A 69982-nucleotide genomic window follows, 5' to 3' on the forward strand; every position below is an offset into this window, starting at 1 on the left:
CTCTTGTTTCCCCATCTAAAAATGGGTTGTATGAGAAATTCATGTTGGTCAGCATGGGCTGACCAAGTGGACTTCTACAAATAGCCAGGGATATTATTGTTAGGCCTGTAGTTCTTACTTCTGTCCTTGAAAGAGTGAGTCAGGCAGTGACCTGGGTCTGACTCTTCATTCTGGGCACCCAGAGACCAGGCTCCCACACACAGTTCAGCAAATGGAGCCATTGTGCCGGGTAGCCACTTGTCTGTTGAAGACAGGGCAGGTGGGTTGGGGATCCAGTAAGAGTCTGGCCCAAGGCTCATGTCTTCTTCCTCCACTGCCAGGCCTCCTTCCATGACAGCAGCCCCTACTGAAGGAGGAGGCAGAGGGAAGGAGTGGGAATCAGGGCCTTGCAGAGGGATGCTTGGATGCCATGGGGAAGGCTCAGTATTTAGAAGGACCCAGATATAAAGCAGACATGAAGCCAGTGTTTGAGTAGTGGGAACAAAGCAGGACATCTTCGACTTAAATTACCTGGGTAAACTCTAAAACTGTCTACATCCCAGCAGACAGTTTGAGACAAAGTTGCCTGCAGGTTCAGAGGAAGGAGAGCACAGATCCAAGTGGGAAAATTCAGGGAGTCTTCCTGAAGGAGGTGGCATTTTAGCCACATCTTGAAAGGTGCTATGGGGGACTAAAGGATAGGGTAGGACGCTCTGGGAAAAAAAATCCCAGCATAAGCAGAGGGCAGGGGATGGGAAGGAGGGAGTAGTTCATCTGGAGTGGTATAGGAAAGAAGAAGAGTGAGAAGTGAGGACACAGGTTTTCTGGAGGGCTGGGAGTTTGATGTTTACTCTGTTCAGCAGATGGGTGGCAGGATGAGATACTGAGCAGAGGAGTGATGCTCTCAAAGTATATTAGCAAGATGGGTGGCCCAGGGCATTTTGGAACCATAGGTGTCCCAGGCAAAGACCCCAGGAAGCTTTTAGCAGCTTTTGCCCTTATTTTAAATGACCCCCACCTCCTTATCTGTGTTTTCATCAGGGTCTGAGAGTTAGCGAAGTTCTGCATTCTATGTGTCATGAGCCTGTCACGCAACCGCTGTGTAACCACTCCCAGTACACAGGCCCGCTCACACGCACATGCACACACAAGCACACACCCTCAGAGGCCAAGCGATAACCTGCGCCCAGTCCAAGGATGCATGGCCAATATTGACCACGAGAGGGCGCCTCTGACATCCCCGCAGAGGGAGAAGCAAAGACTGGGCTAAAGAACCAGCCCCAGGCAGAAGGGGTCTTTAAGACAAGCAAGTCCACCTGCCTCATTTTACATGTGGAGAAACTGAGGCTCAGAGTGGGGGATGGCATGATCCAGGAGAGGGAGGGGGTAGTGGCCACCTTAACAGCTGGACATGGGAAGATGGCTCTTAAACTGCGTTTGAAAGTCAACAGAATTGAGACCAAGGAAGAGGCACCCCTGCACGCATGCCAGTGCACTGGGTTGAAGGGATGGGAGGTGAGGGTGGAGCTCAGGAGACCTGCCAGCTGCCAGCCCAGGTGTCTGTGTTTGGGAGACATCAGGGAAAAGACCCATGGAGACAAACATAGCAAACTGGCCTCCAGCTCACAGGACCCGCTGGGTTGCTTTGGAGGACAGCTGAACCTTGATTGGGCAGGGGCTCACAGGCACGCACGCTTCGAAAGCCCCAAATTCTTCCTCCTCCTCTTCTTCATCTCCTTCTCCCATAAAACACAGATGTTTTTCAGGCACGTGGGGAGCCAGGAAGCTCCGACTTGGTGCCCACCCACGTCATCAGACAAGTCACCCCTTTCCTGGCCCTCAATTACCCATTGGTCAAATAGGGACAAGAACTGCCACCCCAGCAACCACATCAGAACTTCTCATACTCTTCCAGAAGCTTCTGAGCTTTCACAGATGCCGTTCCCCACACCCCCACCCCTCTGCCCTCCTTCTGCAGGCTGCCAGTGCCAAGATCTGCTCTCCTAACTTTCAGCCACGGGGCCTCCCAGTGCACCTCGCTCTCTCTGTCCCTGTTGTGCTTAATTTGGGGGGCATGGGGTGAAACAAGCTCTCTGAGGTTCCCACACAACCCTCCCGAGCAGAGAGATTCATTACAGTGTCATTTGCAATAGAATAAAATTAGAATTTAAATGTTTGCAATTAGGGAATAATAGTTCTAATAATGATGACAATGACACTTTCCGAGCGCTTCCCACACTCACACCATAATCACATTGAACCCTTACAAGCAACTTATCAAGGAGGTACTATTACTATCCCTGTTTTACAGAGGAGAAAACTGAGGCACAGAGAGGTTAAGTGGTGGGGCTAAGCTATGATACATTCGTTTTGAGGCATTTTTCTGTGATCATTTACAATTATGATGTTGTGCAAAAGTTTAATGTCATGAGGAAATATGTGTGTTATAATGTTTAGGAGGCACGTATGCATATGTCTGTCTACACTGTATAAAATAAAATATGTAAAAATAAAATATGTTTTTAAAAGTTGAATAAAAATACACCAAAATGTCCATGGCCGTTTCCTCTGGGCAATGAGTTAATGGAGAATTTCTAATTCTTTTTTTGTACTGCTCTGTATTTTCCACATTTTCTACAATAAGCAAGTGTTCTTTTAAATGATGAAAAGAAGCAGGCATCATATATTGCCTGGGAGGCATTTGGGAGTGGAAACTCAGACCCGAGTTAGGTCTGAAGAGAGTGCAAGGGGTGAAGAAACCTTGATCTTGAAGGTGCTCTTCCAAGCTCCTCTCTGACTTGGCTTCCTGGACTGAGAGGCTGTTTTAGCTACACAGGATTCATTCATTCATTCATTCATTCATTCACTCACTCACTGATCAGTTGCCCGGCACGTCGTGGGGGATACAGAGACAACCAGGCTTGTTTCCAGTCCTCTCTGAACTCAGACTGGGTGATGCTGAGGGCCCGGGCAGGGAAGGACAGGGGCAGGGTGGTCACTGGGCGGCAGGAGAGGGGTCAGAGGCAGAAAGGACAGCACAGGGAAGGTCTGGGAGGAGGCGCATCCAGGACCATCCAAGGTTCTGACTTGGGCTGTGCACGTCAGTGGAGCTCCTCGGGGTCACCCTGTTCATGGCCACATCCCCAGAATAAATGAATAAATAAGCGAACAAACAAAAGAAAGAAGACAAATGACACATGGCAGAAAACACTCGCAACCTGTATCACAGGCAAAGCATGAATGTCTGTAGTGAATGGCTTCTAAAAGTAGAGAAGGAAAAAACGAACAACTTCCTAGAAAAATGGGCTGAAAATATTAACAGACAATTCACAAAGAAATGCAAATGGCTTATAACCCTGTGAAAATGTGATCAACGTTGCTCAAACAAAAGAAATGCAAATTAAAACTACTCAGAGATACCATTTCCTACCTATCAGATTGGCAAAAATCCAGAAGTTTGGCAATGCGTTCTACTGGCACTCCTAGCCAGAGCTGACGGGAATGCAAAATGATGCAGCCCCTCTGTGGGGGAATTGGCAGTAGCTGTAGCAAAATTGCGTGTATGTTCAACCTTTGACTCCAGAATCCCATTGCTGGGAATCTACCCCAGAGAGACACTAGCAAAAATACCAAAAGATGTAAGCACAGGCGTTTTATTGCAATTCAATCTGTAATCGCTAAAGAATGGCAGCAAGGAAAATGTCCACCAGCAGAGACCTGTGGTTATCAGTACAATGCAGGACTCTGTGGCTGTGAAGGGGAGTGAGGACAATCTTGACCAACTACTGGGGAGAGACAGCTGGAGTGGGATGGACAGCGAATACAGCAAGAGGCAGGGAAGTGTCATTGCACCCTCATCTGGGCACTCTTTAAAAAAAGAATCCATGGCCAGGCATGGTGGATCACGCTTGTAATCCCAGCACTTTGGGAGGCTGAGGCAAGTGGATCACCTGAGGTCGGGAATTTGAGACCAGCCTGACCAACATGGAGAAACCCCGTCTCTACTAAAAATACAAAATTACCAGACATGGAGGCGCATGCCTGTAATCCCAGCTACTCAGGAGACTGAGGCAGGAGAATGGCTTGAACCCGGGAGGTGGAGGTTGCAGTGAACCGAGATCTCACCATTGCATTCCAGCCTGGGCAATATGAGTGAAACTCCATCTCAAAAACAAACAAACAAACCAACGGAATCCATGTCTTTTAGATATAATACTGAATAGGAATGAAATGATACAACATCTAGGATTTGCTTCAGAAGTAACTTGGTCATTGTGGGAGAGCAGGGGATGAAACAAGATAAGCCATGAAAAGCCAGGTGTGGTGGTGCACCTGTAGTCCCAGCTACTTGGGAGGCTGAGGCAGAAGGATCCTTTCAGCCTGGGAGGTTGAGGACACAGTGAGCTGATATCATGCCTCTGCACTCCACCCTGGGTGAGAGTGAGACCCTGTCTAAAAAATAATAATAAAATAAAATAAAATAAAAAATGCCAGGTGCGGTGGCTCATGCTTGTAATCTCAGCACTCAGCACTTTGGGTGGCTGAGGCGGACGGAGGATCATCTGAGGTCGGGAGTTTAAGACTAGCCTGACCAACATGGAGAAACCCCATCTCTATTAAAAATACAAAATTAGCTAGGCATGGTGGTGCATGCTTGTAATCCCAGCTACTCAGGAGACTGAGGCAGGAGAATTGCTCGAACCTGGGAGGTGGAGGTTGCGGTGAGCTGAGACTGCACCACTGTACTCCAGCTTGGGCAACAAGAGCAAAACTTCATTAAAAAAAAAAAAAAGATAAACCATGAAAGGGTAATTGATGAAACTGGTGATGAGCACACGGAGACCCATTATATTAATACTATTCTTTCTACTTTTGTAGATGTTACCAATTTTCATAATAAAACATTTTTAAAGACTAGCACCTGATAAAGATGTGGAAAAATCAAAATACAAACATTACTAGAGGAATGCAAAACGCTACAGTCACTTTGGAAAACAGTTTGGCAGTTTTTATAGAATATGCTTAATATACAAGCCACCAATTCCACACCCATCTACCCTGGAGAAATGAAAACTTTCATTTGCCAAAAAAAGTGATCCTTCCAGTTAGGAATAAGATTCTTCCTGGTATTTTTCAAGATACTCAAGTTAAAGTTTAAACTTCAGAGGTTATAATGGCTTTGGAGATGGTACAGTCATTCTGAATAAGAATTTGGCAGATTTCTTTATTTCTCTCTCTCTCTTTCTTTCTTTCTTTCTTTCCTTCCTTCCTTCCTTCCTTCCTTCCTTCCTTCCTTCCTTCCTTCCTTCCTTCCTTCCTTCCTTCTTTCTTTCTTTCTTTCTTTCTTTCTTTCTTTCTTTCTTTCTTTCTTTCTTTCTCTTTTCTTTTTTCTTTCTTTCTTTCCTCTGCAGAGTCTTACTCTGTCATCCAGGCTGGAGTGCAGTGGCACAGTCTCAGCTTACTGTAACCTCCGCCCCCGCCACCGCCCTGCCGGGTTCAAGGATTCTCCTGCCTCAGCCACCCAAGTAGCTGGGATTACAGGCACGGGCCACTACCACCCAGCTAATTTTTGTATTTTTAGTAGACACAAGGTTTCACCATGTTGGCAACGCTGGTCTCGAACTCCTGATCTCAAGTGACCCAACCACCTCAGCCTCCCAAAGTGCTGGGATTACAGGTGTGAGCCACCGAGCCTAGCCAGAATTTGGCAGATTTCTATCAAGTGAAACATACATTTACATGAGAACCCACAATTCCACTTCTAGGCATCTATCCCAGAAAAATGAACATTTATGTTTGCACAAAAACCTACACATGAACATTTACTGTGGCATTATTAATAATTGCCAAAAATTGGAAACAACTCAATGCTTATCATCTGGTGAATAGAAAAATATATTGTAGTATACCTGTACACTTCAATCCATCTCGCCAATGAAAAGGAACAACTATGAATACATGCAATGTATTCATAGATGACTCTTTTTTTTTTTTTTTTGAGACAGAGTCTCGCTGTGTCGCTCAGGCTGGCACCGCGCCCGGCTAGTTTTTTGTATTTTTAGTAGAGACGGGGTTTCACCGTGTTAGCCAGGAGGGTCTCGATCTCCTGACCTCGTGATCCACCCGCCTCGGCCTCCCAAAGTGCTGGGATTACAGGCTTGAGCCACCGCGCCCAGCCTCATAGATGACTCTTAAAAGCATTGATGGCCAGCAAAAGAAGTCGGATTCAAAAGTTTATGTACTGTATGATTTCATGTACATGGCATTCTGGAAAAGGCAAAACTAGAGGGACAGAAAACAGATCAGAGGTTGTCTGAGGCTGGAGGTGGGAGGGGTTGACTACAAGGAGCAGGAAAGAATTTTCTGGGTTGATGGAAATAGTCTATATCTTGATCGTGGCAGTGTTTACACATCTGTTATACATTTGTCAGATCCCATATAACTGTATGTTAAAAAAGGGTGAATTTTACAATATGTAAATTATACCTCAATAAACTCCCACCAAACAAACAAGCAAAATACACCTGGCACTTGATAAATGATCAACTACGTGTTGGTGGAATGCCTGATGAATGAATGAACCAAGAGGAGTAACCCAGAAGGAGGGGTAGGTGTGGGCGGGAATGTTCGAGATGGGAGTTGAGGAACCTGCAGGACCTCAGAGTTGGGGTGACCAGTGGGTGGCAGAACATTCAGAGTGGAGACCTGGGTACCATGGGGCCTTTGACACAGGCTGGCCTTTCCCGGTCTCCTCTCCTGGCCCCTCCCCCTTCTCCAGTGAGTGTCATGCCAGGCTCCTGCCTCCTGGAACAGCAGTCTTCCACTCAAATATGCCCCCGTCAGAAAGATTCACTCACATGGCTGCCCATGTTCAAGTTCCTCTGGGCTCTGAGAAAGACCTGTATGCGCAGAGAGAGCCCCAGGCTGCACCTGCCAGGTCTTTCTGGCTCTTTCTAATCTCTGCTGGAGCCTCAGGGAACACAGAACTCCCCTCCTCTGTTGCAGGCACAGGGTGTCAACCACCGCAAGGTGTAAGCAGAGGCCAGAGGCCACCTCTTCCCCACTCACTGCCCCTGTCATTGCTTTGAAGAGCCTCATCGAGATGTGGGGGGCAAGGGATCCTGAGGGAGACACAGTCCCTTTCCTGGGAGAGCCTTGGTCTAGGACGATGGGGGAACACAGACCTCACCCTTAAAATTTCCCAGGCTGGTGGCGATCCACACTCTTTGTGATTCTCAAGCCTGACGACCTCCCCAATTGGTTGAGCCTTTATTATATCTTACTTTCCTGAAGACAAAGTTTCAGAAAATAAACATGCTTTAACTATTGCTAAATATGTTGAGTAGGGAACGATGAGGTGGATCCAAATTTGTGAGGGGAAGCCTGGCATGGTGGCACGGGCTGCAGTCCCAGCTGCTTGGGAGGCTGGGACAGGAGGATCGCCTGAGCCCGGGAGGTTGAGCTGCAGCGAGCTATGATCGTGCCACTGCACTCCAGCCTAGGCGACAGAGCGAGACTCCATCTCAAAATAAATAAATAAATAAATAAATAAATAAATAAATAAATAAATAAATAATAAACCAAACTCGTAAGGGAAAATCCCAGATTCAGCAGCGAAGTATTGAGAAGAAAGAAAATTTTTCAAGCAGAATTAACTGGCCCGGCAGGGTGATTTAATGCCATTGCAAGGCTGTAGGGGGCGCTGGAAGAACACAAGCGACCATTGGCCGTTCCCGGGAGCGAAGCGAACCTGGGGACAATCTGGAAAGTTTCAGAACAAGGTCCCCGACCCTGGCTGGTCTCTTGTGACACTTCGCCCATAAAAGTCGAACTATCATCAGATCTGTCTCGCTGGGGTTTCAGGAAGATCAAGTGTGAGCATGTGGTTGAAACATGATAAAGGAGTTATTGGTAAGAAAAAAACAAGAAGGCCGGGAGCGGTGGCTCACGCCTGCAATCCCAGCACTTTGGGAGGCCGAGGCGGGCGGATCACAAGGTCAGGAGATCGAGACCATCCTGGCCAACACAGTGAAACCCCGTCTTTACTAAAAATACAAAAATTAGCTGCGTAGGGTGGCGGGTGCCTCTAATCCCAGCTACTAGGGAGGCAGGAGAATCGCTTGAACCGGAGAGGCGGAGGTTGCAGTGCGCGAAGATTGCCTCACTACACTCCAGTCTGGGCAACAGAGTGAGACTCCATCTCAAAAAAAGAAAAGAAAACTAAAAACAAGAAAGGCTTCCTAAAGCCAGGAGGAGCATGCGATCTTGGGTCCTCAGATAGGTAACTGTTCTAAGCCGGTTCTTGCCATGCAGTGGAAGGAGCACCTGCCGTCAAAGGACCGGGTCTCCATCCTCTCTTCCCCACTGCAGAGCTGTGTGGCCCTGGGCAGCTCCTAGTGCCTCTCGGAGAGTCCGTTTCCCCTTCTGTGAAATGGGGACAGTCCCTCACTGAGCTGCCACGAGGACTGAATGAGAGAAAAGCATGGTGTGCCTGGTGCCCACTGTGCCCAGCCCACAGAAGGGGGCCAGAGTAAAATGAAGTGGGAAGGGAGGCTCTGGCCTCCCAGAGCTGCTGGGGGAGGCTGGGAGGTAGCGGGATTGCGGGATTTGGACCGCTGAGCCGGATTCTGCCCAGAAGTGTGGGCCCTTGAAAGCCGGCTGGCACCTGGGGCCCAGGGCTGAGGGTTTGTGCCCTGGGTTGTGCGCCCTGCACACTGGCGGACCCGTCAAGTCGCTTTACCTCTCCCACGTCACCTTCCTCTCCTGTAAAGAGCGGTTACTATGCCTGTCGGAAGTTAAAAGTCCTGGCAGTCTCCCTCCGAGTCCAGTTTGCCCCTCAGCTCCTCCCGGCCAGGGGACTTTGCAGGTGCAGAATCTGAGAGTTGGGAGAGAAAGGAGCAGCTCCGTGTAAGGAACTGGTTCCTGTCTCAGGCCCGGAGAGGGGAATTGACCTACCCAAAATCTCCCAGGGAGGCAGAGCCAGACGGCTTCCTGGAGGAGGTGGCCTTCTGGAGAGCCAAGAGCCTCCTCTTCACTTAGTAGTATCTTCATGTTCGAATCTGTGTCCCTGACCCTCGTTCTGTGACTTCCTGTGAGCTCTCCTGTCATTCACCAGGGTGCCTTACTGTTCTGAATTCCCAGGAGGGGTCATCTTTGAACGCCTAGACATTAGGCAATCCCGTCATCTAGGGACTACGGAGAGGAAAGGGCTGTGGGCGCTCTGAACTCTGGGGAGGAGGCTCTGGAGAGCCCAAGACCACAGCCCAAGGGGCATCCTCAAGGAGGGTGCACAGTCAGGAGAGGGGAGAGAAGAGGCTCAGGCCTAGGAAGACTTGTCTTAGGGCAGAAAAAACTAGAAAGTTCTAGGAGAGGTGGTGACAAGAGCGGAGAACTAACTGCACAGTGTGAAGCTTCCTGGGGTAGGGGCCCCTCCCTCTTAATAGCGGCTTGAAGGCTCCGGGCAAATTCCTGGTGGCTCCAGCTTCAAAATACATCCAGGCCTTATCTTTTAGTGATATATACTGACATTTTTATGGATGAAATAATATGAAGTCTGGGATTTGCTTCAAAATAATCCCGTTGCTGGGAGGGGTGAGAGGTTTACATGAAACATAATTGGCCATGATCTGATGATGGTTGACGCGGGTCATGAGGACATGGGCGAGCCTCGTCTCCCTACTTTTGTATACGTTTACCGTTCTCCATCATAAAAAGTTCAGACGTCCAGAGTCAGCCGTTTCTCTCCAGCTCCACGCTCCCTGCCCGGGGCTCCTCACGGAGTGGCCTCTTCCGCGGCGCCCTGCAGCCTGTTCTCCACACGGCCGCCAGAGGGAGCCTGCCACAGTACGCGCCCCACTCACAATCCCACCTGGCCCCGCTCACTCCCGGCACTTCAAGGCCACACTCCATCTTGTCCCTGTTGCCTCTCGGGCTCCTCTGCAGCCACACTGCCCGGCTGTTAAGCCTCCCGCATGGCCCCAGGGCCCTAACCCTACGTGCTTGGGGGAGGTGTCCCTTACGACACTTCGGACATTGCAATAATGCATGGGACTTATACTAAAAGCATTACATATATAATGTTTATATCCTATATTTTTATATGTATATTTGATGTTTATCTGAAACCCAAATCCGACTAGGCATCCTGTATTACATCTGGCAACCCTCCCCCGAATACCCTGTGAGCTCCTACCAGAAGAACCATGTTGTCATCCCCAGTGCCCCGTATACAATGGCACCCTCTCCTAGCAGAAAATTGCCAAAAAGCAGCCTCTGGACTAAATCAGCCCCTTACCGCATTGCACGAATTTCAGATCCACTTATTTCAGCGACAAGGTGCCCTTTTGCAGTGCTTGATCTGCCCAACCATTCCTGGCAGCCCTGCAGGAGACCAGAGAAGCAGGTGCTTCCTGAATGAGAGGAGCTGGCCCTCCCAGCTCCCGCTTCTCCCCAACAGAGGGCAGAGACTGACAGAGAAGGATCATGCCCAGGCCTTGGCTGGCTGCCCTCTCTGGGTGCTTTCTCATTCAGGCCCCATCTGGGGTGGGCCTGAATCCTTGCAGTGCCCCATGAGAGTGGGTAGAGGGGCTCTGTGCCAGGCGCCAGCTGCCCCCATGGCCTGAGGGTGCCCACTCAAATCATTCCAAGTAAACATTTGACCAGTCCTGCCCCAGCCCTCATCCCACGCCGACACTTGGCCATTGTTCCTGGACAGGCCCCTCTGTGTCCCATCCTTTGTGGCTGACATTTCAGCAGGGCCCTGGAAGGACTGGAGTGACCCCATGCCCCATCCCCCTTCTGAAGACAGGCTCAAGGGAGGTGGTCCCAGTGACGGCAGGCTCTGAGTGGGGGAGTCCTAGCAGACGGGCCGTCGCCTGGCTGGGCCAGCCACCTCCTTGAACACCCAGCTCGGGGCGCAGGCTGCCGAGCCTACGGGTCTGGCAGTAGAGCCATGGGACGCCAGCTGACTTGGCTGCTTTGTTCCCAGCCTGGAGTGGTCTGAGTGACTGTAGCTCCTTCTTTGCTGAGAAGCCGCAGATAACGCTGGCGACAGGGCCTGATAAAGCGTCTGTCAGAGGCCCCACTATTCCCACAGGCCCCAAGGGCTCCAGGAGCACAAGCCTGTCTGGAGGTCAGTCCCGCTCTGGGGGCTCACCCCTTCCCCGCTGGAGGCTGAGGAGCAGGCTGGCAGACCCACCCCTGCCCAGATCTCCCAGTACCCAGGTTTCTACCCCAGTTTCTTGACTCAAAAGTCCCTAAAGCCTCCGGGCCTGAGCACAGTAAATGAACCCTCTGAATTATTCCCAGGAAGAGAATGTCAAAGACATGTCTCCCTCAGTGGAATTCCAGACTGTGGCTCTTGGGGAGCTGGCGGGGATGGGGATCTGGAGGCCTGGAACTTCTTTCTGGATGCCCTCAGAGAACATCCCAAGTCACCTTCTATACATCCTCCCTGTTCATGTCACCAGAGCCCACTCTAGGCCAGTCTCTGCAATTGGCACGGGCGATGTGGGAAAAAACAAGATGTGGTCCATGACCACAAGGGCCTTCCAGGGAGAGGGGGCTGGAAGATCTGTCCCCCACACCCCTACCTGACCCAGGCCAGGCCTCCCCGCCCAGCTTGCGGAGAGGCCTGGCCTGGAGTAGGAGGTGCATGAGGGTGTATCTCGCCAGCCTTGAGGGTGTCGGGGGATCCTGGAGTGAGATTCAGTGCCACAGGACTGGAGAGTTGAAGCTTGAGGGGCCTGTGAACAAGGAGTCTTCAGTCTGATGGAGGAGGCACAGGCTCTGCCCTGGGGAAGACCCAGTCTCATTGGGGTGTCAGAAGAGACCCTCGCAGAGACCTAGAGAACAGGCTTTCCTGAAGCCAGCACTCTCAGCGCCCTGAACTCAGGTTTAGGTGTAGGGCCGTGGGCACTGCCAGGGAAGATGCCCCTGACAACAGAAGTCCCCCCTGGGCAGTGTGGGAATGCTGGGCTCCTGGCTGAACCACAGTGAGAACGTGGGACCTGATGCTGGGGCCACCCCGTGGCAACCAGCCTGAATAAGGACCTTGCACCTGGTGGAGGTGGAGCTAGAGGTCCTGGCCTGGAGTTAGACCCAGCTCTGCCTCTTCCTCTCTGTGTGACCCTCTCTGAGGGCTGGAGGGTTTCTCTGGGTCACACAGCGAGGGAGAGGGCTGGAGGCTCACAGGGAACTCCTAGAAATAGAAGCTCCAAGGGAGAGCCATAATGGGAGGGCCAGTGTGACTGGTGGAAAAGGCCTGGGCCGCCTACCCTCCCCAGGGAGAAGGAGCACCTCTCCCGGCTGGACTGGGAGTCCTATGGACAGCAGAGAGTAGGCACCCAGGCTTCCAATACCTGTGGACCCAGGAACTGCCTTCCCCTACACCTGACCCCTGGTCAAAGGTTTCAGCTGGGCCTCTCACCAGTATCAGGGACCTTCAGCTCATAGAGGAAGGGCCTGGCATCTCCAGGTGTCCAGGTTTCACTCTTGCAGGGCCTCCCGCCCTCTCCTGTAAACCCCATCCCAGCCAGCTTTCCCTGAAACCTCCACAACCATAAAGGCTCAGCCCCAAACACCACGCACCCTAGAAGTAACCCTTCCTTTCCTTCTCTGGCACTGGCTTCCCTCAGTGTCGGCATCCCTTTCAGAGTGATTCTTCAGCATCCATGCCTTCATCTCTCACACAGCCGTTGGAAACCCAGTGGGGAATAAGATAGACACATCTCCTGCCTTCAAGGAGCTTCCAGTCTCATGCAGGGGAGTGGACTGTAGCCCAAGAATCAGGCCAATGACTAGAAGGCCACAGGGAGTGATCAAGGCGGCGAAGAAGGAACGATGCCCACCCCGATACTGAGCTGATGATAAAAGTACTTCCCTCGTTAATCTTATAACTCTTCCCCTTCTTCAGAGCAGGGAGAGGACACAGACCCCTAGCCTTTGCTCAGGAAGGGCCTCCCCACCTAGGCTGGAGGAGGAAGCTTGGCTGGTGCCCTAGCTGGCCCAGGCCTTCAGCCTCTCACTCTCCCCGCCTCCCCTGGCCTAGTCTGGCTCTGTTGCAGACTTCCTGTATTGCCTTGGGGGCATCACTCCCCACTCTGGGCCTGGGGCAGTGACTTTGGGACAGGGTGGAAAGGCACAAGTGGTGCAGCTGTCTCCAGCCAGTCGATCTTGGGGGCACTGGGGATGTGCGCCAAGGAATGCTGGGGGTGGGGGTTGCCACTCCATTGCTGGGCGAACCCAAGGCTCCCAAGCCCATCTCTGGGGAACCCTGCCCCTCTGCAAAGGGAGGGGATGGCTCCCCACTCCAGGGTCTCTGCTGCACACACCAGGCCTGGGGACCTGAACGCCAGCAAGTTGCCTCATTGGATAATGATAAGCAGCAGCTGGGCGTGGTGGCTCACACCTGCAATCTCAGCATTTTGGGAGGCCAAAGCAGGTGGATCACTTGAGATCAGAAGTTCGAGACCAGACTGACCAACATGGCGAAGCCCTATCTCTATTAAAAATACACACACCACTTTGGGAGGCCAAGATGGGTGGATCACGAGGTCAGGAGATCGAGATCATCCTGGCTAACATGGTGAAACCCGTCTCTACTAAAAAATACAAAAAAACTAGCCGGACGAGGTGGCGGACGCCTGTAGTCCCAGCTACTTGGGAGGCTGAGGCAGGAGAATGGCATAAACCTGGGAGGCGGAGCTTGCAGTGAGCCGAGATCCGGCCACTGCACTCCAGCCTGGGCGACTGAGTGAGACTCTGTCTCAAAAAAAAAAAAAAAAAAAAAATACACACACACACACATTAGCTGGGCATGGCGGTGCACATCTGTAATCCCAGTTACTTGGGAGGCTGAGACAGGAGAATTGCTTGAATCTGGTAGGCGGAGGTTGCAGTGAGCTGAGATCGTGCCACAGTACTCCAGCCTGGGCAATGGAGTGAGACTGTAGTCTCAAAAATAAGTAAATAAAATAAATGATGATAAGCACAATAATTTTCTCATCACAAAGCAAAGCAATGAAAAAATAAAGCAAAAACAAAAAAATACAAAACGAAACAAAACCCAACAGCACAGCACAATATCACCTGACCCTGGCTGATGCTCTGTCACCGCAGTCACAGCAGTCGACGGCCGTTGATGTCAAAACAGTCTAGACAAAGCCTGGCTGCTGGAGGGCACCCCTTGTCCCTCAGAGTGGCTCTAGGGAGCCAGGAACATTCACAAGGCCCTATTTTGAGGCAGGCATAGCTACATTCTCAATCCCATTTAACCTTCACCAGCTCGCTAGGCATTTTGAAACACCTTTTTATTGAAATATAACATATGTACGGTACAACTTGCATGAATCTCAAATTGTTTGATGAGCTCAAGCTTAATGAATTTTCACATAGGTATAAACTCATGTGATACCAACCAGATCAAGATATAAACCACTTCCGGCCAGCCGTGGTGGCTCACGCCTGTAATCCCAGAACTTTAGGTGGCTGAGGTGGGTGGATTACCTGAGATCAGGAGTTTGAGACCAGCTTGACCAATATGGTGAAACCCCGTCTCTACTAAAAATACAAATATTATCCGGGCATGGTGCTGGGCACCTGTAGTCCCAGCTACTCGGGAGGCTGAGTCAGGAGAATTGCTTGAACCTGGGAGGTGGAGCTTGCAGTGAGCTGAGATGGTGTCACTGCTCTCCAGCCTGGGCAACAGAGCAAGACTCCATCTGAAAAAAAAAAAAAAGCTATAAACCACTTCCAACATGCCAGAAGTTTCCCTCAGTCCCCCTCCAAGTCAGCACCCCCAAAGGTAGCCACTATCCTGACCTTTCTCACCACAGACTAGCCTCACCTATTATTGAATTCGGCTTAATGGAATCACACAGCTCCTATTCTTGTGTGTCTGGCCTCTTTCACTCAACAAAATGTCAGATTCTTCCATGTTGCTGCATCTATCAGTAGTTTCTTTATGTTGTCACTGTGCAATATTCCACTGTACAACTATCCCACATGGCTTCAGCCATTCTTCTGATGATGAGCCTCAGGGTTGACTCATTTGGGATCATTGTGAACAATCCCCAAGAACACCCTGTCCATGCCTTTTGGACACACGTGCTCATTTCTCTTGGGTCTGTAGCTAGGAGCGTACCTGCTGGGTTAGGGGCTGGTGGATGCTTAGCTTTCGTAGCTATTTTTGCAGTCGGTATATTTAGTCAGATATGGAAACGGAAGTTCAGAGCGTTTAAGTAGCTCATCCAAGTTCATGCAGTTACTCAGAGGTGAAGCCTAGAATTCAGAGATTTCTGAGTCCAGCATCTTCCCAGGGGAGGCCAGCTTCCTCTCCCATCCTTTTAATCCTGCCTTTTAGGACAGGTGAAAGGGGTGTGAGGATGCGGGGGAAGCAGAGAAGCCCCTCAGACAGCCTGCTTTATAACGAGCTCCTGGGGTATGTCCACACTGCCCGGGACGGCACAGTGCACCCAAGGCAGGGGCTGGACAGAGGCTGACATGGAATAAGTGGGGCAGCTCGGTGCCTTGAGGGTCCCCTGTCCGCCCACCCCCACACTGTGCGGCCCCTCCCTTCTCCAGTCTCATCCTTGCCCATGCACTCATCTGTCCCCCTCACTCCAGCCACACTGCCTTTCTTGCTATCCCCCCAAACACCAGGCATGTTTCTGCCTCACAGCCTTGACATCTGCAGGCACCTCTTTCTAAATTTCTCCCCCAGACATCGGCAAGGCACCCCCGACCCACCACCCACACTTTTTCATGGCCGCTGCTCAACAACCTGGTCTAAAAGAACACCCCCATCATGCACCACCCCCTCACCGTGCTATCTCTGTCTGATCTTCTGTCTTTTGTATATTGATTTACTGCCTGTCTCCCCACCCCAGAAAGTGAGCTCCAGAAGGCAGGGCCTCACCGTCTTGCTTGCTGCTCCACCCTCAATGTGTGGGGCAGTGCCTGGCACCTTGCAGGTTCTCTAGAGATATTGAATGCAAGAAAGAATGAATGAATGAGCTAATGAACAAATAAAACGCAACCCCTCAGAGCAGCCGGCAGCAAACATTACAGGTGAGGAGAGGCTTTTGGTGCCAGGCCTGGCTGTTGATGTCCAAGTCTTGAGAAAAAGCTCCCACCTGGGCATTGGTCTAGAGCCCTGGGGTAGAGTGAGGTGGTGCCCAGCCTGACCTTAGTGGCCTCCAGGTGCTCAACCATCACAGCCAGCTCTCACGGGAGCCAGACAGACAAGGACACCGATGTGGATCTGCGCCCCAACTGGGCTGATCTGTCAAGATGGGGAGATTTAGGATTCCTGGGTGATATGGGAGAGCTGATAGCTATAGATCCCTCCAGGTGTCTTTTCCCTGGTGCGGGGCCAGCTGGGGGATGAGGGCAGAGATCATCGTCAAAGCAGGTGGGTCTAGGAATAATTGGAGGGGTCCTGGAGGGATCCCATTTTCCCCAAACCCCGCCTAAAGTACATTCCTCATTCCTCATTGCTAGTGTTGGCCTGGGAAGCCTTTGTTGGCTTATGTTACAGTTCTGGGCCCCAGTTTGTTCCATGTGTAAAATGGGTAGAACTAAGCCATGAAGCACCATAGAGAAACAGCCCTAGATCAAGGGTCTCTGGCATAAATTCTCATCCTCAGGACTGCTGTGTAGCCTCTGGCAAAGCCCTGCCATCTCTGGGTTTCAGATTCCCCACATGTCAAATGAGGGAGTATCTCCAAAGACTGATGTCCTCTCTTAGTCACTGTAAAGCGACTGACCTCCTGTCCTTTCTCAAGGAAGGGCAAGTTTAGCAAAGGAGGCAGGGAGGGGAAGCCTAGGGAAGAGGGTGAGAATGTGAAGTATGAACCTCACCAGTGCGACAGCTTGGCCCTGACCTGGGCTTGCTGGAGACCTCCTCTCTGAACTCCACCAAATGCCTGGCTGAGACTCGAATAGTGTGGCTGACTGGGTGGGGAGCTGTCCAATCAACTGCTCCTCTCTCCTCCTATAAACGGGGCTCTGAGTTCCAAAGGGCATCCAACAGGAGACCCCAGCTGGGACGCCTCTCCCAGAGTTTGTGCAAGTTGCACACAGTTCTACCATGGGACCCCTCGTTGCCACCAGGATGGGGAAAGGTAAATTCGCTTTTCAGTCCGAGTCAGAGAGAGACCTAGTTTTCAGAAGCAGAAGCTGAGTTCTTAGGAATCCCAGAGATCATTCGTTTGAGCGCATAAGGATGCCCAAGTCTGGGCTTGCAACATTTTGGTGTTACTTCATTGAATCCTCACACAAACCTGTAAAGAACAGAGCATCATTCCCCCCATGTGACAGATGCAGGAACTACCACTCAGAGAGGCTAAGTGACGTGTGCGAGGTCACACAGCTAGTGGGTAGCAGGGCCAGAATGTAAAGCCAGATCTGTCTGACTCCAGATCTCGGCTTCACGCTTCCTCCCTTGTCAGAAGAAGGGGTGCGACCTTGTGCTCTGGGGGTCCAGGAGCCTGAGAGATCATTCTACCAGCAAGGGCTGGGGAGAGGACTGGGACCTTTGCACCTGCTGTCTGCTTTAGCTAAAAACCCTTCCCTTAGAAAATTGCCTTGCTGAATCCCACACTTTGCTCTGGTCTCAGCTTAAGGGGCATTGTCCCAGGAAGGCCTTCCTCTGGGGCCACTGAGTCTTATATAGAGCAACTCCTCTGTCTCCCACAAAGCCTTTTCCCCTGGCCTCAGGTGATGGGCCTCCCTGACACTCATCACCATCTGCAGCACTATCTTGTCTCAGATGCGTATTCAAGTGTTTATTGCTTGTCTCCACCAAAAAAACATGAGGCTTTGTCTCATTCACCCCTCCATCCTCAAGGCCTAACATAGTGTCTAGCGCATAGTAGGTGCTCAATGAATATTTGTTGGCAGAAGGCATGAGTGACTGCCTTTTTCCTTAATAAGGTTAAGAAAAAGGAGTATCTGTGATCTGCCAGGCCTGGAGGAAAGAGTTGACCCTTGGACCCTTAGACATCTCATTCCAAGCGTCGCCGCTGTCAGTTGTCAGCCCAGCGCTTGCACGCGGAGCCGAGGCTGTCTCTGCAGCTTCCAGGGCGCAGGACATGAGTGGCAGATGAAGCAATCCACTAAGGGCTGGGGCGCTGGCCCCACGGCGCTCTGGCTCCGAGCCCAGTGCTCTTTCTAAGAGCCGGGGCAGGGCCCCGCCACGGGAGAGGGGTGCCGAGAGCCCCGCGCCCTCGCCGTGCGTCCCCCGCGGAGCCCGGGGCCGCCCGACCTGGCCCCGCGCCCGGGGCCGCGCCCTCCCTCCCCGCCCGCGCCGGCGCCGCCGCCGCCCCCTGCCCCGCGCGCGGCCCCTGCGCTGCCAGCGGCTCCTTCACCAGCGGGGGCCATCCTCGAGCTCAGGACCCGTGCACCCGAACCCGGGCCGCCCGCGACCCCCCGGGTTCCCCCGGACCCCGGCCCGCCGGCCCCGGGCCCCCCAGACTCGGGGCGCCCGCAGGCCCCGCGGGGCACGGGAACCGGCAATTTCCCCGGCCGCCGCCCCGCCCGCCGCCCGCTCTGTACTTAGCTGATGACGGGTTCCGCGGCCCTCGGCGGGGCGGGCGGCGGGTTCAGGGCGGGCGAAGCCGGCCCAGCCGGTCCCGTGCTCTGCTCGCAGGCGGCCGCCGGGCCTGTGTCATCCACCAGGAATTTCTGTTTTCCCCTCCGCGGGGCTGGAAGAAAAAACAATAATTAGGTCACTGGGCAGGCGGCAGAGAGGGTGTGGGACAGGCCAGTGGCGCCCTGTTGGGCAGGGAAAGGGTTTGGGAGGACGGCGGGGAGGGAAGGCCCCACAGCGCTCTCCTTCCTGCCCTCCCCTGCCTGCCCGCGGGTGCAAGCAGAGGCAGCCCTGACGGTCCCCGCCGTCCACTCATTCCACAGGCGTTTGCTGGGCACCTCTTGTGCACCAAATTCGATGCTAGGCGCTGGGAATTCAACAGTGAGCAAAAGAGAAGGAATGACCTGGTGAAAAAGATAAAAAAGACGGAGAGATAGTCAGGTGGTGACCATACAGTGGGAGGCCACTGCACAGGCAAAGGCGTTTCAGGGTATATGGATGGGAGCCAGGGAAGGCTTCCTGGAGGAAGTGGCACCTGCTCAGAGGCCTGAAAGAGGAATGGGCCTTGTTGTGGGGAGAGGCAGGTTGGATATTCCAGGTGGAAGGAGCGGCAGGTGCAAAGGCTCGGGCGTGAGAAGACAGGGCACAGGACAAGGACTGAAAGCACAGCAGAGAAGCATCGCATGAACTTTCAATCCTCAGGGTGGCTCTACCCATTAAAGACGCATATTTTTGATCCCATGAGGTCCGTAAACGCAAGCCAGCTATCTGGTGCTCAACTGAAGATATAACCACATTTTCCCACATTGGAGGAAGACTGTTTTGGACGTACTGAGAGGTACTAAGTCCGGGTACTGTACCTATGAGTGACTGAAGACATTTTCAAGGGGTCATCTGGACTTAGCACATTTCTCTCATTCACTCCCACCTTAAGACAACCCCCGCTGTGAAGGACGGGATGCCAGGGCAGGGGCACAGGCCTGAGTCATTTGGAGGATGAGCCGTGAGACTGGGGAGGTGGACAGCATAGGGGTATAAAGGATCTTGCGGGTCATTGTACTGAGTTCAAATGGGAACTCATTTGAACTTAGGGGAACCAGGGAGCCATGGTTTACAGCAGGGAGGTGGGGGACAGGATCAGATTTCGGAAAACTTAATAGCTGACAATAGCCAAGATTTATTTGGCTCCTATTACATACCAGCACAGGGCTGGGGTTTTACACACATTTTAGTAAACTTGGCAATAATCCTGTGAGTATGGTACTAAGTCTGATTTCATAGAAGAGAAAATGGGCCAGGGAGACCATTTGCCACAGGTCACTTACCAGTAAGGGGCACACCCAGGTCTCCAATGTGCTGGGCCGTGTTCTGGGAGCTCTGGTGAAAGAAGCAGGCTCTGCCCTTGCCCTCAAGGAGCCTGTTTTCTGCTGGGGGAGATGAATGTGAGCTGCCTTAGTCAGGGTCATGTCAGAGTGGAGTTGACTGCTCTTTGGTGTGGCTCTCCAGGGGTACATTCTCCAAGACTGGGATGGCGATCCTACTCCAGGGTCATCCGGGAACCCAGGCTCCTTCCATCTTGCCACTCTGCCCTCTTGGGATATCCATTATGGGCTCCTGTCTACATTCTGGGCAGAAGAAAGAGATGGAGGGACATGTCCTCTTTCCTTAGGTAACATCACTTCTACTTACAACCCACTGTCACAACTTAGTCCCATGTCACACTTAGGTGGTACAAGGGAAGTTGGGCAATGCAGTCTTTAATAAGGCAGCCCAAGTGCCCAACAGAAACAGACAGACTTTTCACACTGTAGAACAGGGGTTGGTGAACATTTTCTTAAAGGGCCAGGCAGTAAATATTTCAGGCTTTGCAAGCTATACATTATCTGTGGCATTGCCTACCCTACTACAAAAGAGTGAAAGCAGTCATAGACACAGAAATGAATAAGCCTGTCTGTACTTGCAATAACATTTTATTTATGGACAATGAAATCTAAATATTATATAGTTTCTATGATTCACAGAATATTTATATTTTCAGTCACTTAAAAATGTAAAAAAAGGCCAGGCCCAGTGGCTCAGACCTGTAATTCCAGCACTGTGGGAGGCTGAGGCGGGCAGATTGCTTGAGTCTAGGAGTTTGAGACCAGCCTGGGCAACAGAGGAAGACCCTGTCTCTACAAAAAACTGAAAAAAAAGCCCAGCATGGTGACTTGCTCCTGTGGTCCCAGCTACTCTGGAGGCTGAGGAGGGAGGATTTCTTGAGCCAAGGAGGTTGAGGCTGCAGTGAGCCGAGACTGTGCAACTCCACTCAGTCTGAGTGACAAAGGGAGACTCTGTCCTAAAAAAAAGAAAACGCAAAAAAAAAAAAAATACTTTCGTGCTTGCAGGCAGCACAAAAATAGGCAGCAGGCCAGATTTGGCCTATGAGTTATAACTTGCTGACCCCCTGCCACAGAAGAAGGGAAGGATGAAGATTAGCAGATAACCAGCAGCTTGTGCCGTAGTAATAAGGCGTAAGACAAGGCCATATGGGCTCCCAGCACCCCGGAAATCAAAGTCCTGGGTTCTGAGAACTTAAAGAAAGAGTGAGGCTGGGTGGAGGATGTGTAGGACTTTGATAACAGAGAAGTTGGAGAAAGGTGATCTGAGCCAAGGGCACAGTGATGAGAAAAGGCTGGGTGCACAGAAGTCAGGCATGGCTGGGCTACCCCACAGTTTGAGGGATAGAGAGGGAGGGCCCAGCTGAATGATGATGAGCCTTATCTACATCTGCCAGGCTGCAGGCTTTTTGTTTCCTATGGGCAGTGGGGAGGTGGGGAGTCATGTGATCACAGCTGTACTCCATGAACTTAATTTTGAGTCATTTCACATGGCTCTGTTCCTCCAAGAAGCTGGCTCTGATCTCCTTAAAACCCATCTCTTTCTATCCTGGGACCTTTAGTGGCAATCCCCATGGGCCTTGGATCACGTAGCCTCTCCGTACTGTCTTCATAGGAGGATGTAAGTTCTTGGTGGGAAGACGGACAAAGCTGTGTCCCTCACAATAAGCAACATGAAGTCCTAGAGGAGGAATATACCATACAGGCCAGCATGTTAGACATGCTTGTACTTTTTTTCAAAACACACACACACTATATCTCTATCTGTATCTGTATATGTATCTCTATCTAGATCCTCATTTGTCTCTGCATCTGCAGCTGTATTTGTATCCAAGGCCACATCCATATATATCCAGAATCTATATCTACATCAATAGAGCTACCACTTACCCAGTATCCAAAGCATCAGTTTAAGAATAGAAGCTGGCCATTACTGCAGGAAAAGTTCCCGCAGAGCTGAGCAGTCAAGATGTGTGACTTCACCGAAGACCAGACTGCAGAGTTCAAGGAGGCCTTCCAGCTGTTTGACCGAGCAGGTGATGGCAAGATCCTGTACAGCCAGTGTGGGGACGTGATGAAGGCCCTGGGCCAGAATCCTACCAACGCCAAGGTGCTCAAGGTCCTGGGGAACCCCGAGAGTGATGAGATGAATGTGAAGGTGCTGGACTTTGAGCACTTTCTGCCCATGCTGCAGACAGTGGCCAAGAACAAGGACCAGGGCACCTATGAGGATTATGTCAAAGGACTTCGGGTGTTTGACAAGGAAGGAAATGGCACTGTCATGGGTGCTGAAATCTGGCATGTTCTTGTCACACTGGGTGAGAGGATGACCAAGGAAGAAGTAGAGATGCTGCTGGCAGGGCACGAGGACAGCAATGGTTGTATCAACTATGCAGAGCTCGTCCGCATGGTGCTGAATGGCTGAGGACCCTCCCAGTCTCCCGACTCCGTGCCTTTCCCTGTGTGAGTTTTGTATCTAGCCTGAAGTTTCCCTAGGCTCTCTTGTCTCAACACCTTTCCCATCTTGTCTCTCTTGGATGATGTTTGCCATCAGCATTCACCAAATAAACTTGCTCTCTGGGCCTTCGGAAAAAAAAAAAAAGAAGAAGAATAGAAGCTTTAGTGCCGAAAAGGTAAAATAGAGTTGTCCTTCAGTATCCGTGGGGGATGGGTTCCAGGCCCCCGATGCATACCAAAATCCACAGATGCTCAGGTCCTTATATAAAATGGCATATTATTTGCATATAACCTACACACATCCTCTCATATACTTTAAATTATCTCTAGATTACTTATAATACCTAATACGATGTAAAGTTATGTATACAGTTGTTATACTGTGTTATTTATGGAACAATGACAAGAAAATAGATTTTTACATGTGTAGTACAGACATAACCATCCTTTTTTTTTTTTCAAATATTTTCAACCCATGGATAGGGAGAACTGACGGTAAAGTGAAGGCTGAAACCAGCCCCTAGTGGCAAAGCATGGAAACAGAAAACTTCACAGCAGAGACCATTCTGTCACTTCCCATCGACATCCTACTGAAAGGTTCCTTAATAAAAATATTCCCCCGTATAATACTTGATTTACCTGAACAACAACAACAAAACACTTTCAGTAAGTTTATGACAAAAAAATTAATTTTCCTAAATATGTTTTCTTATACAATTGGGGTGTTTCATGTATATCTGTGGGTTTTATAGGTCAGCTAATAGGGGAATTGCTTGGCCAATAAATACAAAAATGAACAAGACAGGGTGCTGCCCTTCACCATTCTTCAACACACCCCACTCCCTCAAAGGAGTTTGTACCTAGGCAGGCACTCAGGGACTCTGCAAATTGCCCTCGGTCTGTGCGTTACGGCAGGGGTCCCCAACCTCCAGGCTGTGAACTGATACTGGCCCGTAGCCTGTTAGGAACTGGGTTCCACAGCAGGAGGTGAGCAGCGGGCCAGCAAACATTACCACCTGAGCACCGCCTCCTGTCAGATCAGCTGCCACATTCGACTCTTTTTTAGGTAGGGAGATGAAGTCTGTCGCCCAGGCTGGAGTGCAGTGGTGCAATCTTAGCTCACTGCAACCTCTGCCTCCTGTGTTCAAGCGATTCTCCTGCCTCAAGCCTTCCTAGTAGCTGGGATTTCAGGCATGTGCCATCACGTCTGGCTAATTTTTGTATTTTTAGTACCGACGAGGTTTCGCCATGTTATCCAGGCTGGTCTCAAACTCCTGATCTTAGGTGAAACGCCAGCCTCAGCCTCTGAAAGTGCTGGGATTACAGGCATGAGCTACCATGCCCGGCCAACACATTAGCTTCTCACGGGAGCGTGAACCCTCTCGTGAACTGCGTGGGTGAGGGATTTAGGTTTCGTGCTTTTTATGAGAATCTAACTAACTAATACCTGATGATCTGAGGTGGAACAGTTTCATCTCATAACCATACCCCGTCTCCCCACCCTGGTATGTGGAAAAATTGCCTTCCACAAAACCAGTCCCTGGTGCCAAAAAGGATGTGGAGCACTACTTTAGGGAGCCATCAGGAGAGTGATCCGGAAGACAGCATGCCCAGGGCACTGGTTCTTCAAGTGTGTTCCTAGACGAGCAGCATCAGCACCACCTGGACCTTGTCAGAAATGCAGCTTCTCGGGTCCCACTCAGACCTACAGAATCAGAAACTCCAGCCATAGGGCCTAGCCCCCTGGGTTTGAGCAAGCCCTGCAGATGATTCCAATGCAAGCCAAAGTTTGAGGACCACTGGCCTAGAGCCCTGGGCACCGGGCTGAGAGTCAGAAACCCTCATTCTCATACTGGACTTGGCACTCCAGGCTCTGTGATGTTGGGCAAATCCGGCCCTCTCCCCTGGCCCCAGTCCTTAGGTGTAAACTGGTAGGTTTGGTCCTGACTGAGACTGAGGGTGGCCCATGGTCCCTAAGATCTTTCTCAGCTCGGAGAGCCCATGGTCTCTCCACCTGACTGTTGGGAGTAGGGTCTTGGCCTTGAAGCAAGGAATGTGCCCTCCTTCTTTAGAGGGAGATTCTGTCATTCTGCAGCATTCTGTTGGCAGGATTGTAGAAATTCAGATCCTGTCAGACTCCCTTGAGTGTCCTGGTCTAGGCAGAGGCCCCAGCAGGCGCCGTGCCATCCTGCCTTTCCCTGGGCTCTCTGTAGTCTGAGAAGGACGGGGCAGTCTCGGCACAGACCCAGATCTGTTTGTGTTTGTGTCTGGTGAGTGTCCCAGGAGGTTGTTTATGTTGCCCACTTTTTGCTAGTGTCCAAGCCCCCAATGTCTGTCAGTCCCAGGTCCCAAGTGGAAGCAGAGACTACAGGGCACCAAATCTGCCCTGGCCCCCAACACAGGGAAAACCTTCGGCCCATCTTATCCAGGCAGGGACTTACGGCTCCTCCATGTGGGATGTCTGAGAACAGTGAGGCTGTGTCCTGAGGATGCGGGACCTCCAAGCTGACCCTGAACAGCAGGAGCCTTGAGCTCCCTCCCTTGAGCCCAAGACCATTAGGCTCCTGTAGGGGCTGGGTCCAGGCTTAGGGTCTTAGACCCCAAAAAGCAGGCCTTAGATGGCAAAGGGACACTCCTTAAGGGCACATGCATAGTTCTGAGCCCCAAGGAAACTAGGCGGTAGACCTCAGAATCACCAATGTCTGCCTTCTTCTGAGCCCCATTCCATAGGATTCTGTGTGAGCCAGGCTAGGCAGTGGAGGCAGCCTGGTGTGCAGTAAAGATCCTGAGCTCAGAACTCATGACCCTGGGGTCAGGGTTCATGACTTTGCAGCTAACACTCTGTGTGACTTTGAACAAATCCATCTCCCCTCTGGGCTTCAGTTTCCTCAACTGGCCAATGGATTCATAATATATTCCTGACTATGAAGCTCAAGGAAATCAGACAGGGGCAAATGCCTTGTTAAAACTGAGGTAGGGCCAGGCTTATGCCTATAATCCTAGCACTTCGGTAGGCCGAGGTGGGCAAATCACTTGAGGTCAGCAGTTTGAGACCAGCCTGGCCAACACGGCGAAATCCCATCTCTACTAAAAATACAACAATTAGCCAGGCGTGGTGGTACATGCCTATGAGCTCAGCTACTTGGGAGGCTAAGGCAGGAGAATTGCTTGAACCCAGGAGGCAGAGATTTCAGAGAGCTGAGATCACGCCACTGCACATCAGCCTGGGTGACAGAGGGAGACCCTGTCTCAAAACAATACAAAACAAAACTCAGGGTGTCCTGAGTTTTCCATGGGTGCTGAAATTAAAGAGCCTGGCCTTGGGCTTCCACACCCGCTTCACTTTCCATGGCTATCAAATGGGCTGACCTCCTAAGGGTACCAGGGGAAAGAGTGATGGGAAGAGGGCCAGGCACGTTGTAAGCACTTGATTGATATGGGCTGTACTAGTTATCCATTGCTACATAACATTTGCCCCAAAAGTTAGCAACTTAAAACAACAGGTATTTATGATGTCACAGTTTCCTGGGTCAAGAATCTGGGCATAGGTTCTTAGCTGGGTCCTCTGCCTCATGGTCTCTCTCAGGCTGCAGTCAAGCTGTAATGAAGTCAACAGTCATCTGATGGCTCATCTGGGGATGGATCCTCTTCGAAGCCTACTCATGTGGTTATTGGCAAGATTCTGTTTTTGTGGGTTGTAGGTCTGTAAGCCTCAGTTCCTATCTGGCCTGGACGGCCTTGCTGGCTGTTGGCTGGAGACTGTTCTCATATGCTTGCCACGTGGCCCTCTCCACTGGGCAGCTCATGGCAGCTGGCTTCACTCAGAGACAGCAACAGAGTGCCCAAGACGAAAGCCATGGTCTTTTTGTAACCTAATATCAGAGGTGATGTGCCATCACTTTTGCTGTATTCTATTTGTCAGGAGCCACTCACTAGGGCCAGCCCACACTGAAGGAGAGGGCATTCCACAAAGGCATTAACAACAAGAGGTAGGAATCACTGGGGGGCCACCTTAGAAGGCCCCCAGCACACTCACCAAGCCTTGCTCTGAGCCAAGCTCAAGCTCTAAGATAGAGTGAGTTCTTAATGGAGGGAGATTGTGGGGAAAGGCTAGACAAATGTGTTGCCTGGTGGGCTTCCCAAGACAGGGCCCACGGGGCCTGCCCACCCTGATCTTTATCGCCATGGCAGGGCCTGTTTGATGGCAGGGGGATTTGCAGCCAGCAGGAGCTGCATTCCAGGGCTGGGTACTTAACATTCCAGAGGAGCTCTCACTAATTAGTACCCTGCCCATCCCAGGCCTGGACTACCCGGCTCCCCTGTGTTCCCATGGCTCAGCCAGAGGACTCCCTTGTGGCTTTGGGTCACATTGAGAGGCCCAGAGATGGACTGGTCTTAAGAAGGGTCACACAGCAATGAGTCCAGTAGCAAAGGAAGGGCTGGGGCTCATGTCCTTTTACCTATAGCTTGTGGGCAGGGGGCAGTTGTGGTCAGAACCTTAGGGCGGGGCCCCCTGGGGGTGAGATGGACTAAAGCAGACCTCAGGCAAATGACTATTTCTCTGAACCGCTATTTCCTCACTTGTAAATGTGGAGGGGGGGCAGTTCTAAGATCGCATAGCATGTGACAAAGACTCTCCTTGAGCAAACTTAAACCAGCTTCTCTGAGTCCTCTTTTTGAGTAGGCTTCATCCTGGGATCCTGTCTTCAGCCTGCCTAGCCCAGTTTTAGCAAGAATCCTGTTGCATTGATTTAGCAAGAATCCCCCTACCCTTGATGTCTCCTCTTAGTAACTTCCATCCACTGACAGCATGCTCCCACCCTTCATTCTGCTGGTTGGCTGTAAAACCTCAGCTGTCTGTGCTGTATTTGGAGTTGAATATAGTCTCCCCACTGTTGTGATAGTCTTAACACCTACCACAATAGTTGTAAATAAAGTCTTCCTTAAGGGAAAAGCCAGTGAGGGTGCTGGGGGGGATGTGCTGACTCATACCTGGAATACTAGCATTTTAGGAGGCCAATGTGGGAAGACCACTTGAGGCCAGGAGTTCAAGAACAGCTGAGGCAACATAGCAATACCCTCATTTCTCTAAGAAAAAAAAATTTTTTTAAATTAGCCAGGCATGGTGGTGTGTGCCTGTAGTCCTAGCTACTTAGGAGGCTGAGGAAGGAGGATCACTTAAGTCCAGGATTTCAAGGCTGGAGTGAGCTGCAATCTTACCACTGCACTCCAGCCTAGGCAACAGAACAAGACCCTGTCTCTTTAAAAAAAAAAAAAAAAAAAAAAGAGAGAGAGAGAGAGACAGCGAGAGAAAGAAAGAAAGGCCAGTGGAGCCAGAAGTCTCTGGATGCCCTTCTTGTCTTCTCTGGCTGTCATAGTTGGGCCTACTACTCAGCCTCTGTGGCCTTTGGAGCAAACACTTAGTGGCCCTTGATTCATCTGGCTACACAACTGGTTCTTTGGAGATTTTTTTTTTTTGAGATGGAGTTTCTCTCTTGTTGCCTAGGCTGGAGTGCAGAGGCGCAATCTTGGCTCACTGCAACCTCCACCTCCTGGGTTCAAGCGTATCATCTCCTGTCTCAGCCTCCCAAGTAGCTGGGATTACAGGCGCCTGCCACCACGCCCAGCTAATTTTGTATTTTTAGTAGAGACAGGGTTTCTCCATGTTGGTCAGGCTGGTCTCGAACTTCCGATCTCAGGTGATCCACCTGCCTCAACCTCCCACAGTGCTGGGATTACAGACGTGAGCCACTGCACCCGGCTGGAGGCATTTTTATTTAAACCTTCACTACTGTGCCCGAGGGCCAAGCCAGGTGCTTCTCATTCTGAGCTTAAGTGAGCCTCACGAGCAATAGCAAATGGCAACTCCCAGAGGAGCGTTGCACCAGGCCACACCTCACCCTGACCCAGGTCTACGGGTCTTGCTGGGCCAGGCTCTGTGAGGAACAGAATCTGGTTCCTGTCCTTAAGGAGGATCTAAGGTCACTGGGAGGCCAGGAGAGTCATTTGGTATAGGGGTCATCACCATAAAGAACCCTAACATAGACTTGTATAGCAACCTTAAATGAAGTTATTCAGAACTTCACAGAGCTGCATTTAGGACTGGACAAAGGAAAAGACACAGATGAAACCCACACCCATCACAGGACTGCACTGCCTGTCAGGGCTGCAGCATCAATTCAGACATTTTTAAACCCTGTGATCGCCATGTGAATAGCACAGTTATTTTCAGTTCTATTTTGGAGGATTAAGACCATTAATTTTTTCAAGGTAAACATTTAAAATCTATACAAAGATCAGGAAACAATATCACTCTAAAAGGATGTTATTGGAACAGTTGGCCAAATTTGAATATGAACCATCAGGAGTTGGCAAGCTACGGCCCTCAGGACAAATCTGGCCTGACCTGCTGCCTGTTTTCATAAATAAAGTTTTATTGGAACACATCCATGCTCGTTCAATTTCACCTTATCTATGGCTGCTTTTGCACAGTGGGGTGGAGTTGAGTAGTTGCAATGGAGACCATATGGCCTGCAAAACTGAAAATATCCGGCTCTTTATAGAAAATGTTTGCTGACTCCTGGATGAGATAATAGCAGTGTATCATTGTGAAATTTCCTGATTTTGATAACTGTACTGTTGTTATGTAAAACAAACAACCAAAAAAAAATCCTAGTTCTTAGGAAATGCCCACTGAAACATTTAGGGATAAAGGGACATGCCATCTTCAACTTAACTGGACTCTTGTGCAGAAAAAAATGTGGATATATTATGCATGCAAAGATATATTATAAAGAGAGAGAGGTAGGGAATATGATAAAACGTGGGGTAAGAAACTATTTGAGTGAAGGCTATACAGGAGCTCTCTATGATCATGGTACATTTTCTTAGGTTTGAAATTATTCTACAATGAAAAATTTTAAAATACATATATTGATATTTTGCATATTATTTTGGCATTTCTTCCTTGTTTTAAAGATAGGGAATCTATCTTTAAATATATAATATATAATATTATATAATATAATTATTATATTATTGCTCCAAGTCTATATATACTGCTCCAAGTCTTGGTTTCCTCAATTGTGGGAAAAAAAAAAAAGAAGATGGAAGCCTGTCCTCCAACGTCACAGAATGACAGGGAATGATGGAGATCTGGGATCTGCCCTGGGCCTGGGAAGTGTGTTGCTGCATCAGGTTAGCCATTCATCATGGTTCCAGGCTCCCGCCCCAAATCAGCCTTCCATTCGCTCAGCATGTGGCAGATACCCCATGGTCCTCAAGGCCCTGAATGCCCCATTCCTCCATTCTCCTTCTCTCTCTTCATTCATTCCCTCTTGCTTACCTTTCTTTCCTGCCCATAGGACACAGGCCTAAGCTGTTCCTAGAAATCCTCCTTCCTATTCTTCCTCAGGCCAACTCGGCTCACCTATCCCATCTCAGCAGAAGGCCGGTCCTGGAGCAGCCGCTCTTGGTCTCCCACTTCCTGGGGTAGTGCAACTTCTGGGCCAGAGCTGGGCCACACCACAGCTCCACTCTCCTAGCCATGGATCTTGCACAAGACTTTCCACCTATGGAGACTCAGTTTTCTTACCTGGAAAATAGCGAGAGCAGTGGCACCCACCCCGCAGGAACATGGTGAGGATCCAGTTATCAAATATCGAATGCTTTGGATGCTGCAGCCGCATAGTAAGTCCTGGCCTTTAGGAAGAGTCAGTTCTCATTATCCACTCTTGTAACATCTCGTTCTTTTCCTTCCATGCACTTGCTAAATTTTGTAATTTTGGTCAGGCGTGGTGGCTCATGCCTGTAATCCCAACACTTTGGGAAGCTGAGCTGAGAGGACTGTTTGAAGCCAGGAGTTCAAGACCAGCCAGGGCAACATAGTGAGACCCCCCCCCCCGTCTCTATAAAAATAAAAATAAAAAATGTAGCTGGGTGTAGTGGTGCATGACTTAGTCCTCCTAGCTACCTGGGAGGCTGCCCAAGTAGGAGCCTCCCAAGTTGGGCCGGAGAATTGCTTGAGCCCAGGATTTCGAGATTATAGTGAACTATGATCGCATCACTGCATTCCAGCCTGGGAGGCAGAACAAGACCCTGTCTTTTAAAAAAATTGTGATTTTGTATTTATTTGTATTGATGGGTGTGGCTATTTGTTTAAGGCTTTTCTCCCCCATGTGGACTGTAAGCCCTAGAAGGGCAAGAGTCACCCTCATCTGCAGCTGTATCCCCAGTGCTGGGAACAGAGAAGGGGCTTGAAAAGTGTTTGTGGAACAAGTGATGGCATGAATGAATGGTAGATGAGAAAAAGGATGAACTGTGGCCAGGGAGGGCACAGCCAGAGACCCAGTCAGGGGTCTGGCAGGAGTAGAAAAGGCTTCATTATCTTTGGCCAGCGTGGCCTGACTATTACAAGGCTCATCACTAAGTCTAATCTCTTTCTATCCACAAATCTTAAATTTCACAGGAACCTGTTCCACCCACTCCCAGACCCTGTGCAGGGGATGCACCCTTCTCCTAGGAGTTGATCACCCTGGCTGCAACCCCAAAAGCCTGAGGTCTCTCCCCACCACATGGAGAGGATCACACAATCAGGCTCACTGTCCACTCTCCCTAACCCTCACAACAACCTGCCAGAGGACTAAATGGCTACTGCTTGCATTTCATACAGGAGGAAACTGAGGTTGCTAAGTTACCGAATAAGTCTGTCCCATGCCCCACAGAAATATCAAAGAAACTAGCCCAGAGGACCTCAGGTGAATGGATGTTGAGCAGAACCAAGCTTGGGGATCCACGGCCTGCCTGAGCCTTCACCCCAAGAGTGTTCGGGAGAAAGAACCTCAGGCTGGAAGAGTCAGCAGAGATGGGTTCGGCCCTGACTCCTGCCCTTAAGGATCTCCATGACGGGGACTCATTTTCTGCAGCGTTCAAAGTCCTCCACCCCAACCATCACTCAGGCCTATACGCTCACCAAGCAGGCTGACTGCCTCAGCCTGGACCACAGCCACCCCTGGGGATGTCTCGGTTATTTTTGCCAACCACAAGTGCTGATGGGAAGTTATGACAGTCTTGGATCCCTAGGAATGGGAATGAGGATTTCATCCCTGTTATTTGGGAGTGCACTGACTTGTCTATACTGAGGCTCTGCTAGGCTCCTTTCTGCATACCTTAGAGCACCGTCAGGTGAGGCTCAGTATTTCCATTAGGCAAATGGGAAATCTGAGGCTGGAGATATTAAATTATTGGCCCAAAGTTACCCAACTAGGCAGTGATGGAAGTTGAGGTGTCTTAACTGTCAGTGGCTTTGGAACCATTTTCCACTTATTTGTGCAAATTTACTTGCTTGGGTTGCCATAGTGGAGGGGAGGGGCTCATTCCCCTTTAACGGAATTTTTCTACTTCAAGGACTTGTCTGGCAAATGTAAAGCTTTCAAAATATGAGATGGCATTGGGGGTGAAGTGAAATGGTCCCTTGGTGGGTGTCCAGCCTTTAGATCATGCTCAAGTCTCCCCTGTAAAGGTCCCTGGCCTTTGCTCCTATTCTCTGGTCATAGAGAGCCCACCACTCCGGGGGTCAGGTCCTCTGTTCTGGCCGAGCATGTGGGACCTGCCTTCCTTGAGGTTCCCAGACACTGTCCTACTCAGAGATGAAAACATGTTCTCCGTAGACCCAGTGGCCTCGAACTTGTCTCTCATTTTCTGAGGTCAGCTGGTTCCTTTCCTCCCAGGGAGATCATATGTGCTCACGTAACGGAGCTGTGGTTTCCACTCCAGCCTCTGAAGCCAAACTCCGAGGAGTTTCAGATATCCCCAAGGCCTCCGAGGAGGAAGGCCCCTGAGCACGTATGGGGAAAGGGCTGCATCTGGTCTGCGTTATCCAGTAGCTGCTGCTGCCTTGAACCCTGTCAGGGAATGGAGGCCCAGATCGAGGGGGGACCTGGAGGGAGGACCTGGAAGGAGAGGTCTCAGCTCCCTGCTAGCCTTCCTCCAGCTATCCTCCAGCCCTTTCCATGGGACCACAAAGCTGAGGAGGCCCTGTGTGGATATTTCGACCAGACGCTCCATTTCCCAGCGTGGAAGCTGAAGTCTGAGGTGGCACAGCCGGCTTTGTGGCAGGACCACGAGGCACTTGGGGCTTCTGATACTAATCAAGAGTTCTTTCCACTGCCCCATGCCAGATGCTTAAAACCTGGCAAGTACGGGGCAGGGCCTTCTCTCTGGAGGGGGACACTGCCCTGCAGCCTCTTCACCAGTCACACTGCCTCAAGATGGCACAGGGAGGCAGCTGCTGGAGACCAGTCTGTGCGGAAGCAGAAATTGGCATTAGAGGTTTACATGACTTCAAGATGAAGTAGGGAAAAAGAACACCCCAATGCTGCAAGAAGAAGAAATGATTCACAGAAGACACGTGCTTCCCAAGCTAGGAACAGAAAGAGTTCCTTAAAAACTCATGCTTTTTGACCTGCAGAAGCTCCTCCCTACTCCAAGCCCATCTTCACAGACGAGGCTCAACCCACACTTCCTGAGCTCCTGCCCCAAGTCTGGTCCTCCCTCCCACCAGTCCCATGGGTCATCCTGGTGGATTTTCACAACAGCTCCATTTCACAGATAAGAGAACTGAGGCCTCCTCTGTCTGAGCAGGGACCCTATGCTGGGCTGGAGAGCCAGCATCACAGGCCTGGGTTGTGGGGATCTAGTCACTTATTTCAGTTGCTTCCCTGCACTTCTGAGCCTGAGCCAAGGCATGCGAAACTCCCCTCCTGGGGTTTGCTGGCCTTGCTCCCTGGTGCCCCCCAGACCTTTGTCCTGGGGCTCCACCCAGGGCCCAGCAGGGAGAGGAGCAGACAGCAGAATGGTTATGACCTGGTTTTGTTTTTGTGCTTGCTCTCCAGTCCTGTGAAGCCTTCAGGACAACATTTTATATAAACAAGAAAGAAAGAGGGTGTATTTTTGGAGATGAGTTTTCTACCTCCCTATCCACACCCAACAACCTAATGATTTAACCTTTCTAAGTACAAAAACTTTAAGCGGTGCTGGAAAAATTTAAGCACTGCTCATCCATTATCCTCAATTTCTGGCAAAAAAAAAAAAAAAAAAAAAAAAATAGAAAGAAAGGAAGAAAGAAAAAAAAGAGAGGAAGAAAAAGGAAGAAAGGAAATAAAAAAACAAATGAAAACTTCCCAAAACTCATGGGAGCACAGACTAGAGAATAAGAACATCAGGCAATGATGATACTGTCCTGTTCAGATTGTGTCTTGGGAGTGCAGAATTACTTGGGTCCCCTGCTCTGCTATAGGATCCTTTAAAAAACGTGACATCCTGGTCGGGCACAGTGGCCCACGCCTGTAATCCCAGCACTTTGGGAGGCGGAGGCGGGCAGGTCACGACGTCAGGAGATTGAGACCATCCTGACTAACACGGTGAAACCCCGTCTTTACTAAAAATACAAAGAATTAGCCGGGCATGGTGGCAGGTGCCTGTAGTCCCAGCTACTCGGGAGGCTGAGGCAGGAGAATGGCGTGAACCTGGGAGGCGGAGCTTGCAGTGAGCCGAGATTGCGCCACTGCACTACAGCCTGGGGACAGAGTGAGATTCATCTTAAAAAAAAAAAAAAAAAAAAAAAGGGCCCAGCCCGACATTAATTCTCTAAACCTTTGGCTATATGTTTTTTTATTTTTCCCGATTATGCTTCTGAAACAAAATGGAAATACTGAGAACACTGGAAATGTAAATTGTCAATATTCCTACCACCTATTGCAATCAAACACACATACACTCACATATATACATTTAGTATATTTCTTTTTTCACTTAGCAACGGACCGACAGACTTCTGTTTAAACCCCAACTTCAGGCAAGTTGCTTTGTGCCTCTGTGCCTGTTTCCTCATCTATAAAATTGGGATAACAATCATGCCATAAAGAGTATATGAGATAATGTGTGGGAAGTGCCTGGCCTGTAGTGAGGAAGTGGTTCATTAATGATTGCAGTTATTAATGCTGTCATCCTAGACGCTGCCTCTCTAATACCCCTTGTGAGCCCCAGGGGACTAAGATGACCTCTACACTCTCATTCATTCCATAGCCACTCAGAGGGTATGTGCTCTGGGCCAAGCCCTGCACTGGGTGGCAAGGGCACAAAGATGAACATGACCAGGTCTTGCCCTCAGTGCAGGAAATAAGGCAAATACATAAATAAATGACAATCTGACAATCTTGGGTGACAAGAGTGATGGTGGTCACATAGGTGGGTGCTGTGGGACTCCTGAGTTAGGAATCCACTCAGACTCTGCAGAGAAGGTGATGGAGCAGCCAGCTCAGAAAAGAGGAGGAGGAGGAGATGTGTAAAACAAATACATGGAAGGATACTTTGAATAGACGGAAGAGCAAATGGCAATGTCCAGAGGCCCAGAGGCTCTTCCCGGGAAGAGCAAGTCCTCGACTCTGGCTACAGCAGATGATGTTGACAAGAAACAGGGCTGCAGCGCTTAGGCTTGAATGATATATGGTTTTGGGGTTCATCTTCACACCAACAAGAATGCTTTCAGCTGCAAGGAACAGAAAACCCTGATACAACTGGCATGGCAAGTAAGTGATACAAGATCTCATATGTCAAGGAGATGAGAGGAGGCATCCAGAATTGGTTAATTCAGCAGGTTAATTCAGAATTCAACCACATCTTCAAGAACTCAGTTAATTCCCTGCCGCCACCCCACCATCTTCAGTGTGTCAGACTATTCTCAGACTTGTCCCCTCGTAGACCTAAGGTGGCTGTCATAGCTCTGACATCACATGCAGACACATGCAATGTCCAGAGGTGGAGGAAGGGCTAGCCTGTTCCTGGAGGATTTTCCTTCCTTCCCCAGCTCTCTTTTACAATTGAAAAAACTACTTCCAGCCAGGCGTAGTGGCACACACCTGTCATCTCAGCACTTTGGGAGGCCCCGGGAGACGGATCACTTGAGCTTAGGAGTTCAAGTCCAGCCTGGGCAACATGGCAAAACCCCATCTCTACTAAAAATACAAAAATTAACCAGGTGTGGTGGCATACACTTGTAGTCCCAGTTACTCAGGAGGCTCACTTGAGCCTAGGAGGTAGGGATTGGAATGAGCCAAGATAGGCCATTGCACTCCAGCCTGGGCAACAGAGTGAGACCCTATCTCACAAACAAACAAACAAACCTACTTCCAGAATTCTCCCAACTTCCCTCCACTTCTAAGAGGCCAGGAAGGCCTGTACTTGAACCAATCTCTGGCAAGAAGAGTGAACTGGCATGATTGACTGAAATCAACAAAGCATCTAACCTGAAGGTGGCCCCTCCTAAAGCTCCAGTTGTGGCATAAGGAGGGTAAAGGAACAATGCTACTGCTCTGCCAGTAAGGCAGAAATGAAGGAGTGCATGAGGAAGGGGCAGTGAGCAGTGTCTGCTAATATCCTGAAAGCAATGGGGAGTCATGACTTAACTTCTCTGTGCCTCCATTTCCCCAACTACAAAATGGGAATAAATAGTACCCACCTCATAGGGTTATGTTGTGGATAAAATAACCTTTGTAAAGCCCCGAGAATAGTGTTTAGCTCATATTAATCCATTATTAAATATGTTATCATTATCACCATCATTACACTACCCTTCTGCCTTATCAAAACTCTCATTCTCTAAGTTCATTAAGTCCCAGATGAAGGCCGGGCGCAGTGGCTCACGCCTGTAATCGCAGCACTTTGGGAGGCTGAGGTGGGCGGATCACAAGGTCAGGAGATCGAGACCATCCTGGCTAACACGATGAAACCCCGTCTCTACTAAAAATACAAAAAATTAGCCGGGCGTGATGGCGGGCGCATGTAGTCCCAGCTACTCGAGGCTGAGGCAGGAGAATGGCTGAATCCGGGAGGCAGAGCTTGTATTGAGCCGAGATTGAGCCACTGCACTCCAGCCTGGGCGACAGAGCGAGACTCCATCTCCAAAAAAAAAAAAAAAAAAAAAAAAAAAAAAAAAAAAAAGATGAAAACAAATCTAGAAATATGACAATTAGGAGGTCTCTTCTTCTCCTGCTGGCTGTCAGTTTCCTCATCTCTAAAGTGAGATGGTTGGGCCAGGTGACCTCTGCATCCTGCCCTTTCCAGCCCTGATTTTCTCTAGGGTCCATGATGTGCACCAAACTGCTTGCCAGTCCTGGAATATACCATGCTTTAGCCATCCTCCAAGCCTTGCTCAGGCCATCTGAGCAAGTTGCTCAGTTCTCACCTTGGAATAAACTTCATCTTTTGGGGCTTATCTCAAACGTCCCATCTCAGTCTCGTCCCAGCCTTACCCCTCAGCTAAGCCTGCTTCACATTGCACTCCTCCTGCAGGGAACCAGTGGTTTCTGCCCCAGGAGGTTGGTAAGTGTAAGTCTCATAGACAGTGAGCCCTGGAGGGAGACCAGTGTTTGAACTTCTGAGTCTCCAGTGACCAGCAGGAAGTGATATACAGCAAGAGCTCAGAATTGTGTTCATTTTTTCATACTAATAATGTGAGCAGGTAATATTTATTGAAGTCTTACCTCTAGCCAGGGAGTATTTGTAGCACTTCCCATGGAATGTCTCATTTCATCTTTGTAACACCCTAACCACAAGATAGTTACTATTATTGTCCCTACGTTACAGATGAGAGACCTAGACCTGAGGCTCAGAGAGGTTTAGTGAGTGAACCAAGGTCACACAGCAGGTGAGTGACAGAGTCAGGATTATATCACATGTCTGTGAGGCTCCAGAGGCCCTGTTCCTTAAACAATGACTTGATCTCTGTCAGATACTAAAGCCTCCAGATGTTGCCTGGATGCCACGTACAGCTAGCTGGTGGTCACTGTCTAAGGACATGGAGCTCTGAAGAGCTACCTTGCTGTGTTTTTTGTTTTTGTTTTTTTTAATTAATAGGCTTTATTCTTTAGTAGCAATTTTAGAGAATAATTAAGCAAAGAATACAAAGTTCCAATATTAACATCTTGCATGAGTGTGGTACATTTTTTGCAACTAATGAACCAATATTGATACATATTAACTGAAGTACACAGTTTACATTAGGGTTCCCTCTGTGTGGTTCAGTTCTGTGGGTTTTGACAGATACATGTCATGTATCCAACATTACAGTATTATAACAGAATGATTTCACTGCCCCCAAAATCCTTTTGCCTCACCTATTCATCCCTACCCCTAAACCTTTGGACATCATTAAATTTTTTAGCCTATAGTTTTGTCTTTTCTGGAACAGGTGGAATCATACAGTCCGTAGCCTTTTCAGACTGACTTCTTTCACTTAGTAATAGGCATGTGAATGGCTTCTTGGCCTTTGGCTAAGAAGAAGTGCAGTAACATGCATTTGAGCTTCCTCCATGTCTGTTCATGGCTTAATATTTCATTTCTGTTTACCACTGAATAATGCTCCATTGTTGAGGTGTACCACAGTTTATCCACTCCCTTATTGAAGGACATCTTGATTGCTTCCACTTTTGGGTAATTACGGACAAAGCTGCTCTATAAACACTCATGTGTGAAGGTTTTTATGTGGACATACACTTTCAACTCAACTAGATAAGTCCCTAGGAGTGTGACTGCTGGATTGTGTAGTAAGAGCATGTTTAGCTTTGTGAGACACTGCCAAATTGTCTTCCAATGTGGCTGTACCATTTTGCATTACCACCAGCAATGAAGAGAGTTCCTGTTGCTCCACATCCTGGCTAGCATGTGGTATTGTCAGTTTGGATTTTGGCCATTCTAATAAATCTGCAGTGGTATCTCATTGTTATTTCAATTAGCAATTCCTTACTGATAACTTAGGTTGATCATCTTTTTATATGTATGTTTGTCATCTGTATATCTTCTTTGGTGAGGTGTCTATTCAGATCTTCTGCCATTTAAAAATTGGTCTGTCTGCTTATTGTTACATTTTAAGAGTTCTTCATATATATATTTTGAGACAGGGACTCACTCTGTCACCCAGGCTGGAGTGCAGTGGCAGTGATTACAGCTCTTTGCAGCCTCCACCTCCTGGGCTCAAGCAATCCTTCTGCCTTAGCCTCCTAGAGTAGCTGAGACTACAGGCATGCACCACCATGCCCAGCTAATTTTTGTATTTTTTGTAGAGATAGGGTTTCGCCATGCTGCCTAGGTTGGCTTCATGTATTTTGAATACAAGTCTTTTATCAGCTATGTGTCTTGCAAATATTTTCTCCCAGTCTGTGGCTTGTCTTTTCATTCTCTTAACAGTGTTTTTTGCATAACAAAAGTTTTTAATTTTAATGAAGTCCGACTTAGATATTTTTTCTTTCATGGTTAATAGTTTTGGTGTTTTTTTCTGAAAACTCATTTCCAACCCAGAGTTACCTAGATTTTCTCTTATTTTATGGAAACTTTATGGTTTTATGTTTTACATTTAGGTCTATGATCTATTTTGAGTTAACTTTTATGAAAAGTGTAAAGGTCTATGTCTAGATTTTTTGTTTCTGTTTTTGTTTTTTTTTTTTTTTTTTTTTTTTTTTTTTTTTTTTGAGACGGAGTCTCGCTCTGTCGCCCAGGCTGGAGTGCAGTGGCCGGATCTCAGCTCACTGCAAGCTCCGCCTCCCGGGTTTACGCCATTCTCCTGCCTCAGCCTCCCAAGTAGCTGGGACTACAGGCACCCGCCAACTCGCCCGGCTAGTTTTTTTTGTATTTTTTAGTAGAGACGGGGTTTCGCCGTGTTAGCCAGGATGGTCTCGATCTCCTGACCTCGCGATCCACCCGTCTCGGCCTCCCAAAGTGCTGGGATTACAGGCTTGAGCCACCGCGCCCGGCCTGTTTTTTTTTTTTTGCACATGGATGCCCAGTTGTTCTAGCACCATTTGTTGAAAAGACTATCTTTTCTCCATTGAATTACCTTTGGTCCCTTGTCAAAGATCAGTTCACTATATTCACATGGGTCTATTTCTGGGCCCTCTATTCTGTTCCATTGACCTGTTTGTCTATTCTTTCATGAATATCACACTGTCTTCATTACTGTAGATTTATAGTAAGCTTTGAAGTCAAGTAATGTCAGTCCTCTGACTTCTTTTTCAGTAATTATGTTGACTGTTCTGTTAATATCAAAAAATAATTCACTGAGATTTTAATTGGGTTTGCATTGAATCTATAGAACAAGTTGGGAAGAGTCATCTTAATGATATTGAATTTTCCTATCCATGAATATGGAATATCTCTCCATTTTCGTTTTTTTTTTTTTTTTTTTTTAATGGAAGCTTCTGACTTATTTCAGACAAAGTATTAGACTTGCCATTAAGAATTACCTTGAGGGGCATTCCAAGATGGTCGAATAGGAACAGCTCTGGTCTGCAGCTCCCAGGATGATGGACACAGAAGACGGGTGATTTCTGCATTTCCAACTGAGGTACCTGGTTCATCTCGTTGGGACTGGTCAGAAAGTGGGTGCAGCACACAGAGGGTGAGCCGAAGCAGGGCGGGGCACCACCTCACCCAGGAAGTGAAAGGAGTTGAAGATTTTCCTTTCCTACCCAAGGGAAGCCATGACAGACTGTACCAGGGAAATCGGGACACTGCCACCTAAACACTGCGCTTTTCCAATGCTCTTAGCAAACGGCACACCAGGAGATTATATCCTGCGTGTGGCTCAGCGGGTCCCACACCCACAGAGTTTGCTCACTGCTAGTACAAGATCAAACTGCGAGGCAGCAACTCTGGATGGGGGAGGGGTGTCTGCCATTGCTGAGGCTTGAGTAGGTAAACAAAGCGGCCAGGAAGCTCAGACTGGGTGGAGCCCACCGCAGCTCAACGAGGCCCACCTGTCTGTGTAGACTCCACCTCTGGGGGCAGGGCATAGCTTAACAAAAGGCAGCAGAAACTTCTGCAGACTTAAACGTCCCTGTCTGACAACTCTGAAGAGAGCAGTGGTTCTCCCAGCACAGTGTTTATATATATATATTATACTTTAAGTTCTGGGATATATGTGCAGAACGTGCAGGTTACATAGGTATACATGTGCCATGGTGGTTTGCTGCAGCCATCAACTCGTCATCTACATTAGGTATGTCTCCTAATGCTATCTAGCACCCCAGCCCCTGAGTGATGTTCCCCTCCCTGTGGCCATGCATTCTAATTGTTCAGCTCCCACTTATGAGTGAGAACATACGGTGTTTGGTTTTCTGTTCTTGAGATAGTTTGCTGAGAATGATGGTTTCCAGCATCATCCATGTCCCTGTAAAGGACATGAACTCATTCTCTTTTTATGGCTGCATAGTATTCCATGGTGTGTATGTGCCACATTTCGTTTAATTTGCAAATACATAGTTATGCTTCCATCTATGTAACACTTCCTCCTCTTATAACTGAAAAAAGCTAGCTCTTACCATATAGTGCAAAGTCTCATATGTCACTTTATCTTTGAGTGATGTTCATTCCTCTCCTAGCTGAGCCTCAATCTTTCTTTTTTCTTTTATTATTACTATTATTATACTTTAAGTTCTAGGGTACATGTGCATAACGTGCAGGTTTGTTACATATGTATACTTGGGCCATGTTGGTGTGCTGCACCCATCAACTCGTCAGCACCCATCAACTCGTCATTTACATCAGGTATAACTCCCAGTGCAATCCCTCCCCATTCCCCCCTCCCCATAATAGGCCCCGGTGTGTGATGTTCCCCTTCCCGAGTACAAGTGATCTCATTGTTCAGTTCCCACCTATGAGTGAGAACATGCGGTGTCTGGTTTTCTGTTCTTGCAATAGTTTGCTGAGAATGATAGTTTCCAGCTGCATCCATGTCCCTACAAAGGACACAAACTCATCCTTTTTTATGGCTGCATAGTATTCCATGGTGTATATGTGCCACATTTTCTTAATCCAGTCTGTCACTGATGGACATTTGGGTTGATTCCAAGTCTTTGCTATTGTGAATAGTGCCACAATAAACATACATGTGCATGTGTCTTTATAGCAGCATGATTTATAATCCTTTGGGTATATACCCAGTAATGGGATGCCAGCACAGTGTTTGAGCTCTGAGAATGGACAGACTGCCTCCTCAAGTGGGTCCCTGACCCCTGTGTAGCCTAACTTGGAGACATGTCCCAGTAGGGCCGACTGACACCTCATATAGCTGGGTGCCCCTCTGCGACGAAGCTTCCAGAGGAAGGATCAGGTGGCAATACTTGCTATTCTGCAATATTTGCTGTTCTGCAGCCTCCACTGGTGATACCCAGGCAAACAGGGTCTGGAGTGGACCTCCAGCAAACTCCAACAGACCTGCAGCTGAGGGACCTGTTAGAAGAAAAACTAACAAACAGGAAGGAATAGCATCAACATCAACAAAAAGGACATCCACACCAAAACCCCATCTGTAGGTCACCATCATCAAAGACCAAAAGTAGATAAAACCACAAAGATGAGGAGAAACCAGAGCAGAAAAGCTGAAAATTATAAAAACCAGAGCATCGGCCAGGCACAGTGGCTCACGCCTGTAATCCCAGCACTTTGGGAGGCCAAGGCAGGCAAATCACAAGGTCAGGAGATCGAGACCATCCTGGCTAACAGGGTGAAACCCCATCTCTACTAAAAAACACAAAAAATTAGCCGGGCATGGTGGCAGGCACCTGTAGTCCCAGGTACTCAGGAGGCTGAGGCAGGAGAATGGTGTTAACCCAGAAGGCAGAGCTTTCAGTGAGCCAAGATTGCACCACTGCACTCTAGCCTGGGTGACAGAGTGAGGCTCCATCTCAAAAAAAAAAAAAAAAACAAACAAAAAAACCAGAGCACCCCTTCTCCTCCAAAGGATCGCAGTTCCTCACCAGCAATGGAACAAAGCAGGACAGAGAATGACTTTGACGAGTTGACAGAAGTAGGCTTCAGAAAGTCAGTAATAACAAACTTTTCCAAGCTAAAGGAGGATGTTTGAACCCACCACAAGGAAGCTAAAAACCTTGAAAAAAGATTAGATGAATGGCTAACTGGAATAAGCAGTGTAAAGAAGACCTTAAATTACCTGATGGAGCTGAAAACCACAGCACAAGAACTACGTGATGCATGCACAAGCTTCAGTAGCCAATTCAATCAAGTGGAAGAAAGGGTATCAGTGATTGAACATCAAATTAATGAAATGAAGCGAGAAGAGAAGTTCAGAGTAAAACGAAATGAACAAAGCCTCCAAGAAATATGGGACTATGTGAAAAGACAAAATTTACATTTGATTGGTGTACCTGAAAGTGACAGGGAGAATGGAATCAAGCTGGAAAACGCTTCTCAGGTTATTATCCAGGAGAACTTCCCCAACCCAACAAGGCAGGCCAACATTCAAATTCAGGAAATACAGAGAACACCACAAAGATACTCCTCGAGAAGAGCAACCCCAAGACACATAATTGTGAGATTCACCAAGGTTGAAATGAAGGAAAAAAGGCTAAGGGCAGCCAGAGAGAAAAGTTGGGTTACCCACAAAGGGAAGCCCATCAGACTAACAGCCGATCTCTTGGCAAAAACTCTACAAGCCAGAAGAGAGTGGGGGCCAATATTCAACATTCTTAAAGAAAACAATTTTCAACCCAGAATTTCATATCCAGCCAAACTACGCTTCATAAGTGAAAGAGAAATAAAATCCTTTACAGACAGGCAAATGCTGAGAGATGTTGTCACCACCAGGCCTGCCTTACAAGAGCTGCTGAAGGAAGCACTAAACATGGAAAGGAACAACCGGTACCAGTCACTGCAAAAACATGCCAAATTGTAAAGTCCATCTATTCTAGGAAGAAATTGCATCAACTAACAGGCAAAATAACCAGCTAACATCATAATGACATAACAATATTAACCTTAAATGTAAATGGGCTAAATGCTGCAATTAAAAGACACAGACTGGCAAATTGGATAAAGAGCCATCAGTGTGCTGTATTCAGGAGACCAATCTCATGTGCAGAGATACACATAGGCTCAAAATAAAGGGATGGAGGAAGATCTACCAAGCAAATGGAAAGCAAAAAAAAAAAAAAAAAAAAAAAGCAGGGGTTGCAATCCTAGTCTCTGATAAAACAGACTTTAAACCAACAAAGATCAAAAGAGACAAAGAAGGCCATTGCATAATGGTAAAGGGATCAATTTAACAAGAAGAGCTAACTATCCTAACTATATATGCACCCAATACAGGAGCACCCAGATTCATAAAGCAAGTCCCAAGAGACCTAAAAAAAGAGACTAAGACTCCCACACAATAATAATGGGAGACTTTAACACCCCACTGTCAATATTAGACAGATCAACGAGACAGAAGGTTAACAAGGATATTCAGGACTTGAACTCAGCACCAAGCAGACCTAATAGACATCTACAGAATTCTCCACTCCAAATCAACAGAATATACATTCTTCTCAGCACCACATCACACTTATTCCAAATTGACCATGCAGTTGGAAGTAAAGCATTAAAAAGTCAGAAACAACAGGTGCTGGAGAGGATGTGGAGAAATAGGAGTGCTTTTAAACTGTTGGTGGAAGTGTAAACCAGTTCAACCATTGTGGAAGACAGTGTGGCAATTCCTCAAGGATCTAGAGCTAGAAATACCATTTGACCCAGCAATCCCATTACTGGATATATATTCAAAGGATTATAAATCATGCTACTATAAAGACACATGACCATGTATGTTTATTGTGGCACTATTCACAATAGCAAAGACTTGGAACCAACCCAAATGTCCATCAATGATAGACTGGATTAAGAAAATGTGGCACATATACACCATGGAATACTATGCAGCCATAAAAAAGGATGAGTTCATGTCCTTTGTAGCAACATAGATGAAGCTGGAAACCATCATTCTGAGCAAACTATCACAAGGACAGAAAACCAGACACTGTATGTTCTCACTCGTAGGTGGGAATTGAACAATGAGAACACTTGGACACAGGGCAGGGAACATCACACACCAGGGCCTGTCATGGGGTGGGGGAATGGGGGAGGGATAGCATTAGGAGAAATACCTAATGTAAATGACAAGTTAATGGGTGCAGCAAACCAACATGGCACATGTATGCATATGTAAAAAACCTGCACATTGTGCACATGTACCCTAGAACTTAAAGTATAACATAAACAAACAAATAAATAAATAAATAAAATTTATTTCTTCTAGTACTAAAAAAAAAAAAAAAAAGAATCACCTCAAAGTGATCACTATTATGGTCATTACCACAACAGCTAGTGAAGCAGGATGGAGGCAGACACCTGCAGGGCCACCAACATGCTTGAGAGCCAAGATCAGCCCAATTCTTCACTTCTGCAGCCTCCTCCTCAGCCTTTCCCTTAGCCTTCTTCTTCCCCTCCACCTCTCCTCCTTCTCCAGCATTGCCACAATCTCAGCCACCTGACTGATAGAGATGTGAACATCTTCTTTGTCCACCAGCTCAATCACCTTAATGAGGTTGTCAATGTTGACCTTGCTATTTTTATTTTTATCCAGTGTTGAGGCCAAGCTGATCAGCTTGTTTTCTGAAATGTTCTTGATTTGCTTCATGGCGCTGATGAACTCGGTGATACTGATGACTTTCTCTCCCGCTCCCCCTGAGCCCTCTGCCTGGCCTAGCTTGCCAGGCCTCTGATCCATCTCCAGCTGTGCGATCAAGCTGTCTATCCACCAGATCATCTGCTGAACTCTCTTTGTCAGTGTCTTGCTGGCTTTAGATTTTTCCACATATTTTTCTTTGCTGGTCTTTGAAACTTCCTTCTTGATCTCTTGCAAGTCATCACTGTAGTCCTGGCGTCCTCCTTCAGTAGCTCCAGCTCCTCCTTCTCCTTGGTTAGGGACTTATTTTGCTCCTTCAGTTTAGAACGGGAGTCACTAAGTACACCCATTTCTTCTTCGGTTATTTTCTCTTCCTTCAAGATCTCCAGCACAGGGACAGTGTCCTTCAGGGCCTCTGAGGGCAGGATCACAGGCAATTCTGGCTGCTGGTCAGCCACTGGCCTCTCAGGGGTGGCTTCTTCCATTTCATTTCTTGGGATAGCTTCTGCTGCTCATTTTCCCTGTGCTCCTGCCGGATGGCCACCTCCTCCTGTAATGTAGCCTTCAATTTCACTTTGTTGTCTACCTGCTCACCTCAACCTTGGCCACTTTCACCTGGGCTCCCTTCACCACTATCTCTGGAAGAGTCTGCAAGGTGGATTTGAGCTGGTCAGTAGGAGAGAGGGTGTCTGGGAGGTATATAGCTCGGGACAATAAGAGCAGTGATATGGGGATCTCTTGATGCAAATGCATATCCAGCCACTGCTTCTGCAGGCTCCTCAGATGGTTTTCTGAGACCCAGAGGGCCCACATCCCTCGAGTTCTACATGTCGGCAGCAATTCCTTGATATTCAGGCTGTCCACCCCTTCCTCAACAATCAGCTCATTGTTGGCCTTTATGGACCTCAACCTCATGGTGAGCTGAAAGCATAGGAAGTTGTTGGTGCCTATGGCCTGGAGATCCAGCAGCTCACACAATGCCACCAGCTGCTGGCAGGTGAGGTTATCCAGGGTCAGTTCATCCTCAAATAATTTGGGAAAGCGCATGATTTATTTGCTGTTACGTCTTTCCTGTCTCTCAGATCTTCTGGAAAAACAAGGCAAAGTCTTTGGCAGTCCTCCTCTTCACTTCTTTGTTCTTCACAGCCATCTCCTCGATGGTGTCCTGGAGAAATTTAGCCAGTTCCAGCTCCCCTATAGCTGCTTCTTCGGTCTCTCCTCCTTGATGGACTGGGTCTCAAATGTGGACAGCAACATGTTGGAAAAGATTTTCACTACCATGAGCAACAGCAACTCCATGGAAAGCACCACCGCAAAGATCAGGAGCCGGACCAGGCAAAAGAGGTCAGCACAGACAGGGACAAACTGCCTGTGCTCCCAGCTGGTCAGCATGTGGCCACTGAGAATCCTCCAGAGCGCGTGTGTGGCTATCTTGGTGGCGGTCCAGAGAAGGCAGAAGCTGTGGTAATAGTGCTTCAGCCTGTCCAGGACCCTCAGCCCCACAGACTTCATTGGGGCCTCTTCAGGGGGGCTGTATACGGGGCTGCCTTCCTCCAGCTTCTTGTTCTTGTCCTTGGGGGACTTGACTACGGAGTCGTTGCCAAGGTGGGGAGATGAGTGCCAGCAGCACGCAGGAAGGTCCTGAGGTCCCGTGACCACCAAACATGGCACCAACGTAGCCACTGTGTGCCAGCCCTCCCGCCTCATAGGCCAACCGCTGAGGTGATGGCCTCTGAAGGAAAGTACACTGGATAGGCGGGTGTGAGGCAGCTAAATGGAACATTCACGCGGCTTGTCAGCCCTGCCACGGAGACCAGCACGATCTCTCAGGGCAGGGCAGCGACGTGAGATGGTGGGAGGCGGGAGGCCGCCTGGCCCTGACAGCTCCTCAGTAAGATGGATGACATGGGCCCCCTGCAGCAGCTTCCTCCTCCTCCTCTTCCTCCTCTGAGGCTCTTGGGCCTATGTTGCGCCTCAAGCTGGCCCGCAAGGATGACTGACAAAGGCTGCGGACCGACAAAGAGCTCCAGGACCCAGCATCAAAGGCGGCCAAGTCACTCACAGACTTCCGGGGACCAGGTGGGCAGAGCAGGGACGGGGAGGGGAGGCCGGGTTACCATCACCATTGGGCACTTACGCTCCTGCGCACTCCATTTCTTTAGATGGTTGATCTCTTTCATTAGTTTTATCATTTCCTTGTGTAGGTCCTGTATACATTTTGTTATATTTATACATAAACAATTCTTTTCTTTTTTCCTTTTTTTTTTTTTTGGTAAGTGTTATTGCATTTTTAATGTCAAATTGTAGTTGTTCATTGCTGGTATCTATGAAAGCAATGGACTTCTGTTATTAACTTTTTCCTCTTTTTTTGAGAGGGAGTCTTGCTCTGTCACCCAGGCTGGAGTGCAGTGGCTCAATCTTGGCTCACTGCAACCTCTGCTAAAAGGGTTCAAGCAATTATCCTGTCTCAGCCTCCTGAGTAGCTGGTTCTACAGGCACCGGCCATCATGCCTGGCTAATTTTTGTATTTTTAGTAGAGATGGGGATTCACCATATTGGTTAGACTGGTCTCGAACTCCTGGCCTCAGGTGATCCACCGCCTTAGCCTCCCAAAGTGCTGGGATTACTGGCATGAGCCACCACGCCCAGTGCTGTATATTAACTTTGTATCTTGCAACTTTGCTATTTGTTCTAGTCGTTTTTTTTGAAGTTCTTTGAGATTTTCTCCAGAGACTATCACACTATCTGTGAGCAAAGAACGCTTTATTTCTTCCTACCTAATGTATAGACCTTTTCTTTCTTTTTCTTATCTTATTGCATTAGCTAGAAATCCAGTGTGATGTTGAATAGGAGTGGTGAGAGGGGACATCTTTGGCTTGTTTCTGACCTTCGCTGGAAGGTATCTAATTTCTCACTATTAAGCATGATGTTAGCGCTAAGGTTTTACAAATATTCTTTACCAAGTTGAGGAAATTCTCCTTTGTTCCTACTTTCTTGAGAGTTTTGTCATGAACAAGCATTAGATTTTCTCTTTACTTTTAACCTTTACAGTTAAAGTGGCTTCTTGTAGACAACAGATAGCTTTTTTTTATTCCTCTGACAACCTATTTTTAATTGGTACATTTATAGCATTTGTATTTAAAGTGATTATTGATATAGCTGGATTAATATCTACCATGTTTGTAATTATTTTCTATTCACTGCACTTGTTTCTTATTTATTTATTTATTTTGAGGTGGAGTTTCACTCTTGTTGCCCAGGCTGGAGTGCCATGGTACAATCTTGGCTCACTGCAACCTCCATCTCCCAGGTTCAAGCAATTCTTCTGCCTCAGCCTCCCAAGTAGCTGGGATTACAGGCATGCACCACCATGCCCAGCTAATTCTGATTGTTGTTTTTTGGGTGTTTTTTTTTAATGTGTGTGTGTGTGTGTGTGTTGGTGTTTTTTTTTGTTTGTTTGTTTGTTTTGTTTTGTTTTGTTTTTTGACAGAGTCTCACTTTTGTCACCCAGGGTGGAGTGCAGGGGTGTAATCTCATCTCACTGCAACCTCTGCCTCCCGGGTTCCAGTGATCCTCCTGCCTCAGCCTCCTGAATAGCTGGGATTACAGGCACCCATCACTATGGCTGGCTAATTTTTGTATTTTTAGTAGAGATGAGGTTTTGCTGTGTTGGCCAGGCTGGTCTGGAACTCCTGACCTCAAGTGATTCACCCACCTCGGCCTCCCAAAGTGCTGGGATTACAGGTGTGAGCCACCATGTTTAGCCTGAGTTTTTATTTTAATCTTACCAGAGCTGAGCTGTGTTTAAGATTTGCTATAGCTATAGGTGCCAAAGGCTTTGTTTTCCTTTAATTTCTTTGGCTTGTTTTTTTCTCCATGGTTAACTTCCGGTTTCCCTAAGAACTTCTTCTTAAAGTGTCTGTGTCTTATAGCTGTTTCAGTTGTAATTCATTGTTATTATACTGAAGACCTGTTGTGGTGGTGGAAAGAAAATGTTGGGGAGAGGAGGTATTCTATACTCTTATTATTAAATCTTAGTTTTTTAGTTGGCCTGAGCCCCTGGGCTGTGACCTTCAGAAGCATTTTTTGGCCCCATTATTTTTTCCCCTCTCCTTAAGTAAGACAGACAGGAAGGATGGAAGGGGTTGAGTTGTCTAATTGCCCCAGTCAAACAAGGCTCTGATAAAGTAGTTTCTCGAGAGAGTTGGCCTTTGTCACTGAGAAAGCTCTAGGGGTATTTCAAATGGTTATTTTTCCACTCTTTCTGTCTGGAACAGGGTTTTGTTTTTTTTTTCTCTGATCTTCCCAGTGTCAGTCTGGTCGGGTTCCTGGAGGTAAAACCCACTTAAGTATTGAAGGGAGACCTACAACTAGGCCCCCAGAAGTTTTTAATTTTCAAACAAGTTCATTCTTAATTTCCAGAAATTCATCAAAATTACTATTCAAGTGTTCCCAACAGTTCCTGGCTCCAGTGGTTTCTGCTTCAAGTAAGCTGATCTTGGCTGTATTCACTCATCTCCCCAGATTTCAGAGTGGCAGTTTGCCCTGTGACTTTAATTCTCTGAAGAGAATTAAGAAACATTGTTGACTTTCAGTTTGTTCAACTTATTTCATGGTGTGAGGATGGGTGTGACAACTTCCAAGCTCTTTATACATCAGAGCTGAAACCAGAAGTACCCCCTGCTGGTGTTTTAACATATCTGCCAAAGGCCTGCCTCCCAGTCATGCCTCCCAGTCATGGGACAGAGGGACAGAAAGTGCAGGGGAAGCAAAGCCAGGAGGAGCCAAACCCATGATAGGTCTGTTCAGTAGACCTGTCTCACTGCCCTGCAAAAAGGAGGCCTAACCAGGGGAAACCAAGGCCCTAGGGTAGAAGCCACAAGCTTCATGCCCAAGACCTCTCAGACTCCCTGTTCCTCTGCCAGCCCTGGCCTCCTGGATCCCCCTCTAGGGCTTGAATTGGGTTGCAGTGGAGGAGGAAGCATGGGGCACATGAGAGTGACTGAGGTTAAGCTGGCCAGGCAGACCCACGAAGCACTAGCTCCACCCCTCACTAACTGCAATACCTTGGCCTGGTCACTGCCCTTCTGGGGCCTCAGTCCCCATCTGTAAGATTATAAAATAACAGCACTATCCTGGTATAACTGTGGAAGGGAATAAAGTGCCTGGCACTGAGCCGGGCATACCCCAGTGTCATACAAACACATTTCCTTCTTCCCCCTACAGGAGTCACCTCCAGTCCAGTATCCCTGCCTTTGCACTGCTTTCTCTGACTCCTCACAGGTCAGCACCACCTTCCTTTCATCCCACCCCAGCCCAAGGGTCACCCAGAGGAGGGAAAGACGGAAGGCTGACAGCAAGTGACGAATGTTCATGGCGTTATGTGCCAACCACTCTTCTAAGCATGATGTATATATTTGCTTAGATATATGCACGAAAAAAAGGTATGATCTAGAAAATGTGTTACCTCAGAGCATGGGAACAAGGTCGTGAAAACAAGTTCTTGGTGAGATGCTGCCATTTCATCCGTCCTCGGTCTCTGCGCCTTTCGCAGAGCTTCCAGCAGCACTATGTTGGGTCAGAGCATCCGGAGGTTCACAACCTCTGTGGTCCGTAGGAGCCATTATGAGGAGGGCCCTGGGAAGAATTCGCCATTTTCAGTGGAAAACAAGTGGGCGTTACTAGTTAAGATGTGTTTATACTTTGGATCTGCATTTGCTGCACCCTTCCTTATAGTAAGACACCAACTGCTTAAATCATGAGGATGTTTCAGTTCATCCATTTAACAGATATGAAGAGCATTTTAAGAGATACAGCCTCTGGAAATGGATCAAACTCTAACTCATGTGGCATACTAGATATGTGTGTCAATAAACTTATGACATGAATGCTTAATGCCTCTTTTTTGAAATAGGGAATGTAATAATTGGCCATTTGCGTACTTTATTAATTTGGGTAACATTCCAGTATTACTCTGTGATTTAGCTTATTTAATGGTGTTAAACTGAGGTTATATTAAATTTTTGATTCCCAGGTCAGGATTTTGTTGGTAATATATACAATAAAAGGGAAATACAAATCAGAAAAAAAAAAAAAAGAAAAGAAAACGTGTTACCTCTGTATTACAGAAAAGGAAAACCAAGGTGCAGAGAAGTTTAGCAACTTCCAGGATCACAGTCAGTAAGTGGCAGAGCCTGGGTTAGAACCCAGAGCCCACAGTCTAGGAAAAGAAATAAAGGAAGTGAAGATCCTCTACCTTGGGAAGTGGCGACTCAGAAGGGTGAGAGCCTCCCACTCACTGTACTAGTTTGGCTGTGGGGTTTTAAGAACTGGAGGCTTCCTCCAGGGACCTCAAGTTCCAGGGTTAACCGAGGGGATGCTTGTGCCAATGAGGGAGCCAGAGCCCCCATGGAGCTGGACTGAGCATGGCGCAGATCCCAGATCCCCGTGATCCTGTAGTGGGAAGGGGTTGGAGATCTGCCCGTGTGCCTCACCCAGGACTTCTTGAACTTGAATGTGCTCACAAATCCCTGGGGATCTTATTAACATGTAGATTCAGATTCAGCAAGTCTTGAGTAGGGTCCACGATTCTGCATTTCTGATAGGCTCCCAGGCATTGTTGCTGCTGCTGGGCCAGGGATCACATTTGGAGAAGCAGTTTTCTATGGGACCCTGAATCTCTCTCAGGCCTCACTTCCTTCAGGCCTCTTCTTGCTTCTCTCACTCCACTTGCCTGATTCTCCAGTTCTGGAGTGAGGGTTCTCCCCACTGCTCCACCTCTTAGGCGTCAGGACAGCTTCTGAAGGGCATTTTAAGACAAGTTACCCAGGGAATGGCCAGCCAGCTACCATACTAGTTAGCCGGCATGGGCCAATCTATGAGTTGGGCCTAGCATCATCCATCACTTCTGAGATCCCAGAACTGTGGCTTCTGGTGAAAAAGCAGCATTTATATCACCTGTAAAATGGAGACGTTATCATAGAACCTGACCTCAATGGGTTGGCTTGAGGATTAAATGAGTTAGTATACACAAAGCAGTGAGCTCAGTACCCGGCACACAGTGAGCACTACTTAAGCCTTAGATCTCACTTTGTTGAATGACTTTTTAGCAGATGTGGGTTTGACATTGGCCCACAGATTATTGCATGCAGTGGTCCTCAAACTTCAGCATGCATCAGAATTGCCTGGAGGGCTTGTTAATCACAGATCCCTGGGCTGCACCCCAAGGTTTCTGATGTAGTAGGTGTGTAGTAGGGAGCCGAGGATCTGCACTTCTCTCAAGTTCCCAGGTGCTGCTCAGGCTGCTGGTCCAGGGACCAACTTTGAGAACCTCCGATCTAGGAGCAACCCCTGTCCCTGCCCCACGAGGAGCCTGAAGGCCAGAGCTGGCAGTGCTAGGCCAGGTCACACCCAGAGTTAGAAGCCTTACCAGCCAGGTATCCTGGGCTCCAAGGACACCAGAGAGGGGCTTGTCTGAGGCCTAAGGCCCCTCCGCAGGCCTCTCCCGCAGGCCTGCTGCCTCCTTCCTGGCCCAGTGCCCTGGCCCTCGGAAGGCCCCTCCGCCCAGCTTTGTTTGCATTCCTGGAGCCTGCGTCAGCCTGGGCAGCGGGCGTGTCTATGCGGGCTGGCCTGGTGCAGCTCTGATGGCTGGCCCTGCACTCCAGGCCTCCTGGGCTGGGGCGGCAGTGGCCACGCAGGGCTCACTTAGCAGGCCAGTGACTCATGCTTCCTCCCAGATTCCGGGAAATGCCTTCCTGCTGCTGCTGCTGCTTTTTTCTTGTTTAATGAGAAGTTCTCTGCAGACTCCCATGGCAACCTCAGGATGGGGAGGCAGGGGGAGGAGGAGGCCAAATCTGTTCCCAAGAGGGGCCCCAAGAATTCCCATCTCTCTCACACACGCACACACGCTCCCACCCTATTGCCAGCCCCGGCCTGAGTCCCCAACCCACCATGGTGCTTTGGTCCAGGAGGGCCAGCCCCAGAAATGCTTGCTTTTATTAAAAAGGAATGGCCTCACAAAGGCACAACTGTAGGAAAGGTTGTAATTTGCCCAAATAAAACTTAATTTGATCCATGAAATAGCTGTGGTTTATTGTGTAATAGATGTGCTATGTGTTTCCATTTAATAGAAGCCAATATAATAGGGGGCCAGTGGGGGCCTCCAGAGGCCCACCTCTTCCCCTACTCACAGTAGGGCCACACAGCCCGCTCCATTGTTGGGACCCTCCACCAGGAGAGGATGGAGAAGGGCTGGCCATAGACCTCTGGCCCAGACCACGGAGACTCATGGGAGAGACAGCTCAGGGACAGAACAAGTAAGAGTGCTTGAAGAGGAAAAAAAAGGAAAGAAATGAAAACCACCCTTTTTCCAAAGCAAAGGCTGCGGGTGCGTGAGTCTGAGGAGGGGGCCGTGGGGGCTGAGTCACTTTCCTGTCCACTGCTGGAACAGGAGGGCCTCTGCTAGGGGCTGTGGGAGAAAGAAGGCTGAATCTGTCACTTAGAGTATGTTGAGGGGATCCCTTTGAAGAAGCCTTCAGGGACAGTTCCTGGGACAATGGGCAGCTGCTTCAGCCCGCAGAGCCTGTGTGTGCTGCCTGTGCTCAGACTCAGAGCGAAGGTAATAGAAGCCGGGGGTAGGAGAAAGACAGGAATGGGGCTTAGCTGGGTCTGGTGAGGCTCCCAGAGATGGTCCCATCCAGCATCCCCTGCCCCCCACCACCCTGGTGGTCCAGACTGAGGCCCAGAGAGGATAAGTGAGTTGCACAAGCTCAGCTGGTCCTCATTCCATAAATTCTTAGTATACACTGGTGCTAGATCAGGATGGGGGTAGGGTGGGATGCCTGGCTGGTTTTATAGGACCCACCCCCAAGAGTGCTGAGCAACTGACAGAGAGCAGCAGGGGAAGGGAAAGCAGGTATTGCTCTAAGCACGTCGTGTGCATCATCTCATTTAATCCTCATGACAACCCAGTCTGGTAGGGATTGGTGGCCCCATTTTTCAGCTGAGGAAATTGAGGCCAGGGCGGTGGCTTGTCCAAAAATCACAGTTACCCCTCAACCCCCTGCTGCCTCTTGTGAGCGGAGACAGTATCCACCCCATCCTCCTGTCCTTCTGGGTTCTGGGACTCTGATCCCTACATCCAGGTTATTCCTCATTCATTCTTCCCATTGGGTGCTTTTCTTTAAAAAGGCCTTTATCTGGCTCATTGTAACCTTGGACAAACTTCTGAGCCTCGGTTTTCTGATTCATAAAGTGAGAACCGTATGCATCTCACAAGGGCTATTCTAAAGGTTAAATGAGATGCCACATGAAAAGCACCATAGCCAGGGCCTGGCATTTAGTGGGTACTCACAGGTACTCATTAAATCCATCTATTTCTAACAACCCCCATTGAGAATACCATATGCTAGGTAAGTTCTGGACATTAATAAGGGTGGGAGAATAACTGGGATTTGAATTTCAACTCTGCCATTTACTCACATGGTATTGGAACAGGTTCTCATCTTACCTTTCTGAGTCTCAGTTTCATCATCTGTAAAATGGGTATAACATTGCCCATCACAGGGATGATGGGACAATTAAATGAGATAATGGATGGCACATAAAAGGTGTTCAATAAACAATAGTTGTTATTTCATCATTATTATTATTGCTTCCTAAATGCTTTTCAGTGGGTGGCCTCCAGTGTACATGACCAACATGTCTAGTGTGATGCTGCCCCCTTAATCTTGGTCGTGTCGGCTCCTTTCACGAGAATTTTCAGTGTGTCTGTGAGCTGGAGTTTCTGCCCTGAGGCTGAGAGAACGCTCTGTGTCCTGTCTGCCCCAGAAAGAAATCACACATGAATTCAATGACTGAAGGAACGGAAGGCAGTTACCCTGGAAGCATTTGCAGGACACAGTCTTCTCTTTTGTTCTTCCAAGGAAATGCCACCGCACTGCCAAACCCACTGTTGGGTTGAGAAGGGCGGGTTTGTGGGGCAACAAAAGGGGGGGAACTTAGTCAGGGACAGCAACAGGAAGCCTTCTCTGAAAGCCAAATGAGAGATGAGATGCCCCCATCCCCTCACAAGGACCCTGGGGTGCTCCTCTCCTCCCCTGCTGCCTTGCCAAATCCCACCAGTGCCCACTGGACCACAGGGAGACCAGGAGGCCCAGTTAGAAAGCTGTGTAACGGCTTGTTCATCAAAAGTTGCCCCATGGGGCTTGTGTGACATCGCAGCCCTTGAAGACCGTGATTCACCCAAGGTCACAGCACATTTGTGTGTGTGTGTGTGCGTGTGCGTGTGTGTGTGTGTGTCTGCTACTTCCATATGTCGTGTGATCTTCCTTCATCTCAGTACCTCACAGGGGTGCTGCAGGGATCAAGGGAGGCAGTCATGTGTGGAAGTCCACTATTAAATTATACAAATCTGAGGATTTATTTATTTATTTATCTATTAGACGGAGTCTCGCTCTGTCGCCCACGCTGGAGTGCAGTGATGCGGTCTCGGCTCACTGTGACCTCTGCCTTCCAGGTTCAAGCGATTCTCCTGCCTCAGTCTCCCAAGTAGCTGGGACTACAGGCACGTGCCACCACGTCCCACTAATTTTTTGTATTTTTAGTAGAGATGGGGCTTCACCGCGTTAGTCAGGATGGTCTAGATCTCCTGACCTCATGATCTGCCTGCCTCGGCCTCCCAAAGTGCTGGGATTATAGGCGTGAGTCACCTCGCCTGGCCTGAGGATTTATTTATTGTCTTTTTTTTTTTTTTTTTTTTTTGAGACGGAGTCTCGCTCTGCCGCCCAGGCTGGAGTGCTGTGGCCGGATCTCAGCTCACTGCAAGCTCCGCCTCCCGGGTTCACGCCATTCTCCTGCCTCAGCCTCTGGAGTAGGTGGGACTACAGGCGCCCACCACCTCACCCGGCTAATTTTTTTTGTATTTTTTAGTAGAGACGGGGTTTCACCGTGTTAGCCAGGATGGTCCCGATCTCCTGACCTCGTGATCCGCCCGTCTCGGCCTCCCGAAGTGCTGGGATTACAGGCTTGAGCCACCGCGCCCGGCCTTATTGTCTTTTAATAGAGTCAAACTTCAACTAAGCAGAGCACTGGCAGCCAGAGATGTTTAATTGAGATTTAATGGCAAATCCTTTTTGTTCAACATTTATTGTGGAGAAACCTTTTATAATTATAATTCATAATGAAGTTTAATAGAATGAAAATGATATATGATCCATGTAGAAAATTTTTAAAATGTGGGAAACTATAAAAGAAAAAGATTGCAAAAATCATTCCTAACTTCATATATGCATGCATTTGTATCATTAATATTATTATTATAAATTTGCATGCATATATACACCATTTCATTCTGCTAGGGGCTGAATTCAGTGCTTACTACATTATCTATGTGTATATGTATAAATGAAGTATCATGTTACACATATGTATGTTTATCACCTGCTTTTTTTCCCATTCAGCATTATTTAATGATAATTTTTCTATATAATAAAAAATACTCTAAAACATGATACTTTTCTTTATAACAATAATACATGTGTATGGTAAGGTAACTAGTCCGGAAAAACAGAAAGTAGAAAGAAAAAATCCAGTTGTATCTCCATCTCCCCCCGCCATTCCCCAAATGCAAGTGCCATTAACAATGAAGCATAATTTTTAAAAGCTGTATAATCTTTTGACACATAGATGTGCCATCATTTCTGTAATTTCCTATTATGGGACATGTAGACTGCTTCAGCATTTTTTCCGTTATAGAAAAATGAATATTTCTCAGGAAAGATCCCCAGAGGCAGCACTGCTGGAACAAAGGGTACAAACATTTTTAAGGCTTTTGATCCAGATTGAGAAACTGATTTCCTGAAAGCAGCTGCCATTATAGCCTCATCCGCATGGAAGGAGAACATGCTTTTCGCCCATCTCATTCTATCTCAGCCCCACTGAGCATGACTTTAAAAAAAAATACTTTGACCAAAGTGATCAGTGAAAAACAACATCCCCCTCTTGTAATGGAATCTTTTGTTTTCTACTGAGATTAAGCATTTTTCCATGTATTTAGCCACTGAAATTTTCCCTCTTGATTTCCTTTTTACATCCATTGCCCGTTTTTTCTCATTCTGGGTTTTAGACTCTTTTTCTTTTTGATTTGTAAGTGCTCTTTACATATTTCTTTTTATTTTTATTCTATTTATGATGTGTTTTGATGTACAGAAGTTTCCAATTTTAAGTATTCAAATATACGCATCTTTTCCTTTATAATTCCTTCCATTACTGCTGTGCCTAGAGAAGCCCTTCCCATCCAGAGATCAAAATCACGAACATTTTATGTTAGTTATTTTATGATTTCATTGTTTTCACATTTTGCAGTCTCATCCATCTGGAATTTATTCTGCTCTGTAGTGTGAGGTGAACATGGAGCTATTTGCTCCCCACCCCACCTCCCTCCACCATCTCCTCGGTTTCCCCTGCTCCACTTCTTAAGCAAATCTCCCTTTCCAGGGGAGTTCTGTGCAATGCAGCAGCTCCAGGCACTGTGCCATCACCATCTGAAGACCCCTCAGTCCTCCAGCATCACCTACATTTGCCCACCATGTGCCATGGTCCTCGCCTCCTCCTGGGGACACAGACCCCAATACAACACAGTTGCCACTCTCAGGCAGCTCCCAGGCTAGGGAGACAGGAGTTCTGTAAACAGACAGTCACAATAGCATGTGCCAAAGGCTGGAACAAGGACAGGTGTCTGGGGGCTGTGCGAGCCCTCGGAGAGGACTCAAGGTCTACCTGTGCCAGGTGAGGAGAGAGCTGTTGGGGGATGCATCCCTGAGGAAGGGACAGGTAAGCAGGAGCATTGAGAAGCAAAATAGTAAAAGACTCCAAAACACACAACCAACAGGTAGCTCCAGGGGATCACAGTGGCTGGGCCTGAGTGGGAGGAGACAATTGTCACTATATGCCATTTGGTCCACATGCATGTATCTCCTAATAAAAACATTAAATGTTCACAAGAATCACCATTTTAAATGAACAGAAAAGAATTTCCTTTCCGCAGTTCACCAGTGGAGTGGGTGAAGGGCCTTCTAGGAAGAACAGAAGCAAAGGCTTGGGGTCACAAACCGGGAAGGCATGACAGCTCAGCCTAGGGAGGGTGAGAAGCTGCAGACTAGGAAGGGCCTTCTATTCGCCGGGAAGAGCTCAGGCTTCGACGGGCAGCCATGGAAGGCTTTGCAAGAGCATTGTCTTGGCCAAGGCTGAATTTTAGGAGGATCCATCTTTCTAAAATTGGCTGCATCATAGAAAGAGGAACAAAAGTCACCCTGGGGTAAGCAGAGGGACCCAGGATGAAACAGCTATGGTGATGTCACAGAGAGATGATCATGTACTCAGAGCCATAGTGGTCTGGGGCTACCTCTTCCAGCCCGGAAGAAGGTGAACATGTGGACACCTGGCGTTTAGTCACTTTGGGATCCTACCATGGGGGAGGATTCTGGGTCTGCTCTGCTGAGGCCCCAGCCTCAGTGTGTTTGCCTTCTTTGGGCGTGAGAGTTAGGGGGCTAGAAAAGTTGAGGAGCCCCAAAACAACTAGTCTCTGTAGCAAGAAAGATCTCAGTCCAAACCCTGACTCTGTCTCTTATTTCTCATGAGAAATTACTGAGATCCTGCCATCCTCATTTTTCTATATCTGCACAACAGGACAAAGGGGTTAGTGTGAGTACCCAGTGGTAACTATCCCATTAGAGAATGTATGTAAGATTCCATGTGCATGGGCTTCCATTATGTTATATGTAAAGTACAATACCACTGCTCTAAACAGGAGGAGTGCTTTAAAAGGAGAGTCTAGGCCAGGCACGGTGGCTCATGCCTGTGATCCCAGCACTTTGGGAGGCCGAGGTGGGTGGATCACCCGAGGTCAGGAGTTTGAGACCAGCTTGGTCAACATGGCAAAACCCTGTCTCTACTAAAAATATAAAAAAATTAGCTGGACGTGGTGATGCCACCTGTAATCCAGCTACTCAGGAGGCTGAAGCATGAGAATCGCTTGAACCCAGGAGGCGAAGGTTGCAGTGAGCCAAGGTTGCACCACTGTACTCCAGCCTGGGCAACAAGAGCGAAACTTCGTCTAAAAAAAAAAAGGAGAGTCTAGAAGATGCACTGCTTAACTCAAAGCCATATCTGGGATTTCAGGCACAAGAAGGCAGCTCATGAGAAAACCCTGGCCCAGACTCTGATTAGCCCTTTCCACTCTGCTCCGTCCATCCCAGGCCCTCTGGCAAGCCTTTCATTCTCTCCTGGGCCATGTCTCAGACCACATCACTGTCCACATCAGTACTTCCCATTTTCCAAAGCACTTTCCTGCTCCTGAGCTCATTTTTTCCTCACCACAAGACCTAAGCATGTCTTAGACCCATTTCACAGATGAGGCAACGGAGATTCCCCTACCAGTAGGGGGCATTAGGGAGCCCATTGGCTGCTCCATGCCCCGCCCCCCTACCCCCAGCCTTCTAAGCCTCTCCAGGCTTAGATCTGGTGGTATCCGGAACCAAGAGACATGAAATGCTACAGGCCAGGGTCTGTGGGGCACGTGAAAGAATGCCAGCACTTTGGATAAGGGAAAAAACTACTGAGGCCGAATTTAGGGGGCACTGGAACTGAAGTCAGGCAGACCTGGTCACAACCCAGTGCCAACACTTGGCCGTGTGACCTTAAGCAATCGCTTGACTTCTCTGATCTTTTGCTTCTCCCCTGCAAAGCAGGCACTATCCCACTGAAACTGAAGCATTACTGTGAGCATAAAACAAGAGGCCTGATGGTGCAAGAGTTATCTCTTACCTGTGTAACAAATTATGTGTCTTTGAAGAGACTGCCTAAGGGCAGTCAGTCCAATCTGTCCTGTTTGTCTACACCACCAGTCAGGTACCATTCATCATTCCATGAAATGATGCATGCCCCGCCGCCTTCCAAGGCGTCTGTCGAACAATGTGTGTGGGGCGGGGCAGACATCCATAAGTGCTGACAGGTGTTTTGTATGGGAGGTGCAGGAGCTGGGCTATCTCATGCTATTTCCTTTAACTTCTTAGTTTTTCAGTAAGGTTAAGGGAAATGGCAACCAGATAATGGTTAGAGCTGTCTGGTGCAGGATGATCAACCCAGCAGTTATTAAATTTAAGGCACTTGCAACAGTTTGGGAGAGCTGCACCAGGACATCTTCCATTGTGAGAAAGCCTCCTGAAATCTAAAGTGTCCACCCTTTCCCAGGTGCTGGGGTGTTGCTTTTCTTCCACTAACCCGAAAGCAGTGTGTTGCATTGCAGTAGCTGTAACTTCACCTTTTTTCCGATTGTGCCTTACTTGTATCCAGACTTTTCTTCCAGAAGGGTCCGGTACAAGAGCAACAGGATATTTTTATAAAATTTAGACAGAATTCAGTTTGAATCCCCAAGAGACCAGCATGGGCAACATGGCAAAACCCCATCTCTACAAAAATACAAAAATTAGCCGGGTGTAGTGGTGTGTGTGTGTGGTCCCAGTTACTCGGGAGGGAGGAGGTAGGAGGATCGCTTGAGCCTGGGAAGTCAAGGCTGCAGTGAACCTCTTGGCCAAACTATCAACTGCAGGTTGTATCGACTAGGCTGGCCATTCAGGAGAAGTAAGAAGTATAAGGCCCAGGAACTGTTAGAGCAGAATCTCAAATTTTCAAAATTGATTTTTTTTTTTTTTTTTTTTTTTTTTTTTGAGCCAAGGTTCTCACCTTGGTGCCAGGCTGGAATGCAGGGGTGCAATCTTAGCTGACGGCAGCCTCAACCTCCCAGGCTCTCTCGAGTAGCTGGAAACATAGGCAAGTACCATCATGCCCGGCTAATTTTTGTATTTTTGTAGAGATGGAGTTTTGCTATGTTGCCCAGGCTGATCTCGAACTCCTGTGCTCAAGCGATCCACCCACCTTGGCCTCCCAAAATGCTGGTGTTGCAGGCATGAGCCACCATGCCCAGTCTCAGAATTGGTCTTTATAAACCCCCCACCTCTTTCATCCTGGTCATTACCCAGAAAGTGGCCAAGAGTAAATGATCTCTTTCTGGACAGCCAGAATCAATGACCAAACTGCCTTATTCAGGTGTGTAGACTAGGAGATGGTGAGACAGAGTTGGAAACCTCTACCCAAATTTTGAGGAGGTTGTTCCAACACTCAGCCGTATTGGATGCCGGTGGATGGCAGGAAGCATGGAAGGTCATCGAATACCTTGATGGTCAGCCCATTGTTGGGTGCTTTCTGCAATCAAACGTACTCTCTTTTTTTTTTTTTTGAGATGGAGTTTCACTCTTGTGGCCCAGGCTAGAGTGCAATGGCACAATCTCGGCTCACTGCAACCTCTGCCTTCTGGGTTCAAGCGATTCTCCTGCCTCAGCCTCCCAAGTAGCTGGGATTACAGGCGCCTGCCACCACACTCAGCTAATTTTTGTATTTTTAGTAGCGACGGGGTTTCACCATGTTGGTCAGGCTGGTCTTGAACTCTCGACCTTAAGCAATCCGCCTGCCTCAGCCTCCCAAAATGCTGGGATTACAGGCGTGAGCCACCATGCCCAGCCCAAATGCACTCTTATCAAGCTATAAATTGTCCAGAAAGCTGAAGACAAGACAGATAAGTTTCAAGGATCACAAAGTTGCAGCTGGAATTGGCCAGTGAGATTGCAACAGCAATGCCAGAACCTGAAAACGTGTCAAGAGAAGTGAGGCAGCCAACAATAGCTACCAGATGGGGTCCAAGGTTCAAGGTAGTCAATCCGCTACAAGCAGACAGAGGCCATGCCCACTGAAAGACATCCAGGTCAGCTTTTGGCAGGAGTCACGAGTCTGGCAGGCAATGGTAGAAGCATGGAGTCCTTTACTTAGTGTATCTCTATGAGGTAGAGGTATTGACAGGTCTGATAGGATGACAGGTCTAGGCAGCAATGGGGGCAGTCTGAGCAGAGCCAGCTTGCCAGTCAGTCTCATCAGAGAACAGGCCCTTATGATGGGCATCTACAGGAGTGACCCAGGTAATTCAATCAGCAGCCTCAAATGTTTCCAGTTGGTGACCCCAAAGAGGGATGTCTTTAATCTGCTAGTCTGTAGTTTTCCAAGTGGCAGATCAAACAACCAAGCCGTGGGCTACATCCAAGAGTCAGTAAAAATATCGCAAGCTTCATCAAAGGGAGTTGGCCTGAGCTGTGAAAACAGCATGAATTTCTGCTCATTTCTGGTTCCACAGAGCTGACACTGAGGTTGGACAGCCATAGCAGCCTGGTGGACACCGTTGGGTTTTGGCTCAGTTGAACCATCAGTGAACCAGGTCAAGTCATTTGGGGGATCCTCTGTGGATCAAGGTCCACATTGAGCCAGCAGCTTTGCTTCAGATGGTGTAGGGTGGGATCAAGTTTCCCCACAGGGATGTAAAACTGAGATGCTGCTGGGGCCAGGTGAACTATGTTGTTGAGTCTACCATTCCCATTGGATGAATAGAACTTGGCCTTTCCCACCTTGTTAGTCACTGAATCTGAGTTGACCCACCCCAAATGGGAATATCAGACCATGCAGTCACAAGGCCCCTGTTTGGTTAGGTGTTCAATTTCACTAAGCCCAGTAGCAAGCTAACAGACAATTTATAAAGGAGTATAAATCATATAAAGCTTCTCCCTTTAGCCAGAAGCTTTGATCAGCAAAATCACCTGTCACATTTTGTTCTTATAGCTCAAAGGGGTCATCAGGATTGTGGGGCCCCAAAGGTATCAGCATTTCTCTGTGTATGAACTTTCCCCATTGAGATATCTCAATGACCCTTATGGGACAGGGAAGCACGAGCATCAGATCGCCAATTCCTGCCAGCCATTTAGATGTAGAAGCCACAATAGCAGTATATTGACGTGGCCCAAAGTATCATGTTAGCTTCCCTTCCCCTCAGTGAACCTACTCAAGTACATTAGTTGAATCCAGGCTCCCCTCCCACCATGGGTAGGATGTTGATTTGGCTGCCTGTCTCCCACAAACCCATAAAGATTTGAGTTCTTCTCCTCTCTAAAGCTCCTTGGGGTGCTTGAATGAGAGCAACTTTAGCCCCCTTGGGAACAAGAAGACTTTAGCCCCATCCCAATCTTTTTCTTTCTTTTTTTTTTTTTTCAGGCGGAGTCTCACTGTGTCGCCAGGCTGGAGTGCAGTGGCTCGATCTCAGCTTACTGCAACCTCTGCCTCCCAGGTTCAAGCAATTCTCCTGCCTCAGCCTCCTGAGTAGCTGGGACTACAGGCATGCGCCACCACACCCAGCTAATTTTTGTATTTTTAGCAGAGACAGGGTTTCACCGTGTTGGCCAGGATGGTCTTGATCTCTTGACCTCGTAATCCACCCACCTCAGCTTCCCAAAGTGCTGGGATTACAGGTGTGAGCCACCACGCCCGGCCCCACCCCAATCATCTTACTCCTTAGATCAGTTGAGGTTGTGGTAGCAGAGGAGGGAGCAATCAGAGATGTGAAGGGAGAGAGTGCTTTGGTGCCAGTAAGCAAGGTGCATTCACTTTTGGCTTCAACCAGCATGGTGGTTGCTTATGGCCCAGCTAAGCCCTATATTGGGACATTCTAATGTTAGTGTATTAGGACATTCTTGCATTGCTTTAAAGAAATACCTGAATGGCCGGGCGCGGTGGCTCAAGCCTGTAATCCCTGCACTTTGGGAGGCCGAGACGGGCGGATCACGAGGTCAGGAGTTCGAGACCATCCTGGCTAACACGGTGAAACCCCGTCTCTACTAAAAAAAAATACAAAAAGCTAGCCGGGCGAGGTGGCTGGCGCCTGTAGTCCCAGCTACTCGGGAGGCCGAGGCAGGAGAATGGCGTAAACCCGGGAGGCGGAGCTTGCAGTGAGCTGAGATCTGGCCACTGCACTCCAGCTCGGGCGACAGAGCGAGACTCCGTCTCAAAAAAAAAAAAAAAAAAAAAAAAAAAAAAAAAAAAAAAAAAAAAAGAAATACCTGAATGTCTAAGACCAGGTAATTTATGAGAAAAGATGTTTAATTGGCTCATGGTTCTGCAGGCTGGACAGGAAAACATGGGGCCCACACCTGCCTCTGGGGAGGCCTCAGGAAGCTTTCACTCGTGGCAGAAGACAAAGTGGGAGCAAACCCGTCACATGGTGAAAGCAGGAGGAAAGAGTAAGGGAGAGGTGCCACACACTTTTAAACAACCAGGTCTCACCACTCTCACAAAGACAGCACCAAGCCATGAGGGATCCGCCACCACGATCCAAACACCTCCCACCAGGCTGCATCTCCAGGACTAGAGATTACAATTCAACATGAGATTTGGGCAGGGACAAATATCCAAACTATCTTACAGTCATCGTTGTTGACACCTCTAGCTTAGTTTTAGTGATACCTTGACTCAGTGGCTGTAGCCACATTACTTTCTGGCTGGGGCCACGGGATTTATGCCCATAGGCTAAGTTGGGCCTGACCTGCAGACAGTGCAGCAACTTGTTAAAGGAGATCACCTGAATCCAGGGCATGTGCTGCCCCAAATGTAAGATCTTTCAACTTCTTATGTGGTTTCAACATAACGACTAGGAGAGTTTTCCAGGTGGTGGGTTGATAGCAAAAATTTGTCTAGATTTCTTTGGCTCAATTTCTCATTCTCTAATGGGTCACCATTGGTATTGCAAACCCAACATGAAGGATTAAGAGCCCTAATACCAGCCGGCCGTGGTGGCTCATGCCTGTAATCCTAGCACTTTGGGAGGCCGAGGCTAGCGGATCACCTGAGGTCAGGAGTTTGAGACCAGCCTGGCCAACATGGTGAAACCCCATCTCTACTAAAAATACAGAAATTAGCTGGGCGTGGTGGCGTATGCCTGTAATTCCAGCTACTCGGGAGGCTGAGGAATAGCTTGAACCCTCGAGGCAGAGGTTGCAGTGAGCTGAGATCGCGCCACTGCACTCCAGCCTGGGTGACAGAGCAAGACTCTGTCTCAAAAAACAAACAAACAAACAAACAACAAAAACAAACAAACAAAAACCCTAATGCCTACCAATTCTTCATCTCTGGTTTCCTCTAGGAGTTTGTTTGTTTCAGAGAAATCTTCCCAAGCAGGCCAAAACTCCCGTATATTCCCTTAGAGCAGCCAGGGCCCATGGTAAAAACAATAACAACAACAACAACAAATAAATAACAAAAAAACTGAGACCTATTGCTGTCATCTCCAAATGGATGGCATCTCCAGTTGGCATGTTAGAGGGCAGGAGGGGCTGAGTGCTGTCCTTCTTCCTTCATAAGCATCATGTGCTCATCTCCGCATCTCCCAAGTGAACCTGCCTAAGTTGTAACAACCCTTCTGGTTTCTGCCCACAGTAGGAGTGAGTTTGCCTCCCTTCACTCTCTGTGTATGTGGCCATCTCTGTAATTGCTATCTGAAAGGCAGTGCCACCTTCTGCCCACCCAGGACAAAGCTTAGTGCTTCTTTGTTTCAGTGGCGGGGGGGAGCAGGGATTGAGGCTGGCGATTAGATTGGTGAGGAAGCCCAGAGAAGAGTTAACAACCACCAAGGCACTGTTTTGGCAGCTGTCTTTGAACCTACTTCCCAGTACTCAGCCTGCAACCACCTCTCCAATTCCTTCTCATTAACAAGCATTAAAACAAAATAGTGGGCTACTTATTGCCCATGTGACCATACAATTTGATTAGTATGTTTGGTGCTGATTTCCGTGGACTGCCCTCAAATTGCATGAATTGGTTTGTGAGACCCTCATCTTTCCTCTTCAAGAAAGCTATTTCTCTGTCAGCACCCCATCCTGATCATCAAAACTGTCAAGAACTGTGAAGAATCTGAGATTTTATCCATTTTTTAAATAAGATAAGAAGTTAGCTTGTCACTGTTTCATGAAAGACGTGAGAAGACACAAGACTCCTGGGTCAGAGACAAAGGACTTCTTTCTGTTCCTCATGACACAGAATGAGCATCATCATAGTTTCCCTTGTGATGCCAAGAGAGACAGGTGATACCTGCACACTCAGTGGAGGTGCCTTACAGGAGAGGAACCCTGGACCTAGGGAACCCAAATCTTTTATAATGGGCAGTAAAGATGCCTGCCCATTGCATCAAAGGGAGACACTATATCTTCTAATGCCTGTGGCTATCATATATCCTTTAAAAGATGGTCCAGAACAAAGGCCATCAGTGCTTCTGCTTGCAATATTTGCAGAGAGACCCATGGAGAATTGTCTCTAAATGCGATATGCTTTCTCATTTGATTCCTACATGGTAGACGATATCATCCCCATTTTACATATGAGAAAACCAAGGCTCGGGGGAAACATGAAATGCCTAAATTCACACAAACTGGAAAACGATGGAGCCAGGATTCAAACCTGTGTCCACTTTCACTTCTCTCTGAAGCTGGCCCCTCCATCATCATCAGCAGCTCAGGCATAAGGCTTGATGGAGAAGGTAGAGAAATCTCTCTGTCCAAGGATGGTTTTCACTGGCTTTGTGGACTTCAGGTACCTAGTGTCTCCTCTTTCCCCAACAACGGAAAATTCAAGAACAAACTTACCTCAAAGGCCTTTGGTTTCTCCTGGTCACTTGGGAGCCCACCCCCAAGGCTTAGAAACTGTCACAGAAGATGTGTGATGACATCTCCTGCTTCCTCTGGGCCTGGGCCAGCCCTCACCTAGCAGAGCACCCAGGCTCAGACTCGGACAGAACAAAGTTTCCCAGACATATGGATTGACAATTCCTCAATTTAAAAATCTGCGTGGCTTAAGTCTTTTCTGCAAGCTATGACAAGGACACCTCTCATCACGGCCAGGGTACAGCAGGGATCCTAGGTGTGGGCCCAGATGGTGCCAAGGGGCCCTAGGAGCTAGACCTCAGAGCCCCTGGGCCCTAGAGTGAAGTGGGTTCAGGAGCCACCAGGACAGACCCAGTGCCATTCAGCTTTTTGGGGGACCTGATGTGGCTTTTGACATTCGTTGATGTTATATTTGGGGCAGCACAAAGCAGAGAATTCTTAAAGGGTCAAAATAGTTGTCATCAGGGCCAGGAATGGCAAACATCCTTGCCCCATCGGTAGAGAAGGAAAGGAAATAAGGGACGGGAGCAGTCAGCAATTCCAAAAGATCAGCTTCTAATACACACACTGTACTTGGAAAACACCAAAATGCTGCCCATTTTAGGCAGCTTAAGGAACTTGGCCAACATTGAATGGCCTATTTTGGAAGAGATTTTTTTTCCTCCTCTGCAAAGACTCATGAATAGTTGTATTTCTGTTAAAATGGTAACGAAAATGCATCTTGGACTGTGCGAATACATGCAGTGGTGTTTATGTGCATGTTTTCCTAGGCATTCCAAAAACTCCATTTTGTTCATTGCTCAATGATGAGAAATAGAAAGCAAAACTATTTTGAAAATAAACATTTCCAATTTGCTGGTTCAAGCAGAACTGACCCAAAAAACTGGCAACAGACATAATATTTTATGTATTTAATTTTTTTTAATTATAGAGACAGAGTCTCACTATGTGGCCCAGGCTGGACTCAAACTCCTAGGCTCAAGTGATCCTCCCACCTCAGCCTCCTAAGTAGCTGGGACTATAGGCGCACATCACCATGCCTGGCCCAAACATGATTATTTTAAAAATTCAACAAATACTAAATGTCACTCACGATAGGCCAGGCCCTGCTTAACTACTTCACAAATATTAACTCATTTAATTTAATTTCCCTAACTACCGTATTATTATGCCCATTTTACCAGATGAGAAAACTGAGGCTCGGAGACTATAAGTATCATGCCTAAAGTCACTTAGCTCGAGGAAGAGCTGGGCCTGGAGCCCCAGAAGTTGGCTGCAAAGCCTGTGTGCTCAGCAGCTGTGGAAAGTCAAGTTCAGAAGTGCTGCCACCAGCAGGGGTGTGGGGGTAGGAACATCAGCTCTGGAAGGAGAGATCTGAGTGTGAGACCCAGCTCTGATACTTACCAGCTGTGTGACCTTGGCAAATTTGTTTAACTTCTCTGAGACTCATCTATAAAATGGGATAAGGATTACATGACATGATATAAACATAACAAGTACATAACAAGCCCCTCAGTAAATGATTACTGCTATTATTATCTCTAAGCAAAGTAAGAGTTCTGTTACTAGCAATCGTCCCAGCTCCTCTCTGCAGGTTCAACGTGAAAGTCCGCCGTATCTGCCTCTCTTGGAGCATAAGACTTTTGGGTGAGGGGCAGGAGTTCTCTTGAGCCCCTGAATTCCCCCAGAAGCCATCTGGCTCAGACTTTTCATTTGAAGGGCAGTTGAGGCCTGGGAAGAGGGGGAACTCTCCCAGCATCACTTACCCAGGTCTCCCATGGTACCCCAGAGAGCCCAAGGAGGTCAAGTTGAAAACCATCTCTCCTCTGCTCAGACCATGGACTCCTAGTCTCAGGCTCAGAAATCCTGGACACTTTATCCACATTCCACTAGCCCCATTGATAGTTGTTTTAAAAATGGTTAGAGAGGGCCGAGCACGATGGTTCATGCCCGTGAACCCAGCACTTTGGGAGGCCAAGACAGGCGGATCTTCTGAGGTCAGGATTTCGAAACCAGCCTGACCAACATGGAGAAACCCCGTCTCTACTAAAAATACAAAATTAGCTGGGAGTAGTGGTGCATGCCTGTAATCCCAGCTACTCGGGAGGCTGAGGCAGGAGAATCTCTTGAACCTGGGAGGCAGAGGTTGCAGTGAGCCGAGATCGCACCATTGCACTCCAGCCTGGGCAACAAGAGCAAAACTCTGTCTCAAAATAAATAAATAAATAAAAAGGGTAGAGAGGCTACCAGGCTGTTTCAGTCTGTGTCACTAGTGATGATCAGCCTAGCCTGAACACCGCCTCCCCAACTCCGCAACAGCCTCCTCCAAACCCCCAAATGGGTCAGGATGACACACACCCCCCTCTAGGTTCTCAGGGCTGCTGGAAGTCAGCAAGGGCTCAAAATCCCAGGATGAAGGATTTAAAAACCTTGTCTTCATTTGCCTTTCATTAAAAAGCATAAGGAATGCAACAATGACAGTGTGCTTAACGCCACAGGACTGTGCACTTAAAAATTGTTAAAACGACAAATTTTATGGTATGTATATTTTACCACAGTAAAATGTAAAAAACACAGGGAAGATAGAAAAAGTTCTGAAGATGGATGGAGGTGATGACTGCACAACGATATAAATGTACTTAATGCTGCCAAACTGTTCACTTAAAAATGGTTAAAATGGGAAATTTTATGATATATATGTATACATACATATATATAGATATACTTCACCACAATTAAAACAAAATGAAACATATGATCTACACCCCAACTCTTCTTACCTCTCAACTGCTTTGCTCAGGCCAATGCTGGCTTCCCAGAAGCCTTTGCTGCATTGCTGAGGCTGGCTCTGGAAGGAGCTTCAAGTCATGTATTGGCCTCCCTCTGCTACTGCCTTGCTGTGTGACCCTAGTTAGCGCCCTGCTCTCTCTGGGCCTCAGTTCAGGGATAGCCATGGCACTAGACGCACTCTGAGGCCTTTCCCAGTTCAGATGTTCCCTAAGTCTGTGGTTCTAATTCATCCAATGGATGCCCCCCCACCCCGCTCACCTCCCACCACAAACCAAGAATTCTTTTTTTTCTCCTGTACTTTAACAGATGCAAACAGGAATTCTTGCCATCACACTCTCAAGAGGGTAGAATAAGGCTTCAGGCCATGAATCCCCAGAGCCTGGGCCTGAGGGTGGGGGAGGAGTGAGTGATCTTAGGGGCCTGTAGGGAGAAGCCAGCTGGGGGTTGTCATGGAGACACGTGACGCTAATAAACATACCCCCCTCTACATGCCTGCTTGGCCCTTTAGAGTTTATATAACTCGCCCACATCCACTACCTCCATGGTCTTTTCATTCCACAAACATCCAGGGAGTCCATCCTTTGTATCCGCCACTAGGCTGGCCCGTGGCCATGGGAGCCAGTGGGATATGAGACATCTCTGGCTCTCAGGAGTCTCCAGGGAAAGAAAGAGTAGACACCGGTGTGGTCAGAGCCTG

General features: G+C 48.3%; 2 protein-coding genes, 1 long non-coding RNA gene and 1 pseudogene across 3 annotated transcripts; 2 read left to right on the top strand and 2 right to left on the bottom strand.

Moving 5' to 3' along the window:
* Nucleotides 1–21901: 21901 nt before the first annotated feature.
* On the top strand, nt 21902–22524 carry LOC104662579 (myosin light polypeptide 6-like). Its single transcript, XM_030931391.1, has one exon. It carries the CDS (start codon nt 21917–21919, stop codon nt 22370–22372), a length of 456 nt encoding a protein of 151 aa, XP_030787251.1. The 5' UTR covers nt 21902–21916; the 3' UTR covers nt 22373–22524.
* Nucleotides 22525–32657: 10133 nt separating this feature from the next.
* On the bottom strand, nt 32658–46621 carry LOC104662629 (annotated as a pseudogene).
* Nucleotides 46622–50037: 3416 nt separating this feature from the next.
* On the bottom strand, nt 50038–52479 carry LOC115897657. The gene is made up of 3 exons (XR_004057420.1): nt 52344–52479; nt 51030–51871; nt 50038–50381 (listed from the first exon to the last, which is right to left on the bottom strand). It is a non-coding gene; the product is annotated as an uncharacterized LOC115897657 (long non-coding RNA).
* LOC115897656 (cytochrome c oxidase subunit 7C, mitochondrial) lies at nt 50485–50720 on the top strand. The gene has a single exon (XM_030931188.1). The coding sequence runs from the start codon at nt 50485–50487 to the stop codon at nt 50674–50676; it is 192 nt and encodes a 63-aa protein (XP_030787048.1). The 3' UTR covers nt 50677–50720.
* Nucleotides 52480–69982: the final 17503 nt, after the last annotated feature.

This window comes from Rhinopithecus roxellana, chromosome 5 (assembly GCF_007565055.1).
Source record: "Rhinopithecus roxellana isolate Shanxi Qingling chromosome 5, ASM756505v1, whole genome shotgun sequence".
NCBI classification, from domain to species: Eukaryota; Metazoa; Chordata; class Mammalia; order Primates; family Cercopithecidae; genus Rhinopithecus; species Rhinopithecus roxellana.

Excerpts from the sequence above, each read along its gene's own strand:
- LOC115897656 (XM_030931188.1), top strand. The coding sequence starts at position 50,485 with ATGTTGGGTCAGAGCATCCGGAGGTTCACAACCTCTGTGGTCCGTAGG.
- LOC104662579 (XM_030931391.1), top strand. The coding sequence starts at position 21,917 with ATGTGTGACTTCACCGAAGACCAGACTGCAGAGTTCAAGGAGGCCTTC.